The sequence below is a fragment of the Diceros bicornis genome, chromosome 36, assembly GCF_020826845.1.
Source record: "Diceros bicornis minor isolate mBicDic1 chromosome 36, mDicBic1.mat.cur, whole genome shotgun sequence".
NCBI classification, from domain to species: Eukaryota; Metazoa; Chordata; class Mammalia; order Perissodactyla; family Rhinocerotidae; genus Diceros; species Diceros bicornis.
The window spans coordinates 24,206,293-24,278,381 of NC_080775.1; the positions used below are offsets into that span (position 1 = coordinate 24,206,293).

The following is a 72,089-nucleotide window of genomic DNA, read 5'->3' on the forward strand; positions in this document are numbered from 1 at the left end:
TAAATGAAAAAGGCGATAGAGTCTATCCAGCACAACATTGTGGGCCATGAAGAAAAGTCTAGACTCTTTAGTAACATTTACAGAAAGCAAGAGAAAAATCATCTGTTAAAACCACAAAGTTATCATTTTAACATTTAAGGCAACTCTCATTCATGACTCCAAAACATAAAAACCATAAGGCTGAAATAATTAGGATATTTTGCATTGCTACTGATTTTGAATTATTTAAAAATTAGTATGTCTAGGACTCATCTCACAAATAAAATACTAGCCTAAACATCTGATCCTTAACTGTGGCAGAGAAGGCTGGCTGTACCAGCAGAGCCACTAGACAAGAGGAGACCGAGTCCCTGAGTGAGTGCATGGAACAGAGTACACCCTACTTTCATTCACATCGGACAGTGACATAAATGAGATATTTATCTTTATTTTTCAGAGAACTAAGAGTAAGACGTAGTTTGTTAAAGCAACTAGTGTTGCTTACTTAGAAAATGCAAGTGGAAATGATGTGCATCTTTTCTATGCTTGGCCTACCCAACTCTGGATAGAATGGAGCCTACCCACTCTATATGTCTGGATCCCTGAGCGACGGTGTGGAAAAGGATTCCTGCTGATCTCTTCACAGCACAGTACTCTCATGTGAGCAAGAAATGAATTTCTATCATGTTTAGTAATTACATATTTTGGGGTTTATTGTTATAGCTGTTAGCCTGCCCTAAATAGCAACTAACCATTCTGGATAAGTGAGAATTTATCGTACTCTATCCTTTCTTTTATAACTGCCCTAAAGTAATAAAGGAATAAAGAAATGATGCTCATACAGAGATTTGAAAAAAGTTTGTTATCAAAAATATTTGTATGTAAACATTTTTCTTTAACTAAAGTAAGCTTTTCTACAATGCTCCCAAATTGTTTGTCAAGAAGCTCGAAAAGAATTGTCATTTTTTTTTTCTGTGTTCTCTGTAGGATAAAAACCAATATAAGCAGTAGACATTTTTATTAGTGATATTCTGTAGTTTCATATATTTTACTAAATTTCTCTAAAATTTCAGGAAAGGTTTTCCTTCTTAGATATTTCTATTTCTAGACTTATTTGAGTTGAAGACAGCTCTACTTACATAAATTTATTGCTTAATAAATTACATAATTTTACAAATAAACACTTCAGAATTCACAAAATAGACAAATAGAAAGGACCAAAAAGAAAAAGTAGCATCCCATTTTAACGAAATACGTGTAGTGAATTATGGAATAAAGCACTTAGAGTAGCAAAGTTTTCAAAAGTTGGTATGTTATCCTCAATGATGCATTTTATAAGTTGTCTTCCTGATTTTATAAGTTGTGTTCTTAATTTTTCTTCCTCAAATATAAGCCTTTCAGCATATATAGCACTAGGGGTATTAAAAATATTTATAGTTGGGAATAGCTGCAAATGACCTAGGCTACCAGAGAATATATGCTGCTAAATTTGTGGAGCTCTGAAACGATATGTAGAAAACACTTTAGTAAGAAAGCATACACCCTTATTTCCAATTAAAAATACTTAACAGTTTTTAGTGTTGTGCTCCTTGTATCATGAAGCGTAGAAAAAAATGTGAAGTTCTGAGTGCTGACTTTATTTTCAGGGCTCAGAAATTAATGTATGTGAACCAAGTACATCATAATAATGAATGAGACTATAGAACCAGAACACATAACATCAAACTTGAATTGGTTTATACGTGGAAACTTGACACTGGTAAAAACAAAATTTTCTCTAATGCAAGTAAACAATTCAGTTATTCTTTAAACATTGCCTAAACATTTGGTCAAGACTATTTTTATTCTCTTCATAGTCTTTTCCTCTTTGAAAACTGTATAGTTTCATTTTTATGTTTTCCATGTTTTTTTCCTGTGTTAAAATGACTATTCTTTAAAAATCCGTTATTACTTATTGGCTATATAAATAATTTTGTGCTTTTCAATGACACCAATGTCATGTTCCAGTTGCTTCATTTCTTGTTCCAGCTTCTGCTTGCGAGTCTTCTTTGGTATAGAATCGATGAAGACCGAGAGCGACTGGAACTCCTTATGCACCTCCTCCCAGTTCTTTTTCAGCCCCTGCAAATGGTGGAGAAAACCGTAAACACTCAAGTAAACTGCAGAAGTCAAGTAAATTGTAAAAGAAAAGTAGACGGTAGAGAAAACTGTACTGGTGAGGAAAAATGTAAATAGGTAAAGAAACCCGACCAAAATAACTTTAAAAATGATGTGTGTTTATCAAGTACTTGGCCACAGCAACAAGAAATACGGTACAGAGCCCAAACCTTGTCCTTGTCCGTGTGCTCGATTCCCACTGGGAGTATTTATTTGCTCTGTTTTTAATGGTACTGTACTTGTTTTTACCATCAAATATGCATACGCAGACTTATGGGTAGTGTGAAACTAAGCTCATAGCAAATGCTTTGGTAAAAACGACAACTTAGAATTGATATCCCCAGGGCCGGCCTCGTGGCTTAGCGGTTAAGCGCGCGCTCTGCTGCTGGTGGCCCGGGTTCGGATCCCGGGCGCACAGTGACTCACCACTTCTCCGGCCATGCTGAGGCCGCATCCCACATACAGCAACTAGAAGGATGTGCAGCTATGACATACAACTATCTACTGGGGCTTGGGGCAAAAAAAAAGGAGGAGGATTGGCAATAGATGTTAGCTCAGAGCTGGTCTTCCTTGGCAAAAAGAGGAGGATTAGCAAGAATGTTAGCTCAGGGCTGATCTTCCTCACAAAAAAAAAAAAAAAAAAAAAAAAAGAATTGATATCCCCAAGCAGAAAAACATTTTTGAATAGAAAATTATTTCTTATCAAAATGTTAGTTTTTTTCTTCAGAACAGTCTTTTTAAACCACTATCCTCATTCTTCAACAGAAATCACATCAAAAGACTTGTTTCTGACTTGCATGGCCATGTTTTCTTGTATCTGACTAAATGGAATTGTACAAAATGCCCAAATTCAATTGAACAAGAGATGCTCTTTTATCTGTGTGTTTAATATATTAAAGAATGCTTCCTCTATATGGTCAAGGGATCTCTATTTCCCATTAATGTATTCTAGAAATGACTAACATGTCATTAAAAGTAACACACATGCTAATTCAATAATGTAGTTAATGTTTTATATTCTCAGAAACCAACAAATTCAAAATTAGAGATCTCTTAGGAGCAATAAAGGTTATTTCCATCCCTGCACAGTTCCCATTTCTTATCACAGTACACTAGAGGTCCCAGTGAGAAAATGGTCTTAAACGACTAATTGAATTCATGCAATAAAATTTCATAAATTAACACTTTCTATTATTCACTATGGTTGCATAATCATTTTATTTACACAAAACCTAAAGTAAAACTGAAAGGACAATTAAATTATTGCCTTGAGAACACGATCCTTGAAAACTATGGCTGTACATTTAGGTTTAAGAGAGAATTAGAAATGTCCTATATCATAATGTCTTCATAATAAGCCCTCACAGTACAAATTTAATCTTGTGGAAGCTTTCCAGGGACAATAAAATTTCAATGATTTATGTCCATACTTAGGTAAAAATGACAATAGGATAGGGCACGCTGTATAGAATAATTTGGTTGGGAAAAAGGACAACAAATTTTGAACCCTTATTGAGTGAGATTATATCAAGGATTTGGGAAAGGGAAAAGATAGAAAGAAAAGTGTCCAGGTTAAATTTTTAAAAGAGGGGGATGGATTAACACAGTTCTTAATGGTGTATGAGATATATTCCAAAAAGAAGTCCTCAGAAGAATTCTCTTTTTCCATAGTTTTTCATTATGAAATGGGAAATATGTTTCCACGATGCTCCACAGGGGTGCCTATTGCAAGAGGAAATCGGCCAATTTATACACTTTCAAATATCAAAGGTTTTTGGGTGATATTTCCATATTACGTGCAGTCACAGCAGCTACACTTTTCTCTGTATTTCCTTTTAAAGGATAGTTTGCTTTATCTCCCAGCATGTACAGTAACGTTTGGATCAAAGTCAACCGCTAGGGGTGGGAACGAGATGTAACTAATATTTCATAATATATGAGAATAGCTTCTTTGCTGGTTTTAAGACTTTTTTTATTTCATCTAAAAAAATCTTTTATCCATTGCAGCAATAGTGATTTTCCCTTACTTTTATTTCTCAATTTTTCTCTCTTCTATTTTAATGCTGAAATAATATTGTTAGCTATTTTGGGAAACCTTCAAATAGGGAGAAGCAGGCAGGAAATAAATAAGTGCCTTCGGTTCCATGCTCCTTTTGCAGCCAACCTAGCCCCATCCACCCTCCACCTTCTTGTCCTGCTCTGTGACTAGCGCGGGAGGAGTGGGGCTTGATGCTTGTGAGCTGCCCCCCACAACCCCAGCTCTTTTGCCCTCCAGCATCTGCCTGAGTTCAGCCAAAGAAGGCACTGGTGGGGGGAGAGAGAGGTCGGGGCATTTCTTCCCCCTCTCCCTTGGCGCTACCTGGACACTAGTTCTGGCCCATCCACCTGTGACTACCATGCTTGTCAGGTGGCCCCTCTTCCAGGCTCCAGCTCTCACCAGGCTCTGGTCATGCCGTTGCTTGCCCCCACCCTTCAAGCCTAGGGTGGTGGTGGATTCTCACTGTCCTTTGCCCTGAGGTGCCTCAGGGTTCCTTGTTGGTTCCCTTAGCCCTGCTTCACTTCTGTCAATAGTTCCTTCATAAATTCTCCTCAGAATCCCAACCGATTGTGCCTTCTAATTCCTGCTGGAGCCCTGACTGATAGAGTTCCCTTTGTTACCTCCTACGCACACACATAATGCAGTGGGGAAAACACCGGCCTGGGAATTGATCGATGTGAGTTTTAGTCCCTCTTTAGCTATTTGATAATTTTGTGACCAAAGGCAAATGTAAACCAAACTCCAATTTCACTGACAGTAAGGCCTGTGTTTTTCTTTTTTTTTTTTTCTCACAACAGTATCCCCCGGGCTGGGGTACAGTGCCTGGAACATGGTAGATATCCAACAAATGAATGGATGGATGAATGCACAAATTAGCCCACTTCATATATTTGCATTTTATATCCTCATCTGTAAAATGAGAGGTTTGGACCAGATGATCTCTTCCAAGAATAAAGAGAATGTTATTTTATGAAGAATGAGCAGACTGTGGCCAACTCAGGGACATACAATGGTATTGTCTGTCATAGAGCTATACGCAGTTCTTAACCAGGGAGGGAAGCATGGGTCCAGGCTTCTCAGGAACACAGCCAGCAGCTCTGTTACCATAGCAGCTATACTACCTGGCTAATAAGGCATCCGAGGGAGGATTTACTATTGTTAATCAAAGGGCATGCAAGGAAACTCTATAATGACATATTAGGAAGCTGAGGGCTGCTTATTCACTGTAGCCAAAACAGTGCGGGAGGGAAGAGCCTTTCCCTTCTGAGAGAAGTTCTTCCTCTCTCTTCTTATTTTTCACCATCATTTAGATATAAAAACCTGGCTTTCACAAAAGCATGTACTTTCTAAAAATGGTAGAATCCAAACTGGAGACAGAAAGAGAGAGAGAGAGACAAAATGGGCCAAAGACCAGTACTTCCTGGCAGTGACGTGCCAAGTCCCACCCCATGTCTGCCAGCCTTCCTGCTGGCCTGGCTTCCTTTCTTCTTTCCAGCAGACCATTATTAGACATCTATGTTTATACTGGGCACTGGGTCAGGCACTAGGGAGACTGTTGTCAACAAAGAGACACAGTCCCTGCCCTTAAGCCACTCCTGCTATCTGGGACACCCTTTTACTCTGCAGTTTAAGGCCCAGCTAAAGACCTACCTACGTCCTTCAGTGGATACTAGTCCCTCGGAACCTTATAACACTTAGGATCTGTACACATACACTCTCATATCTATATAGGTACATATATACATATCACCCATCCTCAATTAAATTACAACATTATCTATAGCAGAAATTTTATCTTATGTCCACTTTAATATCCTCGGGGCTTAGCATGATGCTCTGCAAAGCAGGCATTTAGTAAATGTTTATTGACAATTATGATGATATTGATAAAATGTTAAGAATTTATAACAGCATATGAATCCATTTTTCAACAGAAATTAATGCAATAAAAAGGTTTTTTTCTGTTTTTAAAAGGTCACTAGAAATGGCTTTCTAGAAAGCTTTCAAAATAACAAAAGAATAAAGTACTATTTTTACTCTGTAAATATAGCATGACTATAGTAGAGTACAAGTAGTGCTTAATAAATACTTTCTAAAGACAATCATGGAGCAACCCTGCTCACGTCCCCTGATATTTTAAATGCTTCAGATTAAAGTCTTGCATTAAAAACTCCAGTGTAAATATGTCTTTAAGTCTATTTTATTCAAAATAAGGAAAATATATAAAACCTAACACCTGGTTATTTTAAAATATGGACATTTGGCTTATAGGAAAGAAAAAAAAAAAGTTGCTCTAGGAATAGTTTCAATTATTCTAGAGCTCCATCTAGTGAAAAATATCTATTTTATGGGTATTATTTTTTTAAAAATTCAGCAACATAAGAATGAAAATAAAAATGACTTTTTGCTTTATTTATGCAAGTTCGTTGTAGGAGAAGGTGGGCTTCCCTACAATGCTAACTATCTTTGGGAAAAAATAGAAGCTCACCAAATTGGAAGCAAAATATTATTCAAAGACTCTCTATATTACAGCTTTTTGCTGTCCCCCAAGAGTCATCTTTGCTGCATGTAGTTTGTCACCATAACCAAAAGAGAGTATTCTCATTTCAAAAACCAAGTGCTGCTTTACTGATCAAGTTGATGGTAGACCTTTCTTTCAGAGACATTCTAAAGACTGACATATGAATATAAATTACAGCACACTTACCTGCAGAAGCGCCTCCCTTTCTTCATCAGATAGCCTTTTCATAGCTGCTTTCCTGAGGTTTTCCTGGATATAGTTATCATATTCTTCTTGGGCTTTCTTTACTTCCTCATTTCGCTTACATATATATTCAGGTGTGACACCATAATCCTTACAAGGATTATTCAGGGGAAAAACAAAATCAATATCCTGAATGCAATGTTACATATATGTACCTACCAACCAATGACTGAGAGAAAAAGAAATGTTATGGACTTAAAGCCTCTGCTCAAAACACTGCAAATCGGCAAAATTCAGTGACTTTTTCCCCCAATTGGGAACTAGTTGATTCTGGTCTTCTAAAACCATCAGAGTATTATTATTGTGGCCACTTGTTTTCCCTCTTCTGAATGTTTCCAGTGCCTATTCTTGGCTGCTGACTCAGCCCTTACTTTATCCCTAAGGGTTGGTTTTTCTTTATTTCTTTTAGATGCTTCAGCTTTTACCTTGAAATATCTTAAATATCTTGAAGTCTCTTGTGCATGGTTTTGTTAAATAAAAAAAGATAAATGCTTCCAAGGCATTATAAAAACAAACTCTTAAGAGATACTAAGCACGTCTGCTTTAAGAGAAAATTGACTTGGGACCCTAATGTTGTTTTTGGAAATGCAAAATACATTTTTAGGCTCCTGAGCTGCTTACAAGGGCTGACAGTGAAGCAATCAGCTGTGATTCTTGTAGATTAGTGAATGTGTTGGATATCACTGTGTAGAGAAACAGAACTACTTGTTTATTCTTCAAAAAATTATTTGAGAGTGTACTTGGTGCTAGGTATACTAGTGAATAAGAAAGGCGAAGTTTCTGTCCTCATGGAATATGTATTCTATGGTGAGATAAACTCACCAAAAATAGAATATAAAATAATATATATACATACTCCAAAGTAAAATAAAGGACAGAAAGGGGAAAGAAAGTAATAGGAGCTATTTTAGATAAATAGGGACGTCAAGGAAGACCTCTCTGAGGAAGCAGATGTTGAGAGATAGGGTAGTCATTAAAACTATTCACAAATACTTTGGTTCTTCTCCTTTTAGGTACTTGGTAGGACAACACTTTCCTGCTCCCCTTGAAGTAAGATGTAGTCATGTGACCTGACTTGCCTAATGTGAGCAGAAGTGACCTCTGTGCCTTAAGAACTAATGGAAGACTTGCCATGTTCTTTCTCGGTCTGGTACAGTGACGGGTGGTGTTTTCGGTTGCCTGGGTCCTAGAATGAGGACAAGAAGCAGAGCTTCCAACAACCAGCAATGAACATGTAGCACAAGCAAACTTAGCTGCTTTTAGTTACTGAAATTGGAGGGTTATTTGTTGCTACAGCATAACCAAACCCATCCAGACTGACAAAGGATAGAAATCCAAGCTGCAAGTGTGTTCTGGAAATCTGCAAAGCACTATACCAGTAAACTCTAATAGCACAGTATGCTGGTAAGCTAGTACAGTGATAAACAGTCCCATCCATTTCAGGGTACACTGAGGGCAACACCTTATTACAGCTCAGTACTATTACTGATGTTCATAGTGATGATTCTGCATCATCACAAAAAGATTAAGTTCTATTTGGAGTACTCTGTTTAATAAAGGGAAGGAGTTGATACATTTTAAGAAAAAGAATTGTCTCACAAATAGGTAAAAGCTTCAGTAATCTGCAATATTCCCATGTGTTGAATCATTGAGGGCTAATGAATACTATTAATATTGATAATTGCATATATTATAATATCCACTCTTTATTGAAATTTTATTAGGTGCCAGGGATTGTGTCAACTGCTTGATATATTTTATATCATTAAATCCTCACTACAACCCTGTGATAAATCTAATGACTTGTTAAAGATCATAGAGTTAAGAAAGTGGCAGAGTTAGAACTTGAAATGATGCCCCACTACTATTGCCGTACACCTCAGGCAATCATCCATGATTCAGTTTGTTTTCACACATTGTTTCTCTTGGCACAAATGGGCATATAACATTTTATTTGAAACTAAAGCATGAGGTTCACACACTTTTAAAAATAGCATTGCCCTTAAAAGGACTTACTATCTCACTTACCACTAATAGATGTTTTAACTCTGATAAGTGGAAAGTAAGCTGAGTAAGTCCTTCATGAGCCCTGACTGCTTAGCCAGCAACACCAAGAGGACAAAGGTGCAGAGTGTTTGCTTTGCTTGGTAAACAAGCACAGGTAGACTAACTTAATATTTTTCTGTCTTCATGACGGATATTTTCAATTTTCTGTTCAAGGCAGAAAATGTATTGAAGTGAATAGCTTAGGCAGAAGGCAGACAGAAGGAGGGACAGAGTGTGTGGCAGTCGGTAGCATGACTGTTGAAGGAAAAGGGTTTTTATGTGATGGTGGAGAAATAATGGATTGGAAGTGGCTTTAAAGAGCCAGGAGAGTGAAATTTCTGCTTTTGCACACCCAGTGGGACAGAGATTATGAGCAGCCTCCAGGGCCACAGAAGGAGAAAGTATTTGCGGCAGCCTGAAATAACTTTATTGGCATGTGCTACCAACTCCTAGATTCCTGCTAAAGTCTTCCAAAGGTGTCTTAGCCTGAGTGATGTGAGTTTCTCAGGGAATAAGCAATGTTCTCTGACAAAAGCCTTGAGGTTGCTGTTTTGATTTTGAACGGGCACTGGATGTATCATGGTAGATCACTGGACTACCTCAATGTGAGCCCCTCATACATCACCATTGCAATTTCTTTTCTTTTTTTCTCTCTTCCTTCTTTTTTTCCTTCCTTTCCTTTTTGCTATAACTTATTATTATATATCATTATTCTTTAGGATTTTGCACTCATATTTTACTATGTGTGTTTCAAACATTTTTGCACTCTATAAGTATAGCAAGTAAAAGAGGTTTTGTATAAGCTATTCTTTTGGTAAGCGTTTTCAATTTTAAAGATCTTCTGTATTTAAACAATTAAACCCAAGCTTCTATAATTTTCACCAATGAAATTATATGCCTATCTGATAAGTATCTTTTCAGATAGACATGAAGGACCAAAAAGAACTAGATTATTGTACAGTACTTCCAAGATCCGCTTTACTCCAAACTAAAAACAAATGAATATATTCAGCTTGAAAGAGTAATGTGAATTATTTACACTGATGGGGTGGATGACTCTAAAGTTGTATTCCTCTTCATTTTGCTCATTCTACTACTAAGATACTGCAACCTAATGATTTAGTCTTAGGATCTTCTGAAAGGTTATTCCTTCTAGATTTATAGTAGTGACTGTGCTTTTAATGACATTTCCACCTCCAAAATTAATATGTTTTAGAGAATGTTTGTTTTAATTGTTAAATATATCAATGATTGAAATTAAGGACAACAATTATAGCTTTTCTCTACTGAACTATATGGTGTTGTTCATTCCAAATTCTCCGTAACTCCATCACGTTAGATTTGGACCAAACACAGATTGCAGAGAATGGGAACTGGCACTCTAGATAATTTGTCCAGAGAGAGCACTATTAATGATAATATAGACAATCATTATGAATACCATATTTAAATTATTTTAATCTCAGGTCCCTCATTAATATATCACAAGACTACCTTTTTATTGATGTACTTTGGAACCAGTCCTGAAGTTTCAAGATCATGCTTGTCTCCAGTTCTTTTGTCAACATAAATTGGTTTAGGCTTTTTAGCCACTCCCATAATGACATCAGCTGCATTTGTATTTATAAAATTTTTTTCACTCTGTATTCCCATGACTGGATGATCAGTCCTCAATGGCACAGGAGGCTTTTTGGGCTCATTCCGATCAAACTTTTTTTCTGTTAAACATAACATTTCTTTGTTAGTATTAAACTATAAATATTGCTACTTAGTACTATTTATAACATCTGGATATTTTACCACTAGTATATTGGAGTTTTATTAATAACATATTCAAATATTTAAGGTAAAAAATCGGTAACCATAAATGCAAAAAATGAAGTGCAACATAATCAATTAATATGTTGAAGAACAGCCTAAAAATCTTAGGGAAGAAGATAAGCACCCCAAATCTTATATGCTAGCTAACTAATACATTTTTACAAATTATTGTGAAAATATTTTCTTATAAAATTTCAACCATAAATATTCAGCTTTCCCACTGAAAAAAGTTCAAAGAAACATTAAAACTCTTTTCTGAGTACTACCAATACTACCAATAATTGCTTCTTCAGAGGAAAGTTACTGTAAAATCATGAAGTAAATAAATCAACCTTGATGTATTGAAAGTCCAGGAATCTATGGATATCTTCACTAAAACTATTATTATTATAAGGCATAAAAATCATGTAATAGCTATGTACCCAACACGCAGCCTAATAAATAAGACATTACCAATACAGTTGAAGTCTCCTATCCACTCCTCCCTGATCGCTTCTCACCTCCTAAAGTAACTACCATCTGGAATTTATCCTATTTATTTCTCTACACCACATTCTCTTCATTAGCAACAGATGAAACTGGCCATTTTTACAAAGCCTTTTCAACTGGACCATTCCAACTCATCTATTTTGATACAGCCACATCAAAATGGTATGTCAAAATGCTAAAATGTAAAATAATTGCAGTTTATTTCTAAGAACTGAAGGCAACAACTACCTTGTCAAAACCTTACTCAAATCTTAACCCATCACAGTTACTAGAGACTTTGACTTTATTCATTTCTGCACTATTTGATCTTTTTATAAGTTCATATAACTTTTATTATCAGAAAAAACAATACTTATTATTAAAAGTCTATGGACTGGATTAACCTCTTGTTATGGGCTGAATTGTGTCCCCCAATATTCATATGTTGAAGCCCTAACCCCCAGTACCTCAGAATGTGACTGCATTTGGACATAAGGTCTTTAAAGGGGTACTTAAGTTAAAATGAGGTCATTAGGGTGGGCCCTAATTCAATATGACTGATATCTTTATAAGAGGAGGAAATGTGCACACAGACACACACAGAGGGAAGACCATGTAAAGACACAAGGAGAAGATGGCCTTCTACAAGCCAAGAGGAGAGGCCTCAGAAGAAACAAAACCTGCTGACACCTTGATCTTAGACTCCAGCCCTCAGAATTGTGAGAAAATAAATTTCTGTTTAAGCCTCCCAGTCTGTGACACTCTGTTCTGGCAGCCCTAGCAAACCAATACACCTGTGATACTAGTTCTACACCCCCAGAAACATTATAAAGGAGTTTTTGAATATTCATTTATTCATTAATTCATGCAATATATTTTTGTTGAACAATTACCACGTCCCCAGGTAATGCTCTAGGAGTTGTGGATACAGCAGGGAACAAAAGAGACAAAGTCCCTGTTCTCAGGGAGTTTACATTCTGGTGGGGGAAGAAAAGATAAAATTTAATATGTAGAATATAATGTATATATTGGTTTAACTACAGGTGAAATTGTTCACCGTTTTTGACCTACAAAAATGGCATCTTCTTCCTGTTTAACATATCACTGAGATGTTGTGAGCATTATTAGAAATTGAATTAGGGAGTTCCTATGAAGCCTGGAGCAGACAATAAGGCCCTGTTGTTGCGACCCAAATAGCTTCCTTCTACCAGATATACCCGACCAAATAAGGTTTGCATAATCAGTTTGCTTAAAAAACCGGAGGTATCTATCCTCTAGATGTTCACATGGAAAATATTCAGAAGCCAAATTTAATTATGAATTGAAAGTGCATGCAATTGACTCCTCTAACTATAAGAGAATGCATATAAGAGATAAAACTGAATTCTCAGAAAATGAGGAAATAGTTTAGAAAGACTGATAATTCATTCTTAGATGAGTAAGCAGAGTAAATCATAACTCTTGGTTGTTTGTGGTTTTCCATGGGATGGTACCTAAAGCCCATACCTGCCTTCCCCTTATGTTATTTCTATCTAAACATCATCTTGTCTCTCATCCCAGAAGTAGGGGTTGGCAATGGGGTGAGGCTCGGAAAATGGGGTCAGGATGCCTCTTTCACAAATTATTTGGTGGTAGTGATAATAAATATGAAAACCAAATGGTTTGGTTTTTTTAAGCTGTATCAAAACAGCAGTGTCAACACAACCTTGTAGTCAAGCAGAGGTTCTATCAACTGAACTTAGAGAAATGCCCATGTATCTGTTAAGTATTTTTCAGTGTGTCTACCAAATTACTATCTTCAAAATAACAGTTCAAAATGGCAGAATATTCAAAAAGAGATTGGCAGCAGCCTTGGCCTATATTACCTTTAACTTTACCTCACTGGACTAGGCTTTTTATTTTTATTTTATTTTTTTAACTTATTTTTTTTAATATGGTAACATTGCTTTATAACATTATATAAATTTCAGGTGTACATCATTATATTTCAATTGTTTTATAGATTACATCATGTTTACCACCCAAAGACTAATTACAATCCATCACCACAAACATGTTCCTAAACATCCCTTTCACCCTCCTCCCTCCCCCCTTCCCCTCTGGTAACCACCAATTCAATCTCTGTCCCCATGTGACTGTTTGTTGTTATATTTATCTTCTACTTATGAGTGAGATCATATGGTATTTGACTTTCTCCCTCTGACTTATTTCGCTTAGCATAATATCCTGAATGCCCATCCATGTTGTCACAAATTGCTGGATTTCATCATTTCTTATGACTGAGTAGTATTCCGTTGTGTATATATACCACAACTTCTTTATCCATTCGTCCCTTGATGGGCACCTAGGTTGCTTCCAAGTCTTGGCTATTGTGAATAATGGTCCAATGAACATAAGGGTGCATGTATCTTTACGCACTCGTGTTTGCATGTTCTTTGGATAAATACCCAGCAGTGGAATAGCTGGATCTTATGGTAGTTCTATTCTTAATTTTTTGAGGAATCTCCATACTGTTTTCCATAGTGGCTGCACCAGTTTGCACTCCCACTAGCAGTGTATGAGAGTTCCCTTCTCTCCACATCCTCTCCAACACTTGTTGTTTCCTGTCTTGTTAGTTATAGCCATTCTGACGGGAGTGAGGTGATATCTCATTGTAGTTTTGATTTGCATTACCCTGATAGTTAATGATGTTGAACATCTTTTCATGTGTCTGTTGGCCATCTGTATATCTTCTTTGGAGAAATGTCTGTTAGGATCTTTTCCCATTTTTTAATTGGGTTGTTAGTTTTTTTGTTGTTGAGATGTATGAGCTCCTTACATATTTTGGAGATTAACTCCTTATCAGATATATGGTTTACAAATATCTTCTCCCAGTTGTTAGGTTGTCTTTTTGTTTGGTTGATGGTTTCCCTTGATGTGCAGAAGATTTTTAGTTTGATGTAGTCCCATTTGTTTATTTTTTTTCTGTTGTTTCCTTTGCCCAGTCAGACATGCCCAGTCATGGACAACCTGAAAATATGATGTTGAAGGTATACTGCCCATGTTTTCTTCTAGAAGTTTCATGGTTTCAGGTCTTAGATTCAGGTCTTTAATCCATTTTGAGTTAATTTTTGTGTATAGTGTAAGATAATGATCTACTTTCATTCTTTTGTATGGGGCTGTTCAGTTTTCCCAATACCATTCATTGAGGAGACTTTCCTTTCTCCATTGTATGTTCTTGGCTCCCTTGTTGAAAATTAGCTGTCCATACATGTGTGGATTTATTTCTGGGCTCTCAATTCTTTTCCACTGATCTATGTGTCTGTTTTTGTGCCAGTACCATGCTGTTTTGGTTACTATAGCTTTGTAGTATATTTTGAAATCAGGGAGTGTGATACCTCCAGCTTTGTTCTTTTTTCTCAGGATTCCTTTGGCTATTCAGGGTCTTTTGTTGTGCCATATAAATTTTAGGATTCTTCGTTCTATTTCTGTGAAAAATGTTGTTGGGACTTTGATAGGGATTGCATTGAATCTATAGATTGCTTTAGGAAGTATGGACATTTTAACTATGTTAAATCTTCCAATCCAAGACCATGGCATATCTTTCCATTTCTTTGTGTCTTCTTCAATTTCTTTCAGCAATGTTTTATAGTTTTCCGTGTACAGATCTTTCACTTCTTTGGTTAAGTTTATTACTAGGTATTTTACTCTTTTTGTTGCAATTGTAAATGGGATTGCATTCTTAATTTCTCTTTCTGCTACTTCATTGTTATTGTATAGAAACACAACTGATTTTTGTATGTTGATTTTGTATCCTGCAACTTTACCATATTCGTTTATTATTTCTAAAAGTTTTTGGTGGATTCTTTACGGTTTTCTATATATAAAATCATGTCATCTGTAAATAGTGACAGTTTCACGTCTTCCTTTCCAATTTGAATCTCTTTTATTTCTTTTTCTTGCCTGATTGTTCTGGCTAGGACTTCCAATACTATGTTAAATAGGAGTGGTGAAAGTAGGCATCCTTGTCTGGTTCCTGTTCTTAGAGGGATAGCTTTCAGTTTTTCACCATTGAGAATGACATTATCTATTGGTTTGTCATATATGGCCTTTACTATGTTGAGGTACTTTCCTTCTATACCCATTTTATTCAGAGTTTTTATCATAAATGGATGCTGAATCTTGTCAAATGCTTTCTCTGCATCTATTGAGATATCATGTGATTTTTATTCTTTATTTTGTTAACGTGGTGTATCATGTTGATTGATTTGTGGATGTTGAACCATCGCTGCATCCCTGGAATAAATCCCACTTGATCATGGTGTATGATCTTTTTAATGTATTATTGTACATGATTTGCTAGTATTTTGTTGAGGATTTTTGCATCGATATTCATCAGTGATATTGGCCTGTAACTTTCTTTTTTTGTGTTGTCCTTGTCTGTTTTTGGTATCAGGGTAATGTTGGCTTTGTAGAATAAGTTAGATAGCTTCCCTTCCTCTTCAATTTTTTTGGAAGAGTTGGAGAAGGATAGGCAGTAAGTCTTCTTTGAATGTTTGGTAGAATTCACCAGGGAAGCCCTCTGGTCCTGAACTTTTATTTTGGGGGAGGTTTTTGATTACTGTTTCAATCTCCTTACTGGTGATTGTCTATTCAAATGCTCTATTTATTCTTGATTCAGTTTTGGAAGGTTGCACGATTCTAAGAATTTATCTATTTCTTCTAAATTAGCCAATTTATTGGTGTATAGCTTTTTGTAGTATTCTTTTATAATATTTTGTATTTCTGAGGTGTCTGTTGTAATGTTTCCTCTTTCATTTCTGATTTTATTTATTTCAGTCTTCTCTTTTTTTCTTGGTGAGTCTAGCTAAAGGTTTGTCAATTTTGTTTATTATTTCAAAGAACTAGCTCTTGGTTTCATTGATTTTTTTTCTATTTTTTTAAGTCTCTATTTCATTTATTTCTGCTCTGATTTTTATTATTTTCTTCCTTCTACTGATTTGGGGCTTTGTTTGTGCTTCTTTTTCCAGTTCCTTTAGGTGCACTGTTAGATTGTTTATTTGAGATTCTTCTTGTTTGTTGAGGTAGGACTATATTGCTATAAATTTCCATTTTAGAACCGCTTTTGCTGTATCCCATAAATTCTGGCATGTTGTATTTTCATTTTCATTTGTCTCCAGGTATTTTTTTATTTCTTCTTTGATTTCTTCATTGACCCAATTGTTTTTCAGTAGCATTTTGTTTAATCTCCACATATTTGTGGCTTTTCTGATTTTCTTCCTGTAATTGATTTCTAGTTTCATACTGTTGTGGTCAGAAAAGATGCTTGGTATTATTTCAATCTTCTTAAATTTATGGAGACTTGTTTTGTGGCCTAATATGTGACCAATCCTGGAGAATATTCCATGTGCATTTGAAAAGAATGTGTATTGTTTGGTTTTTGGATGGAATTTTCTGTATATATCAACTAAGTACATCTGGTCTAGTGTGTCATTTAAGGGCAATGTTTCCTTGTTCAGATCAAACAGATCTTCTGTTTGGATGATCTGCCCATTGGTGTAAGTGGAGTGTTCAAGTCCCCTACTATTATTGTGTTACTGTCTATTTCTCCTTTTATGTCTGTTAATAATTGCTTTATATATTTAGGTGCTCCTATATTGTGTGCATAGATATTTATGAGTGTTATAGCCTCTTGTTGGGTTCTTCCCTTGATCATTATGTAGTGCCCTTCTTTGTCTCTTGTTACAGTTTTTGTTTTAAAGTCTATTTTGGCCGATATGAGTATTGCTACCCCAGCTTTCTTTTTATTGCCATTTGCATGGAGTATCTTTTTCCATCTCTTCACTTTCAGTTTGTGAGTGTCTTTAGATCTGAAGTGTGTCTCTTGTATGCAGCATATATATGGATCTTGTTTTTTTATCCAATCAGCCAACCTATGCCTTTTGTTTGGAGCATTTAGTCCATTGACATTTAAAGTAGCTATTGATAAGTATGTACTTACTGCCACTTTGTTACTTTTTTTCTGGGTGTTTTAGCAGTTCTTCTCTGTTCCTTTCTTCTTGTCTTGCTCTCTTCCCTTGTGATTTGATGGCTTTCTTTAGTATTATGTTTGGGTTCCTTTCTTTTAGTTTTTTATGTATTTATTATAGGTTTCTGGTTTGTGATTACCATGAGGTTCATATGTAATAACCAAAGTATATAGCAATCTATATTAAGTTGATAGTCTCTTTAGTTTGACCTCTTTCTAAAAGCTCTACTCTTTTACTCCCCTCCTCCCACTTTTTATGTTTTTGATATCATATCTAACCTCTTGTTTGTATCTGTTTGTATCTGTTACCTTCTTATCATGGAAATAGATTAATTTTTTCCTATTTGTGGTCTTCACTTTCCCCCTTAAATAAATCTTTTTAGCATTTCTTGTAGGACTGGTTTCTTGGTGATAAACTCCTTTAATTTTTGCTTCTCTGGGAAACTCTTTATCTCTCCTTCCATTCTGAATGATAACCTTGCCGGGTAGGGTATTCTTGGCTGTAGGTTTTTCCTTTTAGCACTTTAAACATATCGTGTCACTCTCTTCTCTTCTGTGAGGTTTCTGCTGAGAAGTCAGCTGATAGCCTTATGGGGTTTCCTTTGTATGTAACTTGTGGCCTTTCTCTTGTGGCTTTTAGGATTCTCTCTTTAATTCTGGACATTTTAATTATGATGTATTTTGTTGTGGGCCTCTTTGGGTTTATCTTCTTTGGTGTTCTCTGTGCTTCCTGTACTTGGATGTCTGTTTCCCTCCTTAGGTTAGGCAAGTTTTCAGCTATTATTTCTTCAAATAGGTTCTCTGCCCCTTTCTCTCTTCTCCTTCTGGGATACTATGTCATGGATGTTAGTGTGCTTGATGTTGTCCCAGAGGTCCCTTAGACTGTCCTCATTCTTTTTAATTCTTTTTTCTTTTAGCTGTTCAGCTTGGGTGATTTCCTCTAGTCTTTCATGCAGCTTGCTGATCCACTCTTCTGTATCATGTACTCTGGTTTTGAGTCCCTCTAGTGAATTTCTCATTTCCAGTATAGTAGTCTTCATTTTTGATTTTTTCTTTTATATTTTCCATTTCTTTGTTGACGTTCTCAATGAGTTCATCCATTCTGTCCTTCTGACTCTGTTTGAACTCTTTGTCAGGTAGATTGCTCATTTCTGTTTCATTTAGTTCTTTTTCTGGGGTTTTGTCCTATTCCCTTACTTGGAACATATCCCTTTCCCTCCTCATTTTGCCTAATTCTCTGTGCTTGTATCTATGTATTAGGCGGGTCAGCTATGTTTCCTAATCTTGGAGAGGTGGCCTTATGTAAGAGATGCCTTATGAGGCCCAGCAGCGTGCTTCCCTCTTGTCACCAATTTCAAATGTTCCAGGAGTGACCCCTGTGTGGGCTACGTGTGTCCTTCTGTTGTGGCAGGGTTGCTCTTTCTGTAGATGCCCAGGGAGGCCAGGCTGTCCCTCTGGCCAGATAGTTGTAATGCTGAGCTGTGTGTGGCTGCTACAGACCTTTCAGTCTCTTTATTGGGCGTAGTGAGCCCCAGCACAGTTGGCTGCAAGGTCTAATAGCAAATTCCTGTTGCAGTTTTTCTGTTAAGTGAGTAGGCTCCAAGCATAGCTGGTTATTGGGCTCAGGGGCTTACAGTTGCTATAAGCCCCTGGCCTATAGGCCTATGAGTCTCTTGTCAGCTCTCTCAGGATTGCAGCTGGGTGGGGCTGGCCTTGGGCAAGGGAGCACCCAATTTTTCAGGCTTTGGAAGGTGGGGCCAATCCCTTATGTGGCTGTTTAAGGAGCACAAGTCTTCTGCAGCTGACAAGCCCCGCCATCCACAGGGCCACACACACTGTCAACACAGTCCTGCCCTGTGCACGTGCACTGACCCTCTGAAGTGGACCCAGTTGCCCCACTGCAGAGGCCTCACACACCCCACCAATGTCCCATGCACTCCACCCACTCCTTGTGCACGCCCTGCCCCACAGAGGTGGACCCACTCACCCAGCTGCAGAGACTCCAGTCACCTAGCCTTTGCAGGCCCACAAGTTGCCTGGGGGCTTGCTGTTAGGTGGTGCCAGTCTCTAGGGTGGGCTGACTACCCTGGCTGAGCTGGATTAAATCTGTCTTGTAGTGGATGGGGCAGACTCTGGGCTGAAGCAGGGGAAGAACTCCATGGCATCTGCCAGCGTCTGTGTCAGCACGCCTGCACCAGGTCACAACATGGCTGCCACCAACATCTCAGTCCCTGTAGAGGTCTCACCTCTCACCAAGATGCACCTAGAGGTTATTAGGTGAGCCTCTTTTCATCAAAGGGCCGTGCATTTTTCACTTTGGTGATTTTAGGTTGCTGTCCAAAATGGGTGAATTTGTGTGTGGGCCCTTTAAGAACTTGTTTTTTTTTTCCTATAGTTTTTGTCCTATAGCTTTTCTGGGGGTATTCCCTGTTGTAGTTAGTAGCCAGCCAGGCCAGATATTATGACACTCGTCTCAGCTCTGCTGGGTCCAAAAAATGCTTATAGTGGCAATGCTTCCCTGCTCAGATCCCCCACTCCCCCAGGGAAGGCTGCCTACCTTTGAATTGCTCCTGTGAAGCACTGTGGGTTGCAAAGTGGTGTTTTTTCTCTCCAGAAGGGAATTTCTGCCTCTTCCAGGGTCAGGACTGTGTCTTGTTGCAGGGGTTCCTCTTATCTAGTTATCAGTTCTCTCTCAGGGGTAATTGTTCCAGAGTGGTTGTAGATCTGTTGTGTCCATGGGAGGAGGTAAGTTCAGAGTCTGCCTATGCTGCCATCTTGGCACCATCCCTCTGGACTGGGCTTTTAAAAAGCTCTTGCAACACTCTGAATTTCTTAATTATTCTTAAGGCCAATGAAATTTTGTGTTTGTTTTGCCTTATAATGTTTATAGGAGGAGAGATAGGCTTCTTCTTTTTTTTCTTATTTGATGTTTAGGATTTATATAGTTTGGTAATTGTGTTATATAATATGCTTAACCTTAGAGAGGCTACATGAGGACCCAAGTAATATCATTGGTCCTAAGGCATTGAAAGAATCTAATTCCATTTCAAAATTTTCCAGTGCTCTCAAGTGGTTGTAGGTCACAAAGTATCAAGACTCCACTTGAGGAAGATACAAAAGAGACTTCTGAAGGCATGAATTTAGGCATGAATGTATTTTCAGACTTGCTTCTTGCATCTTTCCTGATAATGCTATCATCCTGTGTCGTGGTTTATGAGAGTGGATTGTGGGACATAAAATATTGCCATAGGGAGAAGTAGTTTCACTTTTCTCAAAAGGTACACCCTAGCTGGGCTTGAGATGTTGCATTATTTCCTTGATGTCAGAAGACATAAAAGGGCTAACTTTTAAAAAGATATAGACTCATTTCCCTCTCTTCTTTATTGTTCCAAAACATCAGAGAAGACATACACAGGGTAACAAGAAGCTGTTCCATGCAAACCTGTCACAGATTCCTTTTCATCCACTCTCCATTTTCCTGAGAGCCTTTTTTCCTGATATCCATATACTCTGTGATCATGATTAACTACGTAATTTCTGAGGCCAGTAAAAAACGAAAATGTGGGGTTCCTTGATCAAAAATTAAGAATTCCAAGATGGCAAAAGCAGAGCATTAAACCAAACATGGGATCCTTTCTAAGCACAGGTCCCTGTTTGACTGCACAGGTAGCATGCCCAAGAAGCTGGCTCTGTCTACACTCATTCATGAAGGCTCCTCCATTATATCTGACTCACTTATTGTCCTAATGGTCTCAGAGATCTGGGAGAGATAAAGCCCATACTCAAGTCTAAAGTGAGCCTGGTAGTTGCTTCAAAAACTGGTAGTAACGGATGTAATTTTCATCTCTTGGAGAAAAGATCAGACAGGGTTTCGATGCCAGGCAATCTTGCCCATTAGGGTTTAGAACTCTTCTTATAATTGTTGTTTGTTATTGAAGTCATATGGCTAGGGAATAAGATGGTGAGGCATGTGGTGTCAGAGGTGGGACTTTATTGGATAGTCCAAGATGTACTTCAAGATGCTCGCACATGAAAAGGAAAGTCTATTTTGGGGGCAACTTGGCATTCTCCACTCTCTTTTTCTACTACATTCTCTACTTCTACTTTCTCCTAGATTCTCAAATTCTGTTTACTATGAGGTAAAGTTGCTATCACCTGTGAGCCTTTAATATTCATAGACACAATCATTTTAGTTAAATTACCTGTTAATGCTCTTAATAGTAAAAAGAATGATAAAAACCTACTAGGTGGTAGAGTTTTTTCCTTTGAATGTTTCTTCAGGAAATCCTTTGGAGAAGGTACTTCAACTTTTGCTGGTCCCATGGTTTTCATTGCAGTTTTAAATTTTTGCATGTCATCTTTTACAGCTGTCTTAAAAACTGATATGTACCTAAAATTAAAAAAACAAGTTGTAGCATTTATATTTCTAGTAAAAATTATTTAAAGTTTAAAAAAGGATATACATTTCTAATTTATATGTCCATATTTATTTAGAGATAGCCATTAAGCATAATTATCTGAGCTCTGTCTATCAGGCTGAGGCAAGCTAGAGGGAACTCTGCCCTAAGAAAGAGGTGCTAGGGTAAAGACGTTCATAGTATTTCTTTATTATCCTTTGAGCATCTGTAGCATTGGTAGTGATGTCACCTTTCCCAATCCTGATATTGCTGTCCCTCTTTCTTCCACTGTATGTAATGTTTCTTTTTTCTTTGGCTGCTTTTAAGATTTTTCTCTTTATTACTAGTTTTAAGAAATTTAATTGTAATGTCACTTGCTATGGCTTTTTTCTTTGTCTTCTCCTTTCTTTTTTTTCCTGCTTGGGGTTCATTGTGATTCTTGGATTTGTGGATTTAGAGATTTCATTAAATTTGTCAAAATTTTGGCCATTATTCAAATATTTCTTCTGGTCACCCATCTCTCTCCTTTCCTTCTGGCATTCTAATTACACTTATGTTAGGCTGCTTGATGTTGTTCACAGCTCACTGATTCTCTGTTTTCCTTTTCAGTTTTTTTCTCTTTGTTTCATTTTATATTATTCTATTACTATGTCTTCAAATTCAACAATGCTTTCTTTTTCAATGTCTTAGCTGCTCTTAATCCCATCCTATTGGAGGGCGTTAAGATACTATTAGTATCATTATTAGATGGCATAGTATACTTACTATTTTCATTTTAGACATGGTATTATTTACGTGTAGTAGTTAGATTTGGGTGTTTTTTTTTATCCTTCCATTTCTCTCTGTATCTTACTTGTGTTTTCCTTGAACACGAGGAGAATATTTAAAATAGTAGTTTTAATGTCCTTGTCTACTAATTCTCTCACTGATGTCATTTCCTTATCTGTTTGTATTGACTGATTTTTCTCTTGGTTATGCATTATACTTCTGGGTCCAGTTCTAGTTTGGCCCCACTATTGAGGCAACATATTTCTGAGAGCACTACTCAATGCCCTGTGTCTTAGAAGGTGTTTCCACTCTGGCTGGTGGGAATATGAACTTTATGTGCTCTGCTGCCTTCTGTTGGTTATTTCTGTTGGCCTCAGTAGTTTCATCACACACATGTACTGTCAACCAAAGACTTCAAGGAAACCCTCCTGCATATTTCCATAGCTCTCTCTTTCTCTTTCCATGCAGTTCTTTCCTCTCTGGTACTCTGTGCTGTGAATTCTACATGCCTTGACCTCCTCAAACTCTGAACTCTGTCTCAACTCAGGGAAACTGCTGGGTTTTGTTTAAATTCCTTTTGCCTGGGCTTTGGACTGGAAATTCTCTCCAGGGAGCATGTTGAGGCAATTGTAGGGCTTGTTTCCCTTCTCTTAGGGATGAATGCTCTGTGCTACCTATTATCTGCCTAGTGTCTGAAAAACCATTGTTTTATATATATGTTCTGGTGTTTTAGTTGTTTAAGGTGAGAGGGTAAATTCCTTGATTGGAAGCAGAAGTTCAGCTATATCACTTTTAACAATTTGTATTCTCTTCTTACTTATGTAGATAAGTTTGTTTTGAGAAACATTAAATTGTTTCTTGCTTTTAGGGGCCTTTTCTCAATCTTGAACTCAATGTCTGGGAATTAATTACAGTTCAAACTGAATGAGTTCATTAGATACCTTCAGGAAATATTTTCAATCCAAACCTGTGCCTTAAAATTCCCATGGAAGTTGGAATTGGCAGATATGATCTCTTGATTAATAAAATTACTTCCTTTAGGGTAAAAAAGGAGTGTGAATACTCTCACCTCTTTTTAATTGCCATCTTGTGATTCAATACATTATTTTGTGTGTGCACTGAAGGCTTACCTATCTGTTATATACAACAAGATATTCTATTCTATATGAATTATTTTTTATTTTTCCAAATTACAAAAACAAAATGATGAAACTAATATAATGTTGTATGTCAATCATATCTCAATAAAAAAATAAATAAAAATCTAGGTTCCCTCCATCTCCTCAATTGATTTTCCAGAATAAATTCTGTTTTCTATGTTTCTATTTACGTATGAATTATAACTTGATTTTTAAAACAATATAATGTGATATCTTTCCATATCAGTGCATGTAAAGCTTACACTTTCTTTCCAATAGCTGCATTTTATTCCATTTTCTGGATGGTGTGGTTTTATTATAAAGATCTAAAGGGTAACTTTATTAGACAACTGGCCCTACTTTCTAGTTTTTATTAGATGTGGGCTATAGATTAATTATCCTAAAACTAAAATTGTCCTCTTCAATAAACATGCCATACTTGCATTTATTTTATGCCAATAATCACCACATAGTAAGTCATATCAAGTCTTCAGATATATATATTTAAAGCACTTTATCTTCAAGAGCACACAGAGAAATACTGACCAAAAGTTGGGACAATTTGATAATGCCTGAGTGAGATTTTTTTTTTCCTAATGGGTTAGATGGGCATCTGGTTAACTACCATTTTTTTTTGTTTTGTTTTGTTTTGTTTTAATTTCAAGCCAATATTATTGCAGTGTTTCTCTATTGTGTAGAACTTTAGGACCTAGACTGTATTAGAAAGTCCCTTAAATTATTTCTTGAAGAGAATTTTGACATGTACATACCCCTTAAGCCCACCTAAAGGCACTGAAGTGAGAGTCTTCAATTCAGCCTCATGACTATATCAAGCTAATTCAGTTTTCAAAAATGGATGCCAATTCTACTCCCTGCTTAGCTGGTTGTCAAAGCTATGCTCTGCACTTAACTGACAATACATGTATGCATCATTGAGTATAATTCTGACCTTAGTGCTGATCAATACCTATCACAAGCTATTGAGAGAAATAATAAATATGGTAGATTATCAAAAGGATATTTAGTTAATGTATTCATTTAGGTCTGTGCTGGACAATACAGTGGTTACCAGCCACATGTGGATATTGAGCACATGAAATGTGGCTAGTGCCATATGCTGAAATTATAGTATTTTGGATATATTGGGTTAAATAAAATATATCATTGAAATTAATTTTACATGTTTTTTTCTCATTTTTTAAAGTGGTTATTAGAAAATTTTAAATTACCTATGTGGCTCACATTTTATTTCTACTAGACAGTGCTGACCTAGAGATTGGAAAAATTAATCCTTGAATTAAACAATATAGTCACATAGTTGCATACCCAGACTACATCATATCATGCCTCCAAAACTATTTTCATTATGTTTTGGCATGAAGGCCTCTGGTCTATAATGAAAGCAATATTGGATTTATGGAACTCAGTGTCTTTAATGTAAGAGTGCTGCTGAAATCTTTATTCATTACGTTACACGCATTGTCTCTCTTCTCTATGAACCATGGAGGAAGTATATTTCCAGTTCCACACCAAGAATACTTGTGCTTCTCAGCTACTGCTTTGGTTTTGTCTTATGGAAAACGTGACTTAGAGTGTAAGTGATCTTTAAAGGATCATGAGAAGAATCTTTCTTCCTTTGTGGGTTGCCCACTTTCTAATTAGCACTGAGCCAAATGTGTACCAGACTTGAAGCAAACATACAAGATTTTAAAGCATACATTTCATGTACAAGAAATTTCATGCTCATTTGTGGCATTATTTTACTTTTCTATCATTATTTTCTATTTGCTTTGATATCTTTATTAAAAAATATCTTATTGCATTATAACACGGTAATGTATAAATAAATACTAGTCAGTATCTGATACCAGATAACTTATCTGAAACCTAAAAAATATACATAAGCTATTGAAGCAAAAGGTGCTCATTAGGTTTGTTTTAATTATTTATTCAGGTTAAAAGGCAATGTGCATACTGGTTAAGTTATGGGCTTTGGTGTCAGACTTAAATCTCAGTCTTAGCTTTTGTTCTTCTAACTGCCTCAATGTTCTGGGCCTGAGTTTCCTCTTCCATACAATTAGCATACTACTACTCATCTCATAGGGTTCTTGTGAGAATTAAATAAAATAATGATTGTGAAAAGCATAGAACAGTACCTGGCACATTGTAAACACTAACACATTGAACATATCATTATTATTATTATTAGTAGTAGTAGTAGTAGTAGTAGTATTCTTGTTGTTATTATTATTGGATATTCATCTTGCTTAAATAAAAAAAAAGTTTAACCTTTTACTGATCTTACCTGTGTCCTAGTAGACATAGTCTTATTCTCTAAAAATTCGAGTCAAGGTGTATAAATGGTTATTATAAGAAACAGACACAGACAGACTGACAGACTTTCCTGACCTGTAATAGATTCTCATACCAAGATATATTGCACAGTATGCTTAAGATATTGAACTTTGATCTTAATGGAATAAACTTTTAAAAAATGAGTCTAACACTCACAAAAGTTCACTTATCCACATATCTCCCTTGCAACTAATTTTAATAAATATTGTTGACATAGTTTCTTCTCAACATTTTTAGGTGTGTGTGAAATGCCAGAAAGATGTGCTAATATATCACGTGTTATATCTATAGAAATCTAAGAGAGGCAATAACCCACAATGAATAATTGTTAAGCCAGTAAATACATACAGAAGCTGCAATTCTCCTGCTGACAAAAATCCTGTTTGTGGATGTCCTTGCCCTTACCCACAGGTTAGAAGGGGGAAAGTGTTTTCTCAAATTATCCCTTTCATTACTAGTTTCCCAGGCCTTCAATTCTTCCACATTCTTTAGGTGATTCTATTAATTATAACACATCTTGCTTGCTTTTCCTGGTAATTTTGAAATCTTCTATATGAACTGTGAGGTTTAGGTTATGAATGAATATATATAAATAAGCGTGAAATGACCACTTGGGTAAAAATAACAGAAGAGGTGCAGAGAAGTGTTATTATTGTGGAAGTCTGCAGAAGTCTGATGAAAAATATGAATAATAACTTCTAACACTAATCATAAGACTCTGTCCGAGGCCACATAATGCAGCAATGGGAATTTTAGCATAAAATGTCATGATGCTACAAAACAAAGACTCTGGAATATTCTTGACTTTCTTTGAATATAGCTTCATTCAGAAGGACCACTGCACCCCCTAGTTGAATTATTGGCTATATTTAGCCAGCAAAGTAGGTAAGAACCTTATGAGAAAATGACTATGTCATCTAAGATTTCATAATAGTCAAGATTGCTTAGCAAAGTCAGATACATAACCAGACTTTAAATAATGAGATGTTACAAAACTTTAGAAAATATACATAGAACAGTATGTAAATGGAATAAAATGAAAGGTAGTCCAAGAAGAATGAGAAGCTCCGAAAATGAAATTCTGACTACATGTTACAATTAATCCCAATGAAAACCAGAAAGACTTACGAATAGAAACAACTAGTGGGTGCTTACAACATTAAATATCCCCATTTTCAAAAAGCAAGCATCCAGAAACTCCACACTGGTGAGCCTGATGTCAATTTTAGAGAGCATCTAGAAATCTGTAGCAAAGCAATGACTGTACAAGTGATTTGGAGTTTCAGGTTACTGAAATGTGGGACTCATAAATCAGGCAAATGCCTTAGACATAATAATATAAATCTTGATGTTAGCAAAGCCTCTAATTAAATCCCAACTGATAAGATAGAGAAATATGAACTGATTAATGGATGCATTTGGATGACTGACTGAACCTTCAAAAACAGTATTGCTGTCAGTCTAGAAAGAGGTGTCTAGTAGCCTACTAAATTGCAAAGAATTTGCCCTGTGTAACGATAGATGGAGATATAAAAGACATACTTATTCAATTTGCAAATGACACAAAGCTGGGTGGGATGGTTAAGAGAGTGTATGAAATATTCAAAATTCAAAACTTTCTCCATCTATTAATGAATTTTGATCAAAAAGAATCAGCCATACAGTTACAGGACGGGAGAGACCAATCTTAGTCATAATGCATGTGGGAATTTCAATGTGAGACGATGTGGGACATGACTGTCAAAATGCTAATGGATGTATTAATAAAAGTATTGTGTATCAAGGAAAGGAGAATAATGGTTCCATGGGCTGTTCAGACCACATCTGGAATATTACCTTAAACAAAGGGAAAGAGAAAATGATTGGAGATATTACATAACTGGAGCCATCAAGAGAAGGGTGACAAGTTTGGTGAAGATCTTGGAAACCATCTCATGAATCATGAGCAACTGAAATTTTGAAAACTGATTCATGGCTTCCCATTGACTCGAACACTTTTATACCTTAAGTCCCAGCTCACAGTTCAACTGCAAGAGGGTGCCCTTCACCCCACTTTGGTTACATATATCCATTTTCTAAGTTTTCATTTAGTATCTGCATCTCTCATGAGGGTTTTCAATAATATATGATTTTATTGTTAATCAACATTTTAATGTTTATAGTTCAGTTCCCCAGGGAAACTGTAACCTCTGAGGTATGGGAGATCACAGTGCAGTCAATTGTTGATTTTCCCAAGGAATTAACCTCTTTGTGAAAGCTGGATAGTCATCTCGCTAATCTTGCAAAGAGCTGCAGAGAGCTTTCTTGAAGCTGGGTTTATAACTTGCTGATGCAAATAAGCCTCATAGCTTAATACATTTCGTTCTTATGATTAATTCTTACTATTAGTAAGGATATTGGGTCAGGGCAAGTTTGTGGTGGTGTGGTGAGAAAGAATTGGTTAAATGTTTTATTATGCTCCGTTTTTATAAATTAATAATTTGCACACATGACATCTTGTCAAATTAAAAACTCCTCATGGTTGTTGCTGACAGTGTGGGTTGACTTCCCCCTAACAGAAAGAGTTCTTTGGCACCACACTTAGATACCTTCTATTCCCTTCACCATAAGTTCCTTTTCCCAACTTATTTCTTCAGAGTAAACCAAGGAGTTTGTGCTGTCACTCCAACATTCCCTGAGAACATTCCCCAAGGATGATGCTATACACATAAGAGGGGCTCAGTTAATGCTTGTCAAATGAACAAAGATTGTTCCTATAAGATTTCTTGAAAAGATCACCCAGATGCAGTAAAGCTTTTTAATTTACCAATGAACAGAACACCCATCTAATTAAGTATCTTAACATTCAAATTCAGTACTCTATAGAAATTACAGTCTAACAGCAGATTACAGAGAGGAGGAGCTTTATCTTGTACAATATACAGAAATTTTTGACCAAAAGTCCATTCAGCAATAGTTAATTTGAATTAATTAATTTTAATTTAAATTCAAATTAAATTCACTCCTCATAAACTCTGCAACTGTAATATATCTTACTTTCCATTCTTCTTTCTAATCTCTACTAGATTTTGAGTAGCTAATGGAAAAAAATGCAGGTACTGCTCTGGTTAAAACCAGATACTAACGCTTAACATGGAAGGATTTGCCCACTTGTTGATGATTTTAGGCACCCCAAGTAATTACTAGTAAAAATAATTGACCATTATATCTGAAAGAGACCTTAAAGATTATCTAGTTCATTTAGATTGTTTTACAGATCAGAAAACAACTGAAAATTTATTCACTATCCCAAAACCTATTAGTTGCAGAGCCTGTTTTTTAGCCCAGTGCTCTTTCAATGTGGTTTTGATTTGCATCAGGAAAAGGTAAAAGATAGCAAAAGTCCTAGAGGGAATGAGATTTTCCCCACTAGCTACCTTCTTTTCTCCCCATAGATTTAAATAAGTTCTAAGTCCCTACACAGGAGGGTAAGTGAGATGTTTACTTTGTGGTTACATTTCTGAAATTTGGGGAACTTAAGGGGTTCTAATACCTAAAAATTAGGTAAAAATTATAACTCAATTACATATTTTTGGGTCTTTATCCATCCACTCTTCTTCTACCCAATATTAGATCCTAAAAAGACCTTAGAAACTACTCAGTCTATTTTGTTTCACCCATCAAAAAAACTGAGGCTCAGAAACAAATAGGAATTTATGTTTGACAATAATCTTGGGAAAAGTAAGTACTATCCCTTTAGAGAGGGAGCAATAGCATAGTCAGAAATAAAACAATGAACTCCTGAAACCAAATAGCAAGTATCCTAACATAGGATAATAAAGTTGGGATTTTCTCTTTTCAACAAGAAATTTCACGCTACGTTGTATATATAGTACATCATGTACAAACAACTACATGAATTACAAAACAATTACAAACCGTATTAACAGAGGCTAACACGATAACTTGGCCCTCTCACAGCACTGGACTGCCCTCTCTGTGAATTGTGAGATGCTAAATACTTAGATTTTGCAACCTCTTGTCTAAGAAGTTGTCATCCATGGCTACTTCATTGAGCAACAATACATGTCATTTCTTAAAGTCATATGATGCTTAGTTAAACCTGAAATGAAATAATTATTTCCCATTCTTGTTTCAAGTGATCATCTTTGCTTACCCACATACCTAGGAGGCTGGGGAGGCTCCTTCCAGTCACTGGGTATGAGGTTATAAATGCTCTCAGAAGAGCACGTTGGATCCATGGCCACCAAATAACTCCTTAAACCCACACAACTTTTTTCTCACTATACCAATATCTCCGTCCCTTTCTTCACTGCGTCCCCTTTCCTTTCCTACTCTCTTGCCTTCTCAAAGAACTAAGGTTTCGTTTTCACATAAATCCCCTTTGACTTCTTCGCAGCCCCTCTTGGGAAGAAAATAAAATACCCCTTCTATTCCCCTTGGGGTTGCTTAGCGTGGTTAATAGCGCGGTTGCCATGGAAACAGTTACTAGGCGACGGGGAAGTGGAACGCAGCACCGCAAACTCGGTTTCCTCTCTTCCCTCTCTCTGCAGCAACATCTTCTGCCTGAGAAGTTCAACATGGAAATCACTGTTTATATGTGCCTTTGGGAGTAATGGGGTGAAGAATGGCGTCCTCTTAAAACCGTTGCTCTTTCCTAGCTCTGTATACTTGGAGAGAGAGAGAAACTCTACCTGAGACAAGAAGAGCAGCTGGTATGCAGGCGTCACACAATCGGGCTCTTGTGCGCAGGCGCCAATCCCGGTGGGGGCGGGACGAGCGGTTGAGGCCACGCTAACGCACGGCCAACGTCGAAAGCGAGACGAGGGAGGGGAGGAGCCCAAGGAGCTGGGAGGCCAGGTGGGTGGAGCGCGGGGCGAGAGTTACGTGCCCGGTGCGCGGCCGCTCGGGGCGTGGGCGTGGCGCGCGGCCGCAGGCGCAGAGGCGGCTGAGCAGGGGCCGGGAGGGCCCAGGGAGGCCTCGGGTTTGGGCACTGGCGGCTCCTGGACGCTCCCTCCCGTTTCCTTTCCTTTCCTCCGACTTCTCAGTGTGGTTTTCTTGGTGAGTTATTTGAGGAGAAAGACAGGGACACTGTAGAATCCAGTCCGTTAGCATCGCATGCCTTGTCCCCCCTCGTTGCTTCCCCTTTCCACTACTCGGTTTGTCATGTCAGCTCTCTGCGCTCGTTTTCCGGCTGCTTCTGTCCCCGGCTGCTCAGAACTCGCCGCGGCCCTGCCCGCCACCTGTGCGAGTGAGCCCCCCCATCCACCTTTGGCCGCCCCCCCCGCCTTCTCCCGCGCATCGCCTCTTCCCTGCTCTCCGCCCACTTTACCTCTTGGACGGGCGCCTCCTATTTGTTCACCGCCTGTGAACTTAACGATTTTTAAACGACCCCCCCAAACCAGAAGGAGAAGCCTTTTAAATGGGCCCTTGAATTTTTGCCCATTTTTTAGGTGTCCCTTTTGGAAAATTGTCTTCTTTCTGAGAAGCAGTTTTATTCCGTTTTGAACCATTTGGTCTTCCATAAACCTATTTATGCACGTATGACTGCTTAAGGAAATTCATTTAGAAGCCTTTGCCATACCAAGTCTCTGAAAGACTTTTTGGCAATACTATTTGGGAAGGAAGAAAGATGGTCGTGAACCAGCCTTACAGAGGCCACGCTGCCCAAAGGGAATGAAGATGCTCGCAGACAAGAGAGAACAGCGGTTTTAGTAGTCTCGCTGCCAGGATGCTCAGGGGAGGGATTAAAACACGAGGGTGTCTTGGTTAACTTTCTAGTTCCTACTTAAAAGGCTTTGCTGAAGGTGTAGATCCTTATCATTTTTGGCTGTTGGTGAATTTCATTAAGTAAGAATAAATTTAGTTTTCTTTTATCCAGTTGGTCAGATTTTGATTTTTATCCCAGGCGTTTTAACAAGCATTTAATTCAGATCAGTGACACTTTGAGGATGATGCTCCTGTATATACTACTTGGAACACTTGGGGACTATTTATGTTAATCAGATCCTAAAAGAGCCAATAAGGGCAAAGCATGATTTTTCCAGTGAGTAAGCACCAACCGGCGTTAGCTAGTCTTGACCTTTTGATGTGACTGAATATGGTAATTTCACTGATATCAGTATATTTATTGTGGTTTTAAAAATACTAAACAGACTTCAAGATCTCCTCACTATAGTATATTTAGTTTACAGTCAAGATGAAGTTGTTAAATCATTTTGAAAGGAACTTTCTTTTTCTTAGATACTTGGTTTGTAATTCTGCTTGCCTTTTGAAAGCATGTCTACAAAGAATATATTTCTAATTTTTATAATTCCCTCAAAATGGCAGTACTGTTCAAGGAAATGCCTGTGTCCAGTATGTCCGCAGGGAATTGGTATTGGTACACCATCAGAGGTCATGAACTTTTTCTGTAAAGTGCTGGATAACAAATATTTTAGGCCTTTGCAGGCCAGATGGTTTCTGTCCAAACTACTCAGCTCTACCATTGTAGCTCAAAAGCAGCTGAAGACAACACTAAACAAATGAACGAATGAATGAGCAAAGTTGTCTTCCGGTGAAACTTAATTTACAAAAAGGGTGGTGGGCCAGACTGGGCCTGTGGGTTGTAGTTTGCAAAGACCCCTGATATAAATGATTGTACATCCAAGTTAGGTTTTCTTGCTAAAGGTTATTTTAATCTACTGAGATGAATAAAACAGGCATAAGTGGGCATATAAATAAGACAATCGGGAGGAAGATAAACCGTTTATAAAGACATTCTTTACAATATTTTTCTAAATTATAGCATTGAAAAAGATTTTTAAAAAGTCTTGATTTAAATACTCAAGACCATTAAGAGGGTATCTAACAGCAAAAGACGAACAACAGGACAGGCTTAGTCAGCTTTGATACTAAGATAAAGGCAGAGATGAGTGGTGAACTTGCAAAATTACGCTTTTGATTATAAGATCCCTGTGATTACAAGATGGCACTGATATGTGTGATCCTTCCACCCTCGCCACCTCCGATTTCCAGGGAAGTAGGAGCTGATTGACTAAAGGGCTTGCTGAGGGGATTTTTGCTCAATAGTCAGAAGCAGCAGAGTTTGCTTGCCCCTGGTTAATTTATGTCCTTGTATATTTGCATTTTTTCTTATTACTTATTGGAAAACAATTTATTGCTGTAAAAATGCAGTAATTTTTAAGAATTTTTTAAAACCTCAGAATTTCTTCATAAGATAATGGACTAGGTTAAATTTCTCTTCTGAGAAATTTAAATAGAGATTGCATTAATGTAGGATGACAAGCATAATCGTGTCATAAATATTTCAGAAGTTCATTGAACTATAGCCAATTCTCATCATGAAATAGTTTTTGAAGTGCTATGTCTTACTTTTTATTTTGGAACAGTATATAATGACAGATATTTTAAATTGGTGACAAATGCTAAATCATTTTGACTAAATAGGATTTTGGCAATTTCCCAGGAGAATTAGAAACTGGGTAGTTTTATAGTGTAAGTGAAAAATTCTTCTGGACCATTTTGTAAGTAAAAATTGATATGGGCTGAGTATGATTTTGGTTATCAGTCATCTAGTGGTAAACTTAGGAAAACATCACTGTAAATGGGTTGTTGAAAATTAGTATGTATTTCTGGTTTAAAAATGTAACTTTATTATCATTCATAGGAAATAATTTAAAAGTCATTTAAAAAAGTGATTTCTGTGTTTTTTTTCCCTTGAATTCTTTATTCCATTTTGATCAGCTTGCCACAGTAAAATTGTTAAAATTTGTGTTTTGAGATCATGGTACTTGAATTAATACGTACATGTGGGCATTCTGTTTTTGTTTTTTAAGGTTCTTGCTGTAATACTGACACAACACTGCCTTTTCATTTATCTATTTGAATGACAAGTGTCTTTTATGTCTAAAAAATATCCATTGGAATTAGTGGGTCAAAAGCCCCGCTATAAGTGATCAGTAGGAAAACATATTTAAAAATTATTAATGTATAATGGAGTTGTGTAGATCTTCCATCCCCTGAGGAGTTAGAGAGTGTAACTAAAGTATTTTTGTGTAGAACTGGCTCTACAAAAAATATTTGAGAAAATTAATGATACAATAAAACCTGAGTACTTTATGGCCAAGAGATTTGGTCTTTAAGTACTATTTTTGTTTTCTGACTCTTATGTGATTGACTTCTGTTTAATTTGAAATAATTTTGTCCTTTGGGTGAAGAAAAATTGCCTATTCATGACCATCATACTGAAAAACATATTAAAATATAAATAAATAAAAATCCAATAACATGGCTTTGAATCATATATGCAGTTGGTCCTCACTTTTCACAGGTACCGTATTTGTGAATTGTGGTCTCTATAATTTGTTTATAACCCAAAATTAATACTTGCATCACTTTTGCAGTCATTCATGGCCACGTGCTCAGTGTTGAAAACTTTGAGTCTCCCGATGTGCGTGTTCCAAGCTGAGGTCAAAGAAGATGAGGCTCTGCCTTCTTGTGTCAGCTCTCATCCCGTAAACAGGGTCCTTTTCCATTCTCTTTAGTGCCATATTTTTTGGATTTTTGTGCTTCTAGTTGGTGATTTTGCTGTTTAAAATGGCCCCAAACAGAGTGCTGAGGTGCTGCCTACTGTTCCTAAGGCAACAAGGCTGTGTTGTGCCTTCCAGAGAAAATGGGTGTGTTAGATAACCTTTGTTCAGGCATGAGTTAGAGTGCTGTTGGCTGTGAGTTCAGTGGCAATGAATCAAAATATATGTGAAATAAGATGTCTTTAAATGGAAACACACATAAAACAAGGTTACGTATTGATCAGTTGGCAAAATGTTGTGACCAGAGGCTTACAGGAACCTAACCCTGTATTTCCCTTAGGAGTTCAATATTCACTAATTCAGTATTTGTGGTGACATTATAGATTATAACTACCATGAATAATGAGAATGGACTATATTACCTCTTAAGCAAAAACTCAATTTCTAGATAAAAGTGACATGCTGTGGGCTTTATTCCATTGCCTCCTGTCTTTGGTTTGCTTACAATGGATGTTGAAGCCCTAAAATTAGTTTGCGGCTAAATATTACAAAAGAAAACTTAGGATGTAGCTTAAAATAGAATTCTTCTTTATTTTTCTTTAAAAATGATAATATTTGTTAAATATTATAACACTTAACAACTGCCTTCTAGTTTCAGGAAGATTTTTATGGTGAAATAATATTGATACAGAATTAATAAATTGAACTGTCATATTTTCTATTTTTAATTTGTATAAAACAAAGGAAAGGTAAGATTATAAAAGAGAAGGTGAAGTTAACACGCATAATGTGTTACAGTCTTCCACTCTTAGTGGAGTTGATGTAAAACATTGGAGCAACCAACATAAAGTGGAAGAAAAGATCAGTTAAAAGATTTAGTGTCCATTAAAACAAACCAGCTACTCAGGCATTATACAGTTACTGCTAGTACAGACATCAGAAAGTTATGCATTGGGAACTAAGAAGACACTCTGTGATGTTATAAGCCAAAGCTTCTGAATAGGAGGTTAATCAGGCTGTTTTATATAGTGTCCTCAGAATGGCTAGTGTTTAAGTATATTACCGGAATACAGTTTAATGAAAGACATGCCTGATACGGGTCAAGTTTACAGTTCTCTGGTCCTTGGTTTACTCCAGGGAAAGTATTAGACTGTACATACCAAAACAGTTCTTGATTCACAGATGAGTACCACCGTCTTCTCTGAAGGTTTGTAAACAAACCAAACCATAAAAAAATATGCCTCACCTTGTGCCTAGATATTCTGATTCAATTTATATGTTTTTAGTCCCTTGTCATTGAGTGACAATGATTACTGTTACTATATGTGTGAATATTCTTATTGCCAGCCACTATGATGCGTGCTGTGAATTTATCATAACTCATCTAAAGAGCTAGGAGGTACCTGTACGTGGCAGATGCTTCATCTGTGCTTTTTTACAGTAGGTATTATTACATACAAATCATGCAGTAATTCAGACACTCATTTCATGGCTTTAGTCCCCTGATTTTTTTCCTCTGATCACTAAACATACAGTTAGATCATTAAAATTTTAGGTATCACTGTGAAAGATTTTATATTTTGTGTTATTTGGTTGTATTGTCTTTTATATTGCTTGCTAGCAGAAATTCCTTCAGTACTGTTTAGTAAAATTCTTTTCTATGATAAGACACACATGTTGAAAAGAACAGTATCTTAATCTTTTAATAATAGATTTGGGGAAACATGAAAATGGTCAATTCATTGTTTTTCTGTACTTTAAAGTTTCAGATAGATATTTTAATAATAGACTAGCCTATGTGTGGAATTTTATGATACTGTATGCAGTTATGATTAACTTGAATTTTTTTCCATTATAGACTCCACTTTTTGCAAAGATTGACTTTGCCTCAGCATCAACAAACTCTTCATGTAAGATTGGTTCCTGCGTGTCACATGTCTACAAGTCCGCGGGAGTGAAACACAGCACATACAAGCTGAAAAGCCAAATAAGGAAATGTATTCCTTCTCTTAACAGTTCTACTTCAACTTGTAAGTTAAATTCAGTGTTAAATGGTTTAAATTTTTAATTACAGAACACAGTTTAAGTAGCAGTGATAATCCGAGTAGTAAATGCTTGAAAGTTTTCAGAGCACATTTAAACATACCGTCTAACATTTAATATGGCTCAGTTGCATATTGGTTCTACTACAGAACATGTGGAAAGCCCCACTATGTGTCTGTAAAGTTACTTTAGTCAATTTAAATGAGCATTGCAGCAGTGATTAAATTGCATTTTACATATGACAATATTTGACTTGTCTGGCCAAACGTTTGGATTTTAACGGTGAGCATATTTCCAAAGACAGGGATTTAAGAGGTAGGGGGAGTTGCAGAACTTTTTTGGATGCCAGAATAATTTTTTTCTTCTCATCATTAGAAACATTCCTGAGTTTTTTTGCTCTCACTCTGGAGTCTGGAATCTGAGTTAAGTGTCTCCACTGATGATGTTTATAGGACAGAAACAAAAGTGATGGTCCCATACAGATAAGGTGATAGATATGTAGCCTTTGACCTTGCTGCTTATTATCAGTTTTCCTTAACTATTTGCTTAATATTACACTTTTCACTTTAGCTTTTTTTTTTAAGGCCTTCAATATGAAAAGTATGTAAGAATGATTCTTAACAGTATGCATGTAAAAGGCACATAAAGAAAATGTCATATCTTTGCTCTATAGTTTGGAAAGTTAAGCATTTTATAAGCAAATATTTTATTATGGTTTCCTGGTATGAATTCTATAAGAAATTTATGAGTAACATGATAGTCTATCAACATGTTCATATTAACTAAAGAGAAATTAAATATAAAGAATATTGTTCAGCTTTTGTGAATTGCAGGTAAATAGCATCCCAACACCAAATAGTCCTTATTTATATGGGTTATAAACCATGAAAGTATTTTCATTATAGGGAAAGAAATGTTAATTTGATTTAGTATATTTTTTTAAAAAGCATCTATGATATGGCATTTTCTGAATAAAGTTTCTGTTGCTTAATAGTTACAAATTGTTAAAGTTTTTATTATTCAGTGTCTTGAGATTTGAAAAGATTGTTAAAAGGATAATATGCAATATATGAGACTTTGGATTCGAATACTTTCTAAAATATCCCATAAATGTGAAAGATTTTTAAACAGGTTGTGTACTGTGGGGGCATGGTTATATTCAATCCTATTGGGATTTTAAGTCTGTTGAAATTAGTAACCAAATGTCTTTTTTGTTTTTATGTTTTGAAAAGGGCTAAAACCAGCTTCTAGGTTGGCCTGGGCAGAAAAGTGTAAAGAAGATGCTCCACTTTAAACGATGTCAGCGTCTGAAACAAATAACCCAGAAATGTTTTTCTAGCATACATGTTAAAAAGGATAAACACGCACGGCTATTTCTCTTAAGGACCTGTGCACTTACAGAATTAAGGAAGTCATGGCACTCAACCCACTCTCTTGTTGGAGACAAAAATATTATCCTGATGGGACCGCCTGGTGCTGGGAAAACAACAGTAGGCCGAATAATAGGTCAGAAACTAGGTTGTTGTGTCATAGATGTGGACGATGATATCCTTGAAAAAGCCTGGAATATGAGTGTGTCTGAAAAATTACAGGATGTTGGTAATGAGCAGTTTTTAGAAGAGGAAGGAAAAGCTGTGTTAAACTTCTCTGCATCTGGAAGTGTGATTTCCCTCACTGGGTCCAATCCAATGCATGATGCTAGCATGCGGCATCTGAAGAAAAATGGGATAATTGTGTACCTGGATGTACCTCTAATGGATATAGTTAGTCGTCTAAAGTTAATGAAAATAGATAGGATTGTAGGTCAGAATTCTGGAACATCTATGAAAGACCTACTTAAATTTAGAAAACAGTATTATAAGAAGTGGTATGATACTCGTGTTTTCTGTGAAAGTGGGGCTTCTCCAGAGGAAATAGCTGACAAAGTGCTTAATGCAGTTAAAAGATACGAAGATGTGGACTCAGAAACATTCATTTCAACAAGACACATTTGGCCTGAAGACTGTGAACAGAAGGTTTCAACAAAATTCTTTAGTGAAGCTGTGATTGAAGGGTTGGCTTCTGATGGTGGACTCTTTGTTCCTGAGAAGGAATTACCAAAATTAAACTGTGGGGAGTGGAAAAGCCTAGTGGGAGCAACCTACATAGAAAGAGCACAAATACTACTGGAAAAGTGTATCCATCCTGCTGACGTGCCTGCTGCCAGATTGGGAGAAATGATTGAAACTGCGTATGGGGAAAACTTTGCCTGCTCAAAAATTGCCCCTGTCAGGCACCTTTCAGGCAACCAGTTCATCCTGGAGTTGTTTCATGGACCAACAGGATCATTTAAAGATTTGTCTTTACAGCTTATGCCTCATCTTTTTGCACACTGTATTCCACCAAACTGCAATTATATGATACTTGTAGCTACTTCAGGAGACACAGGGAGTGCAGTGTTAAATGGTTTTAGTCGTCTTAATAAGAAGGACAAGCAAAGAATAGCTGTGGCCTCATTTTTTCCTGAGAACGGAGTAAGTGATTTTCAAAAAGCACAAATAATTGGCAGTCAGAAGGAAAATGGATGGGCAGTAGGTGTCAAGTCAGATTTTGATTTTTGCCAGACAGCTATAAAAAGAATTTTTCAAGATTCTGATTTTACTGGCTTTCTTACTGTGGAATATGGAACAGTCTTAAGTTCAGCTAATTCCATAAACTGGGGCCGACTGCTTCCCCAAGTAGTTTATCATGCTTCTGCATATCTTGATCTTGTTAGCCAAGGATTTATTTCTTTTGGAAGCCCAGTCGATGTCTGTATTCCCACAGGGAACTTTGGTAACATTTTAGCAGCAGTGTATGCCAAAATGATGGGAATCCCTATTCGAAAATTTATTTGTGCCTCTAATCAGAACCATGTTTTGACTGATTTTATAAAAACAGGACATTATGATCTAAGGGAAAGAAAATTAGCACAAAGCTTTTCACCGTCAATAGATATTCTCAAATCTTCAAACCTGGAACGACATTTACACTTGATGGCTAGTAAAGATGGACAATTGATGACAAAATTATTTAATCAGTTGGAAGAGCAGCATCACTTTCAGGTAGAAAAGACTCTAGTGGAGAAACTTCAGCAGGATTTTGTAGCGGACTGGTGCTCTGAGGGAGAGTGCCTAGCAGCTATTCACTCCACCTACAATACTTCAGGGTATATTTTGGATCCACACACTGCTGTTGCAAAAGTGGTTGCAGACAGAATGCAAGACAAAACTTGCCCAGTGATTGTCTCATCGACAGCTCATTACTCAAAGTTTGCACCTGCTATCATGCAGGCTTTAAAGATTAAAGAAATCAACCAGACTTCATCAAGTCAGCTTTACTTACTGAGTTCATACAATGCATTACCTCCACCACATGAGGCTTTATTAGAAAGAACAAAACAGCCGGAGAAGATGGAGTACCAGGTCTGTGCAGCTGATGTGAATGTCCTAAAGAGTCATGTGGAAAAGCTAATACAAAATCAATTCATATAAAAGTTTTCTGAGTAAAATATTTTTTTCCAATGATTAGCATGCTGTAATAAATCACAAAAGTTGAACTGGAGTACAATAGTATTTTTTTTATGTAAATCTGTATGTAGATCTATTATCTTTTGGAATTTTAATACCTAATCTCTAGGACTGAACAGTGGACCTGCACGTGCTCCCTGGATCCTTAATCTAGAAGTGACAAAAGGGTAGCATGGTGCATGGAACCTTGTGCTGTTGTCTTGTGCTTTGCACTCACAAGGCATATGTCAGTTTCCACCTCCTCACCCCCACTTTTAAGTGGGCCAAAATGTCTGGTATTCAATTTAGCAATTGAAATATTTAAGCACTGTTAAGTACTACATCTGTAACCATTACTGATTCTCTTGACTAGAAAGATACTGTACCACTTAGATGACTAACTTGCGTGGAGGTAAGTAGTAAACTCATCCTTTAAGATAGGGCTAGTGTTGTTAACCCTTGAACTCCATTTTGGAATTAGAATTATTTATTATTAGAATTAATTATGTGTATCCTACAACATACAAATTAGATGAGTGTCCTGTCATTCACTCCCCTTTGAATGTTTATAGTTAGAGTGATGTAGTTTGAAAATCAAGACGTGATTTAAATCCAGGATGTAGTAATCAACAGAACTACTTTGTAGTGGATACAGAAATAAAATTACTTAACTATTTTAAGAGGAAAGTTTTCCAAAATTTAGAATGTTTGAACAGTCTTAATAGAAGTATATTTATAGTTAGCAGTTTTCCTATATTATTTGGAGTCCATTCCTGTATAATTTGCCTATTGTCTCTCATTTCAGTCAACATTGTTTTGGCAACTAAAACTACACACAACTGATGCACATACTTAATTTTTTAAAATTGTTTTATTGAGGTTATATTGGCTTATAACATTGTGTAAATTTCAGGTGTACATTATTATATTTCGGCTTTTGTATAGACTGCATTGTGTTCACCACCAATAGTCTAGTTTTTATCTGTCACCATACAAATGCACATATTTAATTTTTATTTCTTGTAGTAATAATGATTTATGTTTGTGAATTTACTAGATATTTTATTTCTGATTTAAAGATTGTCACTGAAAGGACCTGTTAGTGTAATGGACTATTCTCAACCACAAGATGGCATTCCTAACATAATTTGTCTTTGCTGATAACATTCTGCCTCATTTTCTGGGAGAACTACCTGCATAAAGAAATATATTAAAAGTTGTAAAGAAAAAATTTTAATAATTTAATGAGCAGGAGCAATTTGTTTAAAAATTAAAAAATAAAATTAAACCAGTTATGTGTTAACGTTGGATCTCTGGCTTCACTTCTAAAAAGTAAGTTCTAAATCCAAAAATTGAAAACTAAGAGCAGTTATAAGAGAATGATGGAGGATTCAAAGTTCAGCACTTATTCATGTATGTTTTAGTTATTTTGTCACTTTCTTTTAAGGATATTTGTTTTTTTTAAGGATATTGGTTTCAGTAGATGACATATTTAGAAAATGCATCTAAGTGTTCACTGTGTGCATGAGAATGCACTATGCTTCTGAAAGTGGGATGGACAGTGTTAAAAAATACAAGACACGATTTCTGCCCTCAAGAACTGTAGTTAAGGAGAAAACACATAAAAATTAAATCATGTACAACACAAAAGTGTTATCGCAAGAGTCCATGAGTAAGTGCAAAATGAGTGATACAGTTAAGTGCTGTAAGATTTAAAAGGAATGGGTTACCATGGAATAGTCAGGTTGCACAGAGGATGTAGAACCTGAGGTGAGTCTTGAAGGATGGCAAGATTTTCCAGGTGGAAAGGAAGGGGAAGTACATTCTAGGCAGAGGCAGGGCAAACAGATAAGGTGAAATGCCCAGGAGAGTACCTGTGTTGTGCTCAGTTTGTTCTCTCATTGTCCAAAACTGTCATTTCGTGGCTTCACTTTTTCTCAAAACCAACTCTGGCTCTTTGCGCTCAGCTAATGACCTTACCTCTTTCAAGAGGAGCAAGTTATCAGGTATGACATACCTCAGTTTCCCATCACCGCAGGTATAAATCTGCTGCCCCTGTTTCTCTCTGTCCTACTCCCCTTTGATTGAATCAGGTAGTGTTCCTCCTCCTGTCAAAGGCCAGCCTCTTCAGGTGTGCCTTGGATGCTCCTCCCTTCAGGGTACTCAAATAGCTTGCTTCATCAGTTTTCTCCACTTTCTTCAACTTCTCCCTTCTAATGGAACCTTTCTTTCTATGCCATTCAGATGCTCTCTTTGCATATCTGAAAAAGCATCACATTTTTTCCCATCTACTCTTTGATTTCTTTATGCTCCAATCAAGATCAGGCCTCTTCAAATGGAGTTGTCTATGTATGTGGTCACTATCCACTTGTCTCTTCTCCGGAGTGTGTGAAGTACATGTACAGTTTAAGCATGAGTAATAGGTACCCACGGACTCACCACCTTGCTTTAAGGGTGGAGCGTACTCATGCCTTTGATGCCCACTGTGGCTCCTCTTTGCTTAAGTTCATGTCTGTCCCCCAGAGGTAACCACTCTCCTAAATTTTCTGTTCGTCATTCCCTTGTTTGTATTTATAGTTCTGCAATGTTTAGTTTTGCCCCTTTTTGAATTTTATGTAAATGGAATCATAGTGCATGTATGCTTCCATGATCTTCTTTTGCTCAAAAACTTTAAAATTTATCCATGCAGATGAGTGAAGCCACAGTTCATTAATTTTATTTCTATACAATATTTTATTGTCTAAATACCACAATCTATCCACTTACCATTTAGTGGACCTTTAGGTTGTCCAATTTTTATCTGTTTTTGTATCCAATAGGTATACTGTTTTGTAAAATTTGTGTTGAAGACTAGTGAATATGGGCCTCCACACATTTATGATTCTAATGACATGTTAAAACAGGTTTCATATTTTGGCATTAGTAAAATAAAAATTTATGGTTTGTTTATTAAATGAAAAATTGTTATCAATTTTCAGGCTATGGTTATAATTTCTAGCTTTCACTATGTTTAAAATTATTTTACAGTGTCATAAATATAGTGAATTTGTAAGATTTTTGAGAAAAAAATGAGATTTTTAAATTATATATTAATGGAAATCGTGAAAGTTGTTTCCATCAAAATCAAGTTTAGGAGGCAATAAATTGTTTTCTATGAGGTTTTTGTTAGATTTTAATAGCAATTCACTTTCAGCAACAATCATGTATGGCAAATACTGCTGCTCTCAATCTATTAAATCATTTATAAACATTTTATAATTCACGCTACTAAATGTTAGTAAAAAAAAAAAAGCTGTTTTCATGTGAACCTCAAATCCATGGAAACATAAATAATACAGTTTTTGTCTCATCCAAGAACGTGAATAAAATCTACCTATGGAATAGTTGCTTGTGTGGGCCCTATCTCTGCCCTCTAACCACTAAAATCATTAGTTTTCTCTCTTTGAAACTTTAAAAACAAATAGGCTCCTTCAAAGTCAAAGAATAAGCTCCACCGATGCAAAAAGCAAAGCCAAGAAGTGTCTGCTGTCATGGAAAAGAGACCCGTCAAAGACAAGAAATCAAATCAGCATAGAGTGTAACAATACCCTAATCAATTGGCAATATTTTGACCACAGCCCTACATCAAAAAGTTGAGTTTGCATTTTATAGAAGAGTGCATTAGTCAATTTAGCTATTTTTCTTTTTAAACTCTATCTCTTCCTGAGTTCTTATGACTGTCTTCATGTAACTGGTGACAATTGTCTTGAGTTGCTGGGCTGAAGTTACATGTGCAGATGTGGCCCTACTTATTAGGTTATCATCATAGACTTGACTGAGATTTTAGTGGCCTATAAAATGCAGAGTTGTTAATGGCAAGTTACGTTTACAAATATTAGGAGAGTTTATAATTTTATTCAAATACACAATGGATTGTTTTAAATAAATTCTCATATTTGGTGAGTGAGTCCTAAAATTAGTCAGTGCCATCCCATAGTAAACTTAATGGTCTCTTTGTGAGATTTTTTTAAACAAATATTTTATTACCATTTTTCAAGATGGAAACTTTGAGGTAGATATTCCAGAGCCCCTGAGAAATGCTGAAATAAGAAAAAAGGGAGTCAGCCTGGTGGCGTAGTGGTTGAGTTCGCACGTTCTGCTTCGGCGGCCCGGGGTGTGCAGGTTTGGATTCCGGGCACAGACTGTGCACTGCTTGTCAAGCCATGCTGTGGTTGCCTCCCACATATAAAATAGAGGGAGATGGGCATGGATGTTAGCTCAGGGCCAATCTTCCTCAGCAAAAAGGAGGAAGATTGGCAACACATGTTAGCTCAGGGCTAATTTTCCTCACAAAAAAAAGAAAAAAGAAAAAAAAAAGCCTCCAGGAACCCTTGTGAACAGTTAGAAAAAAAAAAATTTAAGCAAAAAAATATCTTCTTGGCACTCTTTAAGGCAACAATATTAACACATTAATTTTTAATCACTCAATAATTTCATTTCAGATTAAACTAGGCTTACTTGTATTCATCATGAGATTAAAATTTAATTTATAACTATATGCCAACAATAGATTTTCTTTTGAAGCTATGTAAAAAACATTGTTTTGGGTATAGTTGGCAACACATGCCTCAGATTTGCAATTCATGTTATAGTATATCATTTCCTTTAAGATTAGAGAACATTTATGTTTTCAAGTGTTTTGTTTTGTATGTAGCACTCATTATCTTATGTTGTCATTGAATAGATAGTATTTTGGAAAAAAACTTCTTGTGTAAGATTTCAAGATTTTATTTTACTTTAGTTCTTTGGGGAAAGAACTTGAATATTCTCACCTGTTACCTAAGATATCTATTCCGTGGTCAAATAAAATGGAGACTCATCTAGTAGGACCTGAAATTAAGGTAAGGTTTACTTTTGATTTGGGTTCTAAAAAAATTATTTGTCAAGGACATCTTTTTTTCTTTCATCAGTTTCAAAATTGGATTGACATTTCTTTAAATTAGTTAGTGCCAGTCTCTGTTAAAATAAAATTGATTATAAACATTGGTAAATTGCATAATATTTAAAAATAGGGTTTATAGAATTAGGAATTGTGGAAAGGGGTAAATAAGCTGGCCTTGGACTCAGATGTGGAGGTGTATGGTGGGGTGAGATAATAGGCAAGAGAAAGTTTTTGGTCTCCATAGGCTATGGGCATATCAGTACTGATCTATGAACTCTTTGAGAGAGTGGAATTTGTCTTTGAATTTCTACTGTAGAAAACACAATGTAGTGATTACTAAATGTTTACTGAAGGATTTTCTTTCTTTCTCTAATTTGGTCTTTTCTGGACAATTGATCTCCTTTTACTTCAGTTTCTCTATGTGCAGTAGAGGGATGACATAATTTGCCCCACTCTTTGGAGAACAATTATGATCATTGGAATCAGTAAATAACTAAGCCCTCTTTGGAATTAGTTTGCTATACAAATAATTGCTATATAAGTTGGACGGTTTTATAGTGACTTGGGAATAAATTCCTCAACTGGGAGGATATGCCCTTGATTAGAAATACTAGACTACTGAATTTAATGCAAATGGTGGTCTAATACATTCAGAAGGCAGGTGGTTTATTCCCAGGGCAGTAGATTTCAAACCATAATGCACATCAGAATCAACTTGGGTGCTTGTTAAAAATATTGATTCTTCAAGGTCATCCTCAGGTTCTGGTCTATTAAGTGAGACCTAGAAACTTGTATTTTTAAAAATTATTTTTATTTATGCTAAAATGCACATAAATTTACCATGTTAGCCATTTTTAGGTGTGCAGTTCAGTAGCATCAAGTATATTCACATTGTGCAACCAATCTCCAGAACTCTTTTCATCTTGCAACACTGAAACTCTACACCGCTAAACAGCAGCTCATTTCCCACTCCTGCTAGCCTCTGGCAACCACCATTCTACTTTCTGTTCCTTTGAGTTTGGCTACTCTAGATACCTCATATAAGTGGAACCATACAGTATTTGTCTTTTTGTGACTGGCTTAGTTCACTTAGCATAATGTCCCCAAGATTCCATCCATGTTGTACCACATTTTGCTTATCCATTTATCCATCAATGGTCATTTGAGTTGCCTCAACATTTTGGCTATTATAAATAATGCTGCTATAAACATGGGTGTACAAATATCTCTTCAAGACCCTGCTTTCAATTCTTTTGAATATATGCCCAGAAGTGGAGTTGCTGGATCATACCATAATTCTATTTTTAGTTTTTTGAGGAAGTGCCATACTGTTTTCCATAGTGGCTGCAGCATTTTGTATTTTCACCAATGGAAACTTGCATTGTTTTTAAATTATGTTTTAAAAAACATACAGTTATACATATACCTAATTTTAAAAGTCACATAGTTTTAAAAAGCTGAAGTGAATCAGTAGTCCCCTGTATCAGTAGTCTCCTTCCCATACCCACGCCCTAGAGGTAACCACTTTCAAATGAGCTGTTTGCTCTGACATTTTTCCTTCATATTTCTTGATAACTACTTAACTGCTACTTTGAATTTTAGCTTTAGCTATTATGTGTTGACATTCTTGTATGAAAGATTAATATTTAGTTTTCCTGCTCCCACTGTCCTGCCCCACTACCCACTCATTTCCTTACCTTCCATCCTCCCAATATAGGGACATTATTTTGGATTACATCAGTATTAGTGTTTGCATGATTATGACTCTGTAAATATTATCCACAGCTGAGTTGCATTGTATATTATAATTTTTGTTTTATTTTTGGAGTGATTGTGGTATTTATTTCATTTGCTTAGCTTTCTATATACATAACAAATTCATCTCCAAACTTTCTGCCAGATGCACAAATGTCAGTGATTATAAACAGATTAGGTAATCTATAAATTTTATATTTTTCTTGAAGATTTCCCTTTTGGAGCCCTGTGTCCTCCTATTCCAACACAGACTGGTTGATCACTAGGGCTGATGCACAACTATTAATCATGGATCTCTAGTCATCTTTCCTTTCCCATGCACATTGTCCTTTCATATTCTTCCTGAGTTGGATCCAATTTCTTCCTCTTTCTTGGTTTATTCCCTAATTTTGATAGAATCAATTTTCCAGTAGTTTCCTGAGATAGTATGTATTGAATCTGAATTCTTTTGGAAATTGCTTCTCTGACAATATCTTTATTCCATTTCAAAATAGATTGATAGTTTGGCTAGGTATAGAATTCTAGGTTGGAATGCATTTTTTTCCTCAGAATTTTGAAGCTGTCATTTCCCCATCTTCTAGGTTCTATTTTTGTTTTTGATAAGTCTACTGCTATTCTGATTCTTAATTTTTTTAATTTAGCCTATTTTTTCTCTTCTTTAGAAGCTTTTAGGATCTTCGTTTTATGGTCAGGGTTCTAGCATTCATGACAATATTTATCATTGCTTGTTTGTTTTGCTGTTAGAGATCTTTGGTGGGCCTTCTCCATCTGGAAATTCATGTCATTTAGTTCTTATAATTTAAAAAGTATATTTTCTAGCTCTCTACTCCTCTGTCATTGTTACTGTTCTTTCTTCCTCAAACTCCTATTTTTGGGATTTCAGACATCCTGAAGTGATCTTGTGTGGTGTGAGAGACTGACTCTAAAGGTAGTGGCCAACAATTTCTTCCAATCCTGTATTCACATGCTGACCCTCCCATCAACAGGTGAAGTCTGTTATCTTTCTCATTGAATCTGAGCTGTCTTATGACTTGCTTTGACCAATAGAAAGTGGCAGAAGTGATATCTGAGATGTCTAAGCCTGGGCCACAAGGGGACTGGACACTTCCACTTCCTTCTTTGTCTTCTGTAAAGAAGCTTGGAGTAGATTACTCAGTAGTGAAAGGTAATGTGGAGAGAAGTCTTGGAGGGTGAGAGGACATGTTGGACTACAGAGCCACAGACAAGTTCCCGGGTGAATGTAGCTATGTGATTGCTTTAAGTAGAAGAGCTGAAGACCCACTATGCTGAGCCTAGTCAACCATAATTGTGAGAAATAATAAATTGTTTTAATCCACTAAGTTTGGGGGTGGTTTGTTATGGAATAAAGAACAACTGAAACACCCTCTGATCCTCTCATATCTTTTTTCCAATTTCCCATTTCTTTTCTATTCTTTGAAATTATTCATTCCTTCTTTTGTAGGAGGATTCCACTTTTTGGTTTTATTTCTCTTTTAACTCTTCTGTTGGAAGTTTAATTTCCATTATCATGTTTTTAATCTCCAACATCTCTTTTTTGGTCTTCTGAAAATTTTTAATAGCTTTCTAGTTTAATGAATGTAAAAATCTTATTTTATGTCTTTAAGGAATTTAATTACAATTTAAAAATTCTTTTGAAATCTGTTTCATTTCTTCTGAAGTCCACTTTTTGTTTGTTTTGGTTTCTGTCTTTTCTATTGATACACTTCTTAAGTGTTTGGTAATCCTCCTCTATCATTCACGTTTAATTTTCAAGTAGTAGGAAGCTGATTGGAAACTATTTTCTGGATAAGACTAGTCAATTGCTGGACTTCACTGTATGGTGATCTGACTGGGCCGTTTCAGTGGGTACCCTCAACTCTATCTATCTTTTGGCCTGGTTAGATTTCCTGGATAGGAATCCTAGAGGGAAGTATAATCGAGTAGAGAGAGAGAGGCTATGGGTTGTTGTTATTCAACATGTAGAATTTCCAGCATGGAACCTCTCCATATTTTTAGTGTGGTATTTATGCCCTCACCTGTGCCTGTATCCCAGCGTTTGAAGTCTCTCCATAGAATAAACCTATCTTCTTAATCAGCACTCACCCTGCCACATGGTGTGGGGGACAATTTCCAAGGCTCTAATGGCTTTTTATACAGATTTTCAATGAATTCTCTTGTTTTTAGTTCCATATTTCTCCCCACCAACCCTACCCTCAGTTTCAGAGGTAAATGGTGCTTCTAATTCTTGAACTATTTGGGGCTCTTTATGTGCTGATCAGCCTGTTTTTGGAGTTCTCATACTAGAAACGAGCTTTCAACTTTCCCTAATCTGGTAAAGTAGTAAGCAGTCATTCATTTGCTTTCTGGCTTCCAAACTGTGCTACTGCTGATCTCTTCACCTGCTGTGTTAGTCAGTTTATGACTTTCTTTCTTTCTTTCCTTTTTTTGCTGAGGAAGATTTGCCCTGAGCTAACATCTGTGCCAAACTTCCACTATTTTGTATATGGATTGCCCCCACAGCGTGGCCACTGACGAGTGGTGTAGGTCTGCATCCAGGAATTGAACCTGGGCCACTGAAGCAGAGCACGCTGAACTTAACCACTAGGCTACAGGGGCTGGCCCTATCACTTTCTTTTTGAACAACTTTACCACCATTTTAGTGGTGCCAAAAAGCAATCCAGTGATGTTACCTGGGTATTGTTTGGAGTGCTAGTCTCTAAAGGTGATTCTCTGGCTTTTCTGGAGATTCTTTGGTCCACTTATTACCTTTTAGTAAATTTATATTAAGCTAAAACTTGTTCAGAGTGACTTCTATTGTTTGCAATTAACAACCCTGCCTACTACAGTACTAAAGGATGATTACAAGAAAATTAGTGAAGTTGATGCCAAGTATTATAGAGTAGTTAAACATTTCTAAATTGTTCCCTGAGACCTGAGTATTTTAGCAAAAAAACAAACAAGTATGTGGTCAAATAATTTTAGGAAATGTTGCATTCTATGTCTCCCTTTTATAGATTTATAATGCATATTAGCATATTAATCATACTTTAGGAAACTTTAATTATTTTTCAATAGACAATATTAAAACTTTGTCTAATTATTATTTCAGCTTTTTCTAACCCTTTCCTCCAAGATTTATTTGTCAATTGAAAGAAAATTTATAAATAATTTGCAGGACACACTTCAAAAAGTATTGGAATTGGTAAATATAGGCTGGTGAATTTGGAGACATTTAATGGGTCCTAACTTAGTGCCTCTACACTATTTTCTTTTTAAATCAAGAAACAATTTAATCCAACCCATTTGAGAGTCCAATGAAAACTAGACAATAATGAGAGCACAACATAAAATATATAGGGATGCAGCTACAATGGAACTTAGAAGTGTAAGGCCTGAAATGCATTTAGTATGTATGTATGTGTATATGTATGTATGTATGTGTGTATGTGTCTGTGAATATATGTATATTCATATGTCTATATCTGTGTATACGTACATACATATGAAAATAAATGAGCAAGTAGTTAATTAAAGAAGCTAGAAAAAGAACTAATAAACCCCCCAAAATATTTAAGAATTAAGAAAAATATCAACCAGTATTCATGACTGAAGTACTTTCCTTCATCAATCATAACCCTAGTGGCTATAGATGTAAGAGTTAGGCAAAAATCAATTAAAGCATTCTGTGAAAATCTATTGGTTACACAGAATTACAAGAAAGAGTATTGTATATTTTATTATTATTTATAGTTTTGTGTGATACATTTTTTAATCAGTAAAAGTCACGATAAACTTATGTATACACACACACTATTTTTTGGAGAGCCATTTACGACTACCACACTGAATATATGGCAAACACATGATATTAACTTTCTAAAATCTGAAAATTTTTAAATTTCAAAACACATTTACCCCATGGGTTTTGGATAAGGGATTGTGAACCTGTTCATTTTAGCACAACAGTTTTCTACTCTAGCAGAAAATACATGTAAGAAAATAGCATTTCTACTGGGTTGAGTGGCCTGATCAAAATGATTCAATATCCCGGGGCCGGCCTGGTGGCACAAGTGGTTAAGTGTGTGTGCTCCGCTGCAGCAGCCCAGAGTTCACAGGTTCGGATCCTGGGCGCGCACCGACGTACCACTTGTTAAGGCATGCTGTGGTGGCATCCCATATAAAGTAGAGGAAGATGGGCATGGATGTTAGCCCAGGGCCAGTCTTCCTCAGCGAAAAAAAAAAAGAGGAGGATTGGCAGATGTTAGCTCAGGGCCCATCTTCCTCACACACACACAAAAAAAATTCAATATCCCAGTTGGACAAAATTTAAGATTATTCATATTTCTTTTGAATTTTAGAAGGCTCAAGTCAAGTAGCAGAAGTTTTCAGAAAATAATTTTACTTGCCCTTGATACTACCTTTTTTTCTGGAACTCTTTCTCAAACATGCTTAAGATTTTAAATATAATTGGTTGACATGATATTTAAACAACTGCCAAATCAATATGAGTCATTACCAGAAAATACATCATTTCTTGTCAATTCCACATCTGTGTAGGGTTCTTCTCTTTCAGAGTAATTCAACTTAATCCTAAAAGATCCTAATAGCTTATTTTTCAACAATATTCTGTATATTTTCCAGAAGAAGAGTCATCAGGCTAAGACGTACCCCTTTTTCCCTTCAGTGTTGCAGCCTACTATGAAGAAATACAGAACATCTTTCTCTTGAGAAATGTTGAGTATAACAATATTTTACTGGCAGCAGAAAGAAGGAAAATATTAGTTTAAATCAGGTCAAGAGCATAAAATTTCTACTGGCCAAAAACAGTACTTTAAAGAAATGAAATTTTAGGGAGAAAACAATCAAAGCTAAAATATCCTTTGAAATATGCAGGTCATTCTTGTCAAAGAGGAAAACATATGTCTAGGAGCTTTATAATTTTGAAAATAATTCACATATTATTTGATTTGATTTTCCCAAGACCTCAGAAAGGGTGATGGTACCTTGATGTGTTGCCAGAGTGAGAGGTCCAGAAATTAAATTTTTTTCATGTACAGAGTTGATCAGATTTAGAGATCCTACCTCTTGCTACTCACACTCGTAAGAGAGTTAATATATAAACTAGAATGTGAATTTGTTGATTTATAATGGTCGATATATTTTTCCAGTGACCAGAGATTTGGTCTTCTCCATCAAGGACTCTCCATCCTTACATGAAAGTATCTAGGAAATGAGCAGTCAGTTGTTTACTTGGTAGACATGGAGTCAAACCAAAGAGACAAGGATAGTTTTAAGGGACATTTCACTCACAATTATCTGTACTTGTCCCACAATAAAGAAGTCCTCTTTAGGGAACAGAATATTCTTATCTGTTTGCCTCAAGGTCACTCTTCCCTGGATAGTGTTAGATACACACTGCTCAATCTTGATCTTTGAGTGTCAGTTCATTACACTTCAAGATCACACACTTTGAGTGAACATGTTCCTTCTTCAGATTGGTTACAAAACACAAAAGTCATAGTCTCAGTCCTTGGGAATCTTATGGAGAAATGAGACAAATAATTCAACTTATCACAAGATCATGTGATAAATGTTATGATCAGAACAGCAGAAACATGGTATGCCCTGAGAAAGTTAACTAGATACTTGGTTTCCCTTGAAACTGATATTCTTTAAGTATTTATTCCACTTTTCTTTAGGGAGAGACCACAGTTTCGCACAGACCGCCCCATCACAAGCATGGTGCTGGGAAGGATGGAGAAGGACCTCTGCTGGCAGAGGATACCCTCTTCTGTGTTGTCCTAAGCAGCTCAGCTCTGACTCCAAACTTGCATACTCTAACTAGCAAAACAAAAACACGGAAACTAACCAAACTCACCCTCTTGGAAAGGCAGTTTAGAAATCATTTATTGCTATTCAAACATATTCTCAGGTCTTCTCACCCTCTGATTCCCAGAAGCTTGTCAAAATAGTCCTTCTAACCACACAGAGTATTGATAAACACAATTTTCTCTCTGCAGTGCTCCTAATGATGTCTAAGTCTTCTTGAAGATTGGTGTCCTTGGACAATTGCCTGGCTAGCTCTTCCCTAATCCACTTCAGACCATAATTGTGTTTCAGACCTGAGGCTATGGGATGGGAGCCAAGAAGAGAGACATAGAAATCAGACTGAGTGATTAAAGAAGCTGTTCTAGAGGAGATGATCACATGTGAGCCAAAGTTTAAAAGTCAAGTGATACATAGGTAAATTTACATAGGTAAATTGGTGGGCAGAGGGAACAACATGGCATGGAATACTATCTGTATCATTCAGTTTGCCTGGAACAATGAGTGTGTGTATGGGATTGTGGAGATAAAGCTAGAAAATCCAGCAGGATCAACGAGTTTATATTTTTTTGAAAGCTATGAAGTGTCACTGAAGGATTTTAAGTAGAATATTATAATCAACTCTTTATTTTAGGAAGATCTTCGTGGCAACTGGGTGGGAGTGGAGGGATTAAACTCATGACCAGAGACCAACTAGGAGGCCAGAGCGTGGACTGAGGGGGTGGAACCAGAGAAGTGGGAAGTTTCAAGAAAAATTAGGAAGTTGCTTTTTAGGATTTGGTGACAGATTAAGTGAGAAGGGCATGGAGAGGGATTCTGGTCTAGAAACTAGATGGATGATTTTACCATTCACCAAGATCAAGAATATAGAAGCGTGTGCACATTTGGTGATGAATGGAGTGGGGAGAAGATGGTGATTTTTTTCCATGCCTAACTCATTGAACATTTAATTTTCCATCACATCTTAAAATAGTCTCCAAACCCTCTTCAAAGACAAGAAAGTAAAATAAGTCAATTACTAATGAAAGCATCTGGGGATCTGGGGACTTTTACCTACAAACAAATGCATTTCTATTTCTCCCCCAACTTTCAAACCTGTCTTCTTCTTCTTTCCTCCTGCCTTTCCTTAAAAATGACTTCCGAAATCTTGCCCATCTATTTATCAACATTTTCAAGTTGCAATTCAGATTTACTTCATTTCATTGTTGCCTGAGCAACCACCATTACTGTTCATTTTAGCTTTAGTATTTCCATACTGTTTATAAGTCTACCGTAGTTAATGTGCTAAAATCCTGGATTTCTTTCTTATAAATATTTACAAGTTCAAATTCCTGGGTACCTGCCAAGGTATCATATATTGTCTAAAGGATACATTCTTAGTTAATTGACTTCTTGGTATACTTCATTCTGACTAGTAATAAAATAGATTCCACAATAAATTATTGAATTTTAAGCTTGTTGGGCAGCCTTCTTTATGTAATGGAACATTTTAACTTGCAGTCACTTTCTAAGGTACAGAATATTATAGGATATCTCAGATTCTCTCTGGGTACCATTTTTGTTCAATATCTACTCCAAATTGTTTTGTTTTGTTTTATTTTGTTTTGTTTACAGGATAAGGTATCATAGGACTTGGATGGTTTCCTTTTACAAGGAGCTGTTGTTTTACTTTTTTGGTTATCAGTAGAAGTGATAGAAGTCTGATACCTATCTAAAAGAGTCCCATGAAATTTACACTTTAAATAGACATGGAACAGCATTGTGTCCTCACTTCCCTATCTGTGTTATAGTGCTGACTGTGCCTAAATGTTGTGAACTCCACTTATAATAATACATGAAGGAGGCATTAGACATCTGCTTAACTCTTAGAGAACTCATGTTTACAATTTAAAAGATCCTCTTATGATAGTGACAGTGAAAACCTTTCTCATCTGTACAGGCCTCTGTTTCTTAACCTATAAGATTGACATATGCCTGTTATGGGGATCTAATAAAATAATGTGTGTGAGAAGATTTTTTAAAGAATACATCATATTATTCTTATGGGTGCTATTACTTTTACTGTCTTAAATTTTGAGAGAACTTACCTTAGAAGAAGAGTGATCTCCTTAGAAGTAGTTTCCTTTTCTCGGAATAATTTCAAAATATTCAGGAAGAATCTCTATGATCCTAATTATGTTGATTTCTGAAATGAATGCCAGCTATCAACACTGGAATAGAATGAGAAAATATGATTTTAAATGCACCCTTTTGTTTCAAACTATGTTTTTTTTTTTATGGCTAGTAAATGGTATCTGTTTCTCGTAATGTCAACTATGTGGAACGACCTGGACCTATATCACTGGTTTAACACTTGGAATAGGAAAGATTCAATAGTTGTCAAAGGTAGTATGAGTTATTTGAATAAAGATGTATATACTGAGAGTCACTGAAATCACTTTGATAATTTGTTTGCATAGCAGATATCTCTACAATGAATTCAAAATTTTCACTGCCGTGAGTTATGATAGTCATCTTAACAGAACCTTGCTTTAAATTATTTATTCTGTTTCTGTGGATTTTCAAATATACCTTTGTGAAATGAATTTAATGCTACATAACAATTCTAAATGCCAGAATCATAAAGCTTTAAAAAATTTTTTTTTATAATAGGATCTTGGTGATTGATGTCCTCTTGGAAAGCAAATTCATTAAACTTTGCTTGAATACCCAAATTTAGTATTTTTAATAGGGACTATTTTGACCTTGTACTCTCTTTCAAAATGGTCACTATGTTACGTTCCTGTCACTTTCTTATTCCCTAGCTATAAGCAGTATATATATTGCTGTCAAGATTTTTAACTGAACGGTACTGTTTCAGTTACTATTGCTGTACAGCAAACTACCACAAAACTTAGTGGCTTAAAACAACCACCATTTGCTGCTGATCCTGTGGATTAGGAATTCAGGCAGAACTCAGTGGAGATGGCTCATCTTTGTTCCATATGGTGTCAGCTGGGACAATGTGACTGGAACTGTAGCATCCAAAATAGCTTCACTCCCAAGTCTGGGCCTTGATGCTGGCTGTTAGCTGTGTGCTTTCATTCTCCTCTGTGTGTCCTCTCTCTTCACGTGGTCTCCCATCTTCCTGGGCCTGGCTCCTCACAGGAATTTTCTCTCCTGTCGGATAGCCATTACAAAGTTGCTGGGTTCCAAAAGCAGAATCAGAAGCTACAAGGCTGCTTAAAGTATAGGGTCAGAAATCCCAGAACATCATTTCCACTACATTCTAGTGGTCGGAGCAAGCCACAAGGCCAGTTAGATTCAGGGGAAATACATTCTGCTCTTGATGGAAGGAGTGGCAAAGTCACACAGCCAAGAGGTGGACTCGGGGAGGCATGGTTCAGTGGGAACCATTTGAAACAATCTACCACAGTGACATTTAAATGAGCTTTTCAAGAGGAACTCACTTAAATCAAGAAGACATAGCTTCTTGGTCATGATTTGAGAATTTTAACACTGAGATAAAATAATGTTGAAAATAATAATTTCTAAACCTAATAGTAGTTTGATCATTTGGTCTTTCTTCCTTAGACAAAATTTCTTCCTTACTTTAGTGAGAACTTGCTATGTATAAGTTCAGCAAATACACCATGCGTACCTTTTAATAGCTTGTTTTTAAAATTTAACAAGATTCTGGATATATTCTACGTCAATAAGTATATGAACAAGATTTTAAATGGCTGCATAGTAATGTATAGGCTATACAATAATATATTAAATCCCTCCCCTATTGCTAAATATTTATTTATTTATTTATAGTTTTTTCTGTTTTAGGCAACATTTAATGTTTAATTTAATTTAAATGATGAGCATTTTTAGGCACTTTTTGATCATTTATTTATAACAAATTCCTAAAAGTGGAATTCTAAGATAAAGGGTATAAACATTTAAAAATTTGATTCTATCCTTCAGAAAAGTTGTTCCACTGTCATTTGGTTTCCACAGTTTTGATGAGAAACTATAATCATTCATATCATTGTTTCCCTGTATGTAATGTGTCTTTTTTTCTAGCTGTTTTCAAGGGTTTTTTTGTATCTTTTATTTCCAGCAGATTATGGCATGTCTAGTGTGGCTTTCTTTGAATTTATCCTGTTTGGAGTTTGTTAAACTACTTGAATCTGTAAGTTTATGTCTTTCACCAAATATGGGAAACTTTTGGCCATGATTTCTTTAAATATTTTTTCTGTTCCAATCTCTGTCTTTTCTTTCTAGTACTCCAATTATGTGTATGTTAGACATTTCATAATGTCACATAGGTTCCTAAAGCACTGTTATTATTTTCTGATCTTGTTTACAACATTATTTCTCTCTGTTCTTCATATTAGATAAATTTGATTGATCTACTGTCAAGTTTACTGACATTTTCCTCTGTCACCTCCATTCTTCTTAGGAGCTCATCCAGTGATCTTCTTCTATCTCTGTCATTGTATCTTTCAATTCTAAATCTTCCATTTGGTTCTTTTCATTGTTCTTATTTCTCTACTGAGATTTCCCATTTTTTTGAGGGATAGTCTATGAGATAACTGGCCTGTACTATTCAAAAATTCCAAGTTCCTGAAAGACACAGAAGACTGTGGGACTGTTCTGGATTAAAGGACACTAAAAAGATGTGATACTTAAATGCAACCTCTGATCCTGGATTGGATCCTGGACCAGACATTATTTTTCTTTTGATAAAAAGAACATTAATGGGTCAATTGACAAAATTTGAATGTTTGTAGGTTAGATAAGAGTATTATATCAAGATTAATTTTCTGAGTTTGATAATTGTACTATGGTTATATAAGAAAAATCCTTGTTAATAGGAAATTCACACTGAAGTTTTTAGAAGTAAAGAAGCATTGTCTCTGCAAGGTATTCTGAAATGTCTCAGATAAAGAGAGAAAGAATTTGAGAAAATGTGGTAAAATTGTTAACACTTGGAGAATCTGAATGAGAAGCATATAAAAGTTTCCTGTGCTGTTTTTGAAAATTTTCTGTGTCTGAAATTAGTTCAAAATACAAAGTTATAAAAATCTTCAAGATCATAAAAAATTAAGGAATGATCTAAAACCTATTCAATATTGAAGAATATAAAAGAGATATAAATGCAACGCATGATCTGGACTTAATCGTAGACCTATAAACAACATTGTTAGGACAATCAACACAATTTGATAGGAATGCTTGGATGAGACGGTAGTAGCATATCAATATTAATTTCCTGATTTTGAGAGCTGTGCTATTGTTATAGATGAGGGTGTCATTGTTTGTCAGAAATACACACTGAAGTAGTAAGGTGTAATAAGGCATCAATATAAAGTTTTGAAATTTGAGAAATGAAAAATAATCACTTCTAATTCCACCATTTTAATGTAATCACCACTACTATCTTTATTTTTATCTTTCGGTGTATTTTAACATAGTTTAAATTATATGTTACATGTACTAATATTTTTTACTCAATTTTGTATTGTTTTTTGACTTTACGTGGTTCCTTCTGATATATAAAAAGGAAGCAGCACTTTTAATTTTTGTGAACTATAAAACTTTTTATACTCTGCAATTTCTCAAAACCACTGAAATAAAATAATAATAAAATGTTGTAGAATGAGTTTAAAATATCATTAGTTATGTGTGTTTTTATAGCAAAAGAAGTGTGAAAGCCTATTTATGTTCTAATTAAAATAAATTTTAATATATTCAATTTCTAATTAAACATCAGTCATCATTCATACCTTTTTCCATCCTTGTTCCTCTGTATGTAACATCTTTTTGCCATATACAAGATCTTTTTACATTGGCTGCTTTCAAGATTCTCTCTTTATCTGACTGGTGTTTTATTTATTTATTTTTTTTGGTGAGGAATATTGGCTCTGAGCTAACATCTATACCAATCTTCTTCTTTTTGCTTGAGGAAGATTGTTGCTGAGCTAACATCTGTGCCAATCTTCCTCTATTTTTGTATGTGGGACACTGCCACAGCATGGCTTGATGAGTGGTGTGTAGGTCCGCGCCCGGGATCCAAACCTGTGCATCCCAGGCCACCAAAGCAGAGCATGCAAACTTTACCACTAAGCCACCAGGCCGGCCCCTATCTGACTGGTTTTTAAGGTCATTGATCCTTTCTTCTCTTATGTTGATCTACTATTTATCACATCTAATGAATTTTTAATTTCACATATTCTATTTTTTTGGTTCTAGAATTTTCATTTTATTCCTTTTTATACTTCCAATATCTCTCCTTAAAGTCCTCATTTCTTTACACTTTATAGCCATATTTTTCTATAAATTTTAAAGCATATTTATCAGAGTTATTTTAAAGTCTTTGTCTGCTAATTTCAAATCTGGGTCATCTGTGGGACTGTTTGTATTGACTGATGTTTCTCTTACCTATGGGTCACATTTTCCTGTTTCTTCTCATGTCTAGTAATTTTTTATTATATAGCAGACATAGTGGATACATCACTGTGAAGATCCTGAATTCTATTATCTTCCTTTGAAGAATGTTAAGTTTTGTTCTAGCAGACAGGTAAATTCTTTGCAGATAATTTTGAACTTGTAGAGGTTTAGTTTTAGGCTTTATTAGTGTAGGTCTCCATCTTTCTCTAAGTTCTAAGGCAAATCATTTAGAACTGGGATATAGACTTTAATCCAAAAGTGTGGCCCTTCTGAGGTTTCAGTGAAATGTTCCAAGTGTTCATCAAGTCCCTCTAACTTTTCACCTCTTGAACTCCCTCTGACTTCCCTGCAATGGGCAGCTGCTGAAGTCTCTGCTCAGTTCTTTCCAGTTTCCAGCTATTGTTTTCCCTCAGGCATCCTTGGGGCCTTGCCTTGCACATGCTCCATTCAAGGGACAACCAATATTTGAAGGTAGTTTGCGCTCAGATTTTGGGGCTCATCTCTACCATAGGTTTCCTCCTTTCTGGAGTTTGTCTCCTCAATTTCCAACTACTCTGGCAGCCCCTAATTCCGTCTTTGACTCCTTAGGCCAATAAAAGGGCTGCTACTTGCTTGAGGTTTATCCATTCACGTCTCACAGTCTGAAGAATGTCTCAGGGAAAAGTTGAATGAACATGGATATAATTGGAATAAATGGAATAAATATTATATCCAATATGATTCCTTTATTTCAAGAGTTTAATCTCTTCTAATTTCTGCCTACTTTATTCACTCTCCATTGCCTTTAAATGGCTATTTGATTTATTTGTATGTTGTCTAGATTTATAATTTATATTCTTAGATGAGTTGGTCTGATATAAGCTATTTGGTTTTACCAAAAACTGATGGAATGAGCAGGATGAGACTAGAATTTGTTGGTTTCCTCCACTGTATTTTTCCTATATCACCCATCCTACCCTGGAACTCTTCTTTTGAGGGACAGATTTCTATTCCTTGCCACTTCATGGGAAAATAAGATGAGGATATGATATGAACATAATGATTTTTAAAATATAAGTTGTAGTACTGAGGAAAATAATATGGGTTTCTTTCTGAAAAAAGCAACTCAGTAATCAAACAGCTTCAAATATTTATGAAATATAATATGTTGGCATAAATTCACTAATAGAATTCTGATCAATGAGTATGATTTTATAAATCAAACATTATTTCCAGAAATTGTTTAAATCAGTCTTCAGTTTGATTTAGCATTGATTAAAGCCTTGGTCATTTTTTCAGTATCATTTTTGTCAACAGTAAAGGGATTAGAAGGAAAAACTGCAAATGGATGTGGAGCTTAACAAATGCTATGGGGGGAGGGGTTATTAATTATGATGATTCAATCTGGCTCTTTTCTCTTCTTCACAGGAGAAATGTGATATCTCCTGGTGAACAATCAGAATGATACTAGAAGCCATGTCTTTGCAAAGCCAAAATGATCTATTAAAAGCTTCAGTACATTGTATCAAATCCAGAATTAATCTCACTGATGAAAAAGAGGAATTCATGATCAACAGTATTTATGGGTTTTTGATGAACACATGTGTCAGTCATTAGAACTATTGCCTTCATTTTCTTGTGTTGATGCTAAGCTCCAATCCCATAACTTAAATGTTTTCTTCCATCTGTAATATCCTAGAGGTGAAAAAACTCCTGTATGCTTTGTAGAGGCAGTTCTAGAGCTAGAACTCCTGCATGCAAGTCCTGGCTTGTTAAGACCCTGGACAAGTTACTAAATCTTCCTGTGCCTTGACTTTTTCATCTAGAATGTATGGATAAAAATACCTGCCTTATTGGGCTGTCAGAACGACGTGAGGTAGTGCATATAAAACGTTACAGTACTTTACTTTCTCCAAAAACATAGCCCTTTGGTAGGATGAACCTAAAGTAATTTTGCTCCAGAAAATATTGAAATCTCACTATAAATTTTCTTAAACAGATTGATTTTTTACCAAACTGCTGTGTTGTATTCCAGCAAAAGAGTTTATTTACCAAAGTGCCTAAAGGTCTATTAATGGTCACTGTCCTGGAAAGTAAGTCCTATATGTTAGTTTCAGTCTCCTAGAAATTCACAATTTTTAAGTAGAAGCTGTTTTATTTAGGTGGAAAAAATGAGAATTTGTCATTTTCAAGCTAATGTGAGGTTTGGGCCAAACCAGTAGACTCTCACTTTTCTTTTCACCAAATAAAATTAGTTTTTGGCAACAAGATGCAGGGTAATTGACTCTGAAGCTGCTGGCAGTTTAAGCATTGTCTTTCCAAATTCTTATAGTTCAGGGAACAGAAAAACCCAATTTTTCCTTTGATAAATCTAATCCAATGTAAACACAATCTTTCAAGGTTTATTCAGGGATGCTAATTACTTTCTTCTTCAATTTTTCCATGCTGAAGCTATTCCTGGATGTGAGCAAGCAGGATTAAATCTCAGGAGCATGTGAGGCCACCGGAAAATGCTTCATTGTCTTTCGTCTTTCTGGGTCACTCAGTATTTGATTATCCGGACTAATTATGGGCAGGGAAAGCATGAATAATTAAATTGTACAGGCAAGCTCTTGTACCTTATTGTGGCTGAAGACTTCACCCTTCTTCTCAAACTTTCTTTCCAGAAGAGCTAACAAATAAAGTAGAATGGTTAGTTTCTTGTCTGTGCTCTATTTCCTCTGTCCTTTCAAGGAAGTATTGACAAATGACAAAATGTCTCCCTCCCAAGTCCCCCATTCCCTCTGCCATAAAGGAGTGCTATCAACAACGAGAGAAAAGCAGAGATCTAGGTAAAAATTCCCTGAAAAGGTAAATCTGCCTGTTCTAGAACTTTCTGGTTATAAAAGGGAAGACAGAACTTGAGCCTGAGTTTGGCTTCTGGCTTTTCCTTTTCTTGATCATTCTCCAACAATCTTAAAACCGATTTTCCTCTTCTCATTACAGGCTTTTTTGGCACCTCAGAAGTAACAATGGAAATAAACATTTAACAGATAGTCCTAGCAGTTTCCTTGAACATATGCATGTCGTACAAAAGGAAAGCATATATAATGAAGTCGATTAGATCTTACTTTAATTTACTTTATTTCCCGCAGAATATTCTCCTGGTCACAATATTTTTCCTTTGTTTCTGCCTTTTATCTCTGTTGCCTCTTACATACAGTTTCTGAAGCATTCTTCAAGGTCAAGACCTGTACCTCCCTTATCCCCACCTCTACACCACAGACAACAGTGCATCACATTGTTAGCATAAACGGCTTCACCACAGCAACTCTGCAGAGGTTCTGCGGGAAAAATTAGGAAGGTTTCCCACATCTGCATCTGGTTCTCTTATGAAACCAGAGGTCATACGGTGGAAGTAAGCCAAGGAATATTAGCAAGAAGAGGAAGAAAGGAAAGAGTTGAGGGACTATACTAAGAGCTTTTCATTGATAAGTGGGAAAATGAGAAAAACCCAGGGTGAAAATGTCAGCTTCAGGTTAAGAGGTATATTAAATGACCACAACCAGGAGGCAAACTTCTCCACGTGGCCTGGAGATGATATATGGGCTCACAAACACAAAAATGGCACGCAGTCGTATTAGTTAAAGAAAGCAAGGCCAAGTTCTGACTCTGGGCATTCCAAGACATGAAGAGACAAGCAATGTGTCACCAGGCCAAGATCTACATGTGGAAGAACACCAAGCAGAAGGAAAACCAAGCCCAGGCCCCAGTCAGGGGATTCTCAGCAAGCAGGAAACGCTGATGAGAAGCAGAGTCCTGCACAGGCCATGGCCCAAACTAGCAGCAAAACCAAATGAGATCCATGAGCCAAGGTCTGAGAGAGCTGTTCTCTGCTTTTATAACTCTTCGAGGTGTGAGCAGGCCAGGGTTGCATGACACGCTGGGAACCCAGGAGAGGCATGGAATTCTTGCAAAGTCGTTCTCAGGTGTTGGACCTCTTGTGATCTTGCTGGTAACTGTGATTTGGGTAAGGGTAAAACTTTAAGTTTTTATGTTAAAGGCAGATATAGATCTACTTGGAAATGTCTGATGTTATAAGAGAAAGGGAGGAAATGGAAATGGAAACAGGAAAGGAGAAGGAAAGAGAAGGCACTCAATGCTTTCTGAGAGGTCAGATAAAGAGAGTGGAAGTTAAGAAGCCTGGCTTGCTAAGGTGATGGATATGTTAACTAAACTTATTGTGGTAATCATTTTTCAATATATACATCATTATGTTGTACATCTTACACTTATACAATATTATATATTAATTGTAGCTCAATGAAGCTGGAAAAAAGAAGGCAGACTTTGGAGTCACAATACCTGTATTTAAAGCTCATCTCTACCATTTGCTGGCTGAGTAACCAGGGCAAATTATTGACCCTCTTTATGTCCCATCTGTAAAGTGAGGACAATAGAGATTCCTTCCTCATAAGATTGTTGGGAGGATTAACCGTAAATTGCTTAGACAAGCACCTTGCACAAAGCAGATATATACATACGCTCAATACAATTTAGCTGTTATTTTGTTCTTAGGTGTATTCTCAGCAGACAGTTATTGACTGTCTACAATGGGCTAGGCACTTTGCCAGGTGCTGGAAAACTGTGGTAAACAAAGCACACATACTCCTCATGATCTCAGGAGGTAACAATTGAATAGAATTTGGAAATCTAAGTAAGGGTCTATAAACAAGAAATTATGGAAGAAAAAAAGGTTGCTTTGAGTAACACAAGATGTCAGGAGATCTTTTTCCACTAGTTAAGTCATGGAAATAAGAAAGAATAAAGGTATCTTGGAGGGCGCTGTGTCATTATGAGAATTACGTTATAATAATGACAAGGAGCAAGTGGCGATAGGAATGTGCAGAGCAGACAGTAAAACCCAGGATTAGAAAGATACTTGGGCTTTGTGGAGAATTTCTAGAAATGAGGTGGAGGTGTCAAAAAGAACAAAGGACCTTCTTCTATGAGACCAGCCCTCCCTCTGAGAGCCGGACTAAGTATTACAAATCTGTTTGACTGGAGAGCTACCATGACAGTGAGGATTTGCTGGGCCAAGATCCAAAAGAGAAGGGACCCACAGAGAGGTGAAACCATTGGCGCCATAGTTCTTTTCCAGGCTTTGCTGGTTGTGGAAGCCAGAGCTGAGAGGCTGGAAAACTGAGCAAACCTTATTTGTGGAATAAGGAAACAAAAATTGGAAAAACAAATCCATGGGGTAAAGTTTAGGGTCCCAAGGAGAGGAGACCCTGGTGAATATCCCAAATTTTCATTGTGACTCTCATTGTAGGTTTAGCTATTCACGGGCCTTAGTTCTTCTCTAGAAGTTTCAGAGCAAGTTTGTTTAGTTCCTTAAAAAAAAATCCTGTCAGAATTTGGATAGCATTGAATAGATTAATTCGGGAAGAACTGATATCTTTATAATAATAAGTTGCCTTTTCTAAGAACATGAAATGTGTCTCCATTTATTCAGATCATCTTTTATGTCCTTTTCAGAATTTAACAGATTTCTCCTTAGAGATCTTATATATTATTCGTTAAGTTAATCCCTAGATATCTATAGTTTTTGATGTTATTGTCAATGGTAACTTGGACATAACTAGTTCTATAGTTGGATATGACGGACATAGAGAAATAGCATGGTTTATTGTAATTTCATCTCGTACCTAAAAACCTTGCTAAACTTTCTTATTATGTTGATTTTTTTAGGTAGATGATCATATCAGCTGCAAGTGATGACTTTTTTATCCTTCATCTCTTATTTCTCTTTCTTTCCTTATAACGTTGGCTAGGACCTCCAGTACCATGTTAGACAGGATCAATGATAGCAGGTATACTATCTCCATGAAATATAAAATCTGTACTAAGAGTTTTAGTGAATAATTTTTACCCACTTGTGTCATACCTTATTCCCTGATGATGCCAGATTAAGGAGATATATTACCATATTTATCCTCCTCTTTCTTTTCTCACCTTTACTAATGTATGTTGAATTACTCATCATTTTCTTATTTGTTTAAATATTTTCCTTGAGTAATATATATATATTTTTTTGTGAGGAAGATCAGCCCTGAGCTAACGTCCATGCTAATCCTCCTCTTTTTTTTTGCTGAGGAAGACTGGCCTTGAGCTAACATCTATTGCCAATCCTCCTCCTTTTCTTCCTCTTTTTCTTCCCAAAGCCCCAGTAGATAGTTGTCTGTCGTAGTTGCACATCCTCCTAGTTGCTGTATGTGGGACGCCACCTCAGCGTGGCTGGACAAGCGGTGGGTCGGTGTGCGCCCGGGATCTGAGCCCGGGCCACCAGTAGCGGAGTGCACACACTTAACTGCTAAGCCACGGGGCCAGCCCCCCTTGAGTAATATTTTTAGATCAATAGTCTTGAGTAATATAGAAACTATCAAAGTAATCATCGTGGGTAATTCCAATCACCAATTCTATTTTTCTTTATATGTAGGCTGAGTTTTAGTAAAAGTCACAAAGTTGGATCCTAAGTAGTAAACAGTTGGGTAGTCTTTTTAAAGTCCTGGATGGTAAATAGTGAAGACAATTGTTTTGTGACCCATCCTCAGACTTTACATTCTTGCAGTCCCCATGAAAAGGCTGGATGACTGGACTGGGTTGTATAAATAAGTCACTAAACTCCCTTTTGCTCTGACTCATTTTTTCCCCTTACAAATCATCTTTCCTTTTTTGAAAAAAACTATACCTACACTTAATCAGTACCATCTATATCTATATCTATATCCTCATCTACATCTTTAACTATAAAAGAATAAACATGAAATTTATAGTTAAGATTTTAAAGGTCATGTGACATTAAAAAATCTTAAATTAATGAATTTGTAAAATAGAAGTGATAATCATCTGTTTTTGAAATTAGATCAGTTGGCTGTTCTGTTAGCTTATTGCTGCACTGACAGCACACAAACTACAGAGTGGTGAATGCCTGGCGAGGGCCGTATTTGTGTGCAGGTGCTAGGGTCTGTGGAATGCATGTGCTATAGGTTTGGAACTCTTCCATTTTTACTTTTTTTTTTCAGCAGGTAAGATGAATAACACAGACATTTAATGTAGAATAAGGCTAATAAGTGGAGTTGAGTTAAATGATCAAACTATACATATGTACCTTACTTAAGTTTCGAAAAGGATGAAGGAAAAAAAAGGATGAAGGGCATTTTTTGATAAAAAGGGGCTGTCTTAGTAAAATTAAGATAACTGGTGAATTGTGGTGTAATAAAATCATTTCTAATTCAACTCAAATTTCATACTTACCTTTTACTGATGACTGTGTTCCCATATAGGCCTTATAGGTACAGACTTTGAACACTAGACATTTTATTTATGAACTAACTTCACAAGCTTCTACACTACAACATTATACCAAGGCAACATAAACAAAAGTATAAAACCGAATGCAGTTGCAAATCTTGCCTGAAGGATGAATGATTTCAAGTTTTCATAGTTCTTCCCACCCCTGAAATATGTCTTCACCTCTTGCTTCTGGTTTATTAATATTTATTAAACATTTCAACAATTCAAGATAAAATTTGAAATGCAAATACTCCTGGATGAAGCAGTACGTATATTCATATTCCCACAAAGCTCTGCTGGGTCTTTTTCTGAAAGTTCAGGAGAGATCACCAAGCTGTTGAAGCAAACAGGGCAGAAGCAGGGGTTTGGAGAGGCTGAAGACAAATCCAGCTCACAGTTCTGCTGAAAACCTATCCTAGTGATCCTCTGAAATGATTCTGTAACTCACTGTTATGATGCCCAGCGGCTGGTAGCCATATCTGCATCAGCAACATACACATTTATAAAACAATGTTATTTTTGATTTTTAAAAATGGAAAAAATTTACACTGAGCTTCAAAATCACAGTTTAATCATCTGAGAACAGAGCAGAAAGCCAGTTGTCTTTTATCGTTGATGGGAAAGCTACATTCCTCAGAATTCTTGGATAGGATGTGCAGAAGGAGATGGACAGAAATATCAAATCCTTGGCAAGGTCCATTACTATCTAATATCCGTCGTAGAGCCTAATGAAACAAGCGAGAAACTGTGCCCTTCGTTTAACAATTTGATAAGATAAAGAAAACAAAAAGTCGACCTAAAACAACCCTTGTCCTCTGGAAAGTAAAGAGATGGGGAAACCAAAGGCTGAGTTTTGTAAATTGTAGTAGCAGGTGGCCTCATTTGAACCTTCAAATCTTGCCTTCTTCATATCTTCTTGTTCAAGTATTAAATATTCCTCTCTGCTATGGGAAGATGTATGAAGTTGACTGAACACTTCTAAATCCTCAGGAGCACTCACCCAGAGAATACATTTACACTGACCACGGGCTAATCAAGTGTTGGAGAAAATAAAGTGAGAGGAGTCAAATTTTCAATTAGGCACCAATTTTCTATCATCTTCCACTCTCAACAGGTAGATGCAGCAGCTAGCTCAATGGAACTGGGTGACTTAAGGTTCATAGGACAATAATGGTAATATTAACAATATGATCTTGCTTTTTTCTTTTTTCTTTTTTTGCTGAGGAAGATTGGCCCTGAGCTAACATCTGTTGCCAATCTTCCACTTTTTGCTTGAGGAAGATTGTCACTGAGCTAACGTCTGTGCCCATCTTCCTCTATTTTGTATGTGGGACACTGCCACAGCATGGCTGCTGAGATGCGAACCTGCGAACCTTGGGCTGCTGAAGCAGAGCGCGAGAACTTAACCACTATGCCACTAGGCCAGTCCCTTGCTTTTTTTTTTCTTTTTTTTTACTGTGCCATGATTTACTTAACCAATTTTCTATTGTTGGGCACTTAATTTAAAATATTTTGACTGTTGCAAATAACCCTGCAATGAACATCCTTGTACATAAACCTTTGTCCCCAGCATTGACATTTTGTTTTAAAAATTATAATGAAATATCTAAAACACACAAAAAGGCATAAATCATAATAAAAAAAATACTTGTATACCCACCACTCAGCTTAAGAAATTAATCTGTACCAACACAGTTGGAGCCCCTATGCATTCTTCTCCATCCCATCTCCTTTCTTATGCCAGCAGTGACTTCATCCTGGCATCAGTGTGTATTTTCTTCTGCATTCCTTTATGCTTTCATTACCTGGTGTGTATCTGTAAGCTACACATTTACTAAGTACTTAAGAGAACTCTCTCTGATTGCAAATGTAATGCATGTTCATTGTGGAAAGGCTGGAAAGATAGCAAAGTATAATCAGAAATATAATAAAAATACAAACAAAATTATTGCCCCAAACACAACATTATGAAATACTAACCATTGTTAGTATTTCCATCTATTTGGCTCTTCTTACTACATATTTAAGCAAAGCAATTGGGTTCCAAACAATTTCTTTAAATTGAACGGTGCTTTTTCATTTACAAGGTGCTTGTTTCCCATCTCCCTTAATACCTCGGCATCCCTGTGAGGTAGAGGATTTATTTTTATCTCCATTTTAGAGATGAGGAACAGAGCTCCTGAGAGATGAGTCCATATCTCAAGTCTCTCAGCTATCAAGTGAAGGAACCAGAACTCACATCTGAGTCTTTCAACTCCAAGACCAGTGGTTTTTCTGTTAAAATATCCTACAACGTCATCATCATTGTCCCCCATTAAAATCCCCATGAATCAATGACAGCCCTTCAATCTCATTCCTTCTCCTTGTCCTCTTCTGACTTCTTTTCAATTTAAATGCCAACTTTCATGTTTATTTTAAATCCATTTTGCCTGTGTGCAAAATTTGAGTAGGGAGAAGAAATACAGTGTAATTTACCTTAGATGTCACATCTCAAAAAAAATGGTCCTGGTGTTCAGCCTTTACTGCCATTACCCACCTTCCTTCCTGGCTAAGGCCATAGTTTAACCTGATGTTGTCAGAAAGCTCCACGCTTCCAAAATGTGCTTAAATTGCTCCTGTGTAGTAGAATCTCACTCCACAGACGTGACCTTCAGGGAGCAAATAAACTGGCAAAAAAAAATGGATTTTCATTAAGATGACTCTAGATTTGGTCTAAGTTGGAACGATAACTTCAATAGTCAGAAGATTCCACAAAAATACTGATGATCAAAAAATTGCCTTTGTTTTTTTTGGGGGGGTATTTATTATATTCCTTTATAAAGTGGCTGTTAAAAGAACACAGTGAAGCTCTTTTATGTACCCTTTCATCTGCTCTTCTGCCTTTCACCGAAGACGTCTCAAAACATTACGATTCGTCTTTCTATTCCCGCAGTGCCACACACCTTCTACTTTTCCATTACAGAAATTCAAGTCCCCAACAGAAGCATCTCCAGCACGTGAGGTGTGAGGAAGACTCCAGAAACTTTTATGGAATAGCTGTTTCCTGTTGGTGTCAGTTTTATTATATTGCTTATACATAGAAGTTGATGAGGATGTTGCGTCATTATTGTCATCGTCACCATTGTTAGAATACAGGTCATACAGGACAGGGTAAATAGCACATTCCTGGCACTGTCTTTAGACCCCTTCAAGGTAGATATTGTTCTCTCCATTTTACAAACGAGGAAACTGAGGTTCAGGGCTGTTAATCAGCTGAGTTCACCTTGTTAGGAAGAGACAGAGTCAGAATTTGAACCCAGGTCTGTCTGAAATCAAAGCCTGTGCCCTGCAAAGAGAAGCACATTTATGGAGCGCTCCTGTCCCTTATGTGCCACGTACCCTAAGCTCTACAGAGATGACGATACCTGCCTTCCACGCCGGGAGCTCCCAGTTCAATGGGTAGAGAAAGGCACACACAGAAACAGTTCCCGGGCAGAGCTAGTTGTGTGAACAGCCATAAGAGGGACCAGCAACGTGTCACGTGAGCCTGGGGGAAGATTAATGCATATTTGGGGGAAATTAGCGATTTGAGGAAGGCCTTGAAAAGACAGAACTTCATCAGTCATCACTATGGAGTTGTTCTGATAAAGAGAACAATATAAATGTAGGTCTGGAGTTGGGACAGTGTACGTAGTTGGTGTTTAGATCATTGTAGGCAGGCTATGGCCAGCCCCTCCACCTGCCCTCTGTCATTCAGTTGTAAATCCAGCAGGGATTGGTTCTCACCTTTGGCCTAATCCCATCCTGATTAGAAATGAGAGAGTTAGGGCCGGCCCCATGGCTTAGTGGTTAAGTGCACGCGCTCCACTGCTGGCGGCCTGGGTTTGGATTCGGGCGCGCACCCACGCACCGCTTCTCCGGCCATGCTGAGGCCGCGTCCCACATACAGCAGCTAGAAGGATGTGCAACTGTGACATACAACTATCTACTGGGGCTTTGGGGAAAAAAAAGGAGGAGGATTGGCAATAGATGTTAGCCCAGGGCTGGTCTTCCTCAGCGAAAAGAGGAGGATTGGCATGGATGTTAGCTCAGGGCTGATCTTCCTCACACACACACACAATCAACAAATAAATAAATAAATAAAAGCTAAGAAGCTCTTAAAAAAAAAAAAGAAATGAGAGAGTTGACTGAGAGAAGGCCACCGGCAGGAAAGAAAGCTGTGGCTGGCAGGTTAGGGGTGCGGGAGGTGGCAGGGACCACCGCAGCCTCATATGCAAACCAGCTGCTCTGAGAAGCCTGTGCCCACTTCCTTCCCCATGGCGCATGCCCCAGATTGTAGTTTTCCTTGTTGTAACTTATTTTTCTATTTAAGAGGACACTTGATTGATGTTCATTTTGTCCTAATATTCTTAGTATAGTTATATGCAGGGGATCTATACATAGTATAAGAAAAAATTTATATAGCAAATATCATGGCAGCTTTCAACCCCTCCATGAAGGAAGAGATTTGTCTATCTTGTTCTCTGCCACATCTCTAGTGCCTAGACCAGTACCTGGCACATACTGCTTGGCAAAATAAACGTCAATGAACACTTACTATATGAAGCTACATTTTAGTGGGAATGAAAGGATACGCTAGCTAGTGTTGATATAAGGAGAGACATCTGTCAGATCCTGGATGAATCTGCCCTGTTTCACTATTTTGCCTGGGGCAGCCTTATGTGACTTTTGTAGGGCTAGAAGTGATAAAACCCTGTTACCAGTACCTGGTTGTCCCAGGTGAGTGGGTGTTTAATATGCAATCCTTTCATCTACCCAGGCCTCTCTTCTTCCTGAGGGCAGGCTGCCTGGGAAGCCTGCAAAGCCAACCTGTTTGGACAAGGAGAAGCCAAGGTACTAGGATGCTGTTGAGTTTAATCCAAAGTGATACCCAGAAGAGAATCTAAGGTGACTCAGAGTCTGAAAATGTATTGTGCAGACAGACTGGGTGCCAGTCTTCCAGGTGATTTGACTGGGTTGGAAAAGGCTCCAGATGAGGAATGTTGGTCTTCATTCTCAACACATGCACCCACAAGAAGTCAACGTATACCTCAACCAGAAATTGCTCCAGGCTATTCAATTTCTTTCCTTTTTTTGTTGCTGAGGAAGATTTGCCCTGAGCTAACATCTGTGCCAATCTTCCTCTGTTTTGTGTGTGAGTTGCCATATCAGCATGGCCGCTGACGAGTGGTGTAGGTCTGAACCCAGGATCCAAACCTGGTCACCGAAGCAGAGAGCACTGAACTTAACCACTAGGCCATGGGGCTGGCCCCTCAATTTCTCAAATAGATCATCAGCAGAAACACAGTTCTCATCCTCAACAAGTAAAGTCTAGTGAGGAAAAAATAACACTTGACAGTCCTGAATGAACTGAAAAAGCCATTTCCTCCTTCCTGTGTACTCCCCACATATGCATACTCACCACACCAAAAATAGGGTGCCATTTTCTCAGAAGGAAGTTTTCCAGTTTTTGAAGTCTTCAGTCATAAAGCTTGAACGGTGGCTGAACTTGAACTGAATGGTAGGTAGTTCACTGTGTTGGCAGAGAAGACAGCACCCCAGCAGTGTATAGGATGTAATGTCATGATGACGTCAAACCCTCCTGTTTCTTTCCATGAGACAAGTCTCCCAGGTCCCCTGGTGGGCTGGCTGCTCAGATGCAAAATCTTTGAGCTCAAGAATGTCAGTACGACCTTGCAGCCACCTCCAGCCACCTGCTCTGTCTTCATGCTCCCTGGCAACCAAGTGGCATGGGAAGCTCACAGGGGCCAGAAATGTGCAGCAAGACTCTG

The 72,089-nt window shown here is 36.7% G+C and overlaps 2 protein-coding genes across 3 annotated transcripts; one reads left to right on the forward strand and one right to left on the reverse strand.

Annotated features, from left to right (window-relative positions):
* Window positions 1-1,689: 1,689 nt before the first annotated feature.
* On the reverse strand, window positions 1,690-30,408 carry ENKUR (enkurin, TRPC channel interacting protein). Its single transcript, XM_058532587.1, has 5 exons — window positions 30,104-30,408; window positions 21,525-21,670; window positions 10,479-10,702; window positions 6,882-7,028; window positions 1,690-2,100 (listed from the first exon to the last, which is right to left on the reverse strand). Exons 1-5 carry the CDS (start codon window positions 30,178-30,180, stop codon window positions 1,927-1,929), a joined length of 768 nt encoding a protein of 255 aa, XP_058388570.1. The 5' UTR covers window positions 30,181-30,408; the 3' UTR covers window positions 1,690-1,926.
* Window positions 30,409-30,483: 75 nt separating this feature from the next.
* On the forward strand, window positions 30,484-40,090 carry THNSL1 (threonine synthase like 1). Of its 2 annotated transcripts, none has more exons than XM_058532585.1 (3): window positions 30,484-30,654; window positions 36,329-36,500; window positions 37,746-40,090. In XM_058532585.1, exon 3 carries the CDS (start codon window positions 37,794-37,796, stop codon window positions 40,023-40,025), a length of 2,232 nt encoding a protein of 743 aa, XP_058388568.1. In that variant the 5' UTR covers window positions 30,484-30,654; window positions 36,329-36,500; window positions 37,746-37,793; the 3' UTR covers window positions 40,026-40,090. The 2 variants fall into 2 exon arrangements, with proteins under 2 accessions (XP_058388568.1, XP_058388567.1); XM_058532584.1 differs by lacking the exon at window positions 30,484-30,654 and adding an exon at window positions 30,914-31,000.
* Window positions 40,091-72,089: the final 31,999 nt, after the last annotated feature.

Coding starts and splice junctions, on each gene's coding strand:
- ENKUR (XM_058532587.1), bottom strand. CDS start 30,180: ATGGATCCAACGTGCTCTTCTGAGAGCATTTATAACCTCATACCCAGT. Junction 21,671..30,103: donor GAGCCTCCCCAGCCTCCTAG/GTATGTGGGTAA, acceptor TTTTAATTTTAG/GTACATATCAGTTTTTAAGA. Junction 10,703..21,524: donor GGAAAAAACTCTACCACCTA/GTAGGTTTTTAT, acceptor TATGTTTAACAG/AAAAAAAGTTTGATCGGAAT.
- THNSL1 (XM_058532585.1), top strand. CDS start 37,794: ATGCTCCACTTTAAACGATGTCAGCGTCTGAAACAAATAACCCAGAAA.